At 56.9% G+C, this 67223-nt stretch overlaps 4 protein-coding genes across 11 annotated transcripts in view; 2 read left to right on the top strand and 2 right to left on the bottom strand.

The window, feature by feature from the left end:
- SPRY3 (sprouty RTK signaling antagonist 3) overlaps positions 1-13766 on the bottom strand; it is a 17743-nt gene extending 3977 nt beyond the window's left edge. The window contains exons 1-2 of one of the 5 annotated variants that reach the window (XM_064670299.1): positions 13676-13766; positions 1-2547 (exon numbers count right to left, since the gene is read on the bottom strand). The exon at positions 1-2547 is cut by the window's left edge and continues 3977 nt beyond it. In XM_064670299.1, coding sequence (XP_064526369.1) covers positions 1580-2500 — 921 coding nt within the window. In that variant the 5' untranslated portion in view covers positions 2501-2547; positions 13676-13766 and the 3' untranslated portion in view covers positions 1-1579. Of the gene's footprint in view, positions 2548-3846; positions 5906-6297; positions 6706-8184; positions 8376-11617; positions 11909-13675 lie in introns of those variants that run through there. The other 4 variants (XM_064670300.1, XM_064670297.1, XM_064670296.1 and 1 more) reach the window with 4 other exon arrangements.
- An 11863-nt stretch (positions 13767-25629) lies between these two features.
- On the top strand, positions 25630-41285 carry TMLHE (trimethyllysine hydroxylase, epsilon). Of its 4 annotated transcripts, none has more exons than XM_064670312.1 (10): positions 25630-25980; positions 26115-26335; positions 27903-27981; positions 29881-30023; positions 31246-31422; positions 32195-32474; positions 33546-33665; positions 36826-37062; positions 37734-37872; positions 38747-41285. In XM_064670312.1, the coding sequence occupies exons 1-10, from the start codon at positions 25667-25669 to the stop codon at positions 38876-38878; spliced, it is 1842 nt and encodes a 613-aa protein (XP_064526382.1). In that variant the 5' UTR covers positions 25630-25666; the 3' UTR covers positions 38879-41285. The 4 variants fall into 4 exon arrangements, with proteins under 4 accessions (XP_064526382.1, XP_064526381.1, XP_064526383.1 ...); XM_064670311.1 differs by having other exon boundaries at positions 27944-28076; XM_064670313.1 differs by lacking the exons at positions 27903-27981; positions 29881-30023.
- Positions 41286-41379: 94 nt separating this feature from the next.
- Positions 41380-50552, top strand: LOC135421678 (uncharacterized). The gene is made up of 11 exons (XM_064670316.1): positions 41380-43384; positions 43475-43529; positions 45400-45750; positions 47059-47328; positions 47800-47916; positions 48105-48206; positions 48642-48764; positions 48926-49018; positions 49303-49395; positions 49681-49738; positions 50385-50552. The coding sequence occupies exons 1-11, from the start codon at positions 43118-43120 to the stop codon at positions 50425-50427; spliced, it is 1572 nt and encodes a 523-aa protein (XP_064526386.1). The 5' UTR covers positions 41380-43117; the 3' UTR covers positions 50428-50552.
- A 5020-nt stretch (positions 50553-55572) lies between these two features.
- Positions 55573-59985, bottom strand: LOC135421680 (uncharacterized). The gene is made up of 6 exons (XM_064670318.1): positions 59829-59985; positions 58314-58643; positions 57956-58225; positions 57717-57776; positions 56502-56550; positions 55573-55733 (listed from the first exon to the last, which is right to left on the bottom strand). The coding sequence occupies exons 1-6, from the start codon at positions 59917-59919 to the stop codon at positions 55730-55732; spliced, it is 804 nt and encodes a 267-aa protein (XP_064526388.1). The 5' UTR covers positions 59920-59985; the 3' UTR covers positions 55573-55729.
- Positions 59986-67223: the final 7238 nt, after the last annotated feature.

Here is a 67223-nt window from a genome sequence, read left to right on the forward strand (position 1 = left end):
TCCACAGAACTCTACGGAAAGAGGTGGCTGGGAGGAGGCAACGGGTGAGCCCTGGGTGCAGGGTCTTGGGGAAGCCAGGGGATGTGTTGCATGTGTTTCTCCAGGGGAACCATTCGCTTGTCTCTGTGCTCACACACCTCAGAAGAGAGACAGGCAGGCAGAGCTGAGCTCCAGGCCACCATCCCAACTCCAAACTTCCCTGCACGGTGCCAGCGGGGTCACAAAGGGGAGCTGGCGCCGTGTGGAGATGGGGCTGAGCTCGGGACTAGGAGGAGCCCTCCAACAACAGCAACCAGTTGGGCTTATTATCATCCCAGCAAGGGAACACGAAGCCCTGACCCGGATTCGGTGTCCGTCTGCTCTGCAGATGGCCCAGCCCCGGGGCTTGGCCCAGACCCATTCCTGGTTGTCCGCGCAGAACCCTCAGCAGGGTGAGGACTCAAACAGAACATCTACAGGGAGGGAAGGTCGGAGTCCCCAATTTGGACACCCCCTCGAGCTCTCCGTGTCCTCCAGCCCGAAGCAGGGTGACAGAAGGCCCTGCTGGGGAGTCCCCGGAGCAGTGGCTGCTGACAGTTGACTTTGCCATGCGCTTTTTTAAAGTGAATTCAGTGCTGGTGGAAGGTACCAGGTTGGGATTCAAGCATGGAGCTGGTGCCTGCAGCATCTGCTCGGTGGTGGGATGGAGCCAGGTGGCAGCTCCCACCCCAGGCAGCCCTCCAAGGCCTGGAGAAATGAATGGCAATTTCCAACCAGCTCCTTGTTCTCAGCCAAATCCCAGAGGGGACCTTTCCCTCGCTGCAGTCGGGCAGGAGCGAGTGGGCTGGGCTGCCTCCGATAGCTCCTTCCCCTGCCAGAAGGTTTCTAAAGCTTCCCACACCTTCCCTTCCTCTTTGAGACAGAAAAACACAGTGCCACCTCATTTTGGAGCTCGCTCACTTCTCCCAGCAGCTCCCAAGCCTGGAGGGAAGGCGCTGCCACTGGTGAGACCCCACAGCACTCCAGCCCCTCAGGAAAGGGGACCTACGGCCACCTGAGAGGAGAAAGGCCACCCATGGAAAGGGCTGGAGAGGGAGAAAGAGTGAGAGGAGGTGGTCTGGCTCCCGGAGGGCTCTTGCACGGGGGGTACATTGACCTGCCTCTTTCCCCCACGGAGAAGGACCACACTGTGGGGCAGCTCCTAAACCTGCTGAGACCAGAGTCCTGAGGACCCCCTGGTCGCCCTTCCCATGGGGGCAGACTCCCAAAGACCCTCTGGGTCACCTTTCCCTGTGGGATACAGCCAGGGAGGGCACCCACAGCTCGCTCTGCCTCTCCTGTCCCTCTCCCACATGTGCAAAACCACTGTTTCCCCCAGCTCGGTGCCAGTTCCCCCGGCCACCCAGCCAGGATGTCACGAAGCCTGGGAGACCCTCAGCTCACCCGTCTCATTCCCAGAAGGTGATGGTGGGTAAGGGGGAGCACTGCAGTGTGGAGGGAGCCGAGGGAGGAAGGGGATGGAGGAGAGAGGAGGAGGAGGAGGAGGAGGAGGAGGAGTGAGAGGAAGAGGAGCAAAGCCTGCTTCTCCTCACCGGGAGGGTCATACCGGCTTGTCCAGTGTTTTGGGGAAGGGCGTGCCGCTGGACGAGGAGATCTTCCTGCAGACCGTGTTGGTGTGGCTCTGGCAGCGGCAGCCGGGTCGTTTGAGGCCGTCATAACCCCGCTGGCAAAGTTTGAGGCACCCCAGGGTGGGAAAGTAGCAGCAGAGGCAGGGCATGAGGAGGGAGAGGAAGCTCATGGCGGCCCAGCGGGCGCAGCAGGACCCCGGCCCGCAGGAGCAGGGGTCGTCGGCGCAGGTGTCCTCGTCGTCGGTGGAGCAGTGGTAGAAGAGCCCCTTGACGCAGCAGAGGCAGGTCCCGTAGTCGAGGAGGCTCTCGGGGGAGCAGAGGCAGCGCTGGTTGCAGAGCCAGCAGGAGGGCAGGCTGCGGGCGGCCGTGCACCGCGCGCACTTGCAGCGCCCGCACTCCTCGCAGATGAAGAGGTGGCCGCTGTGCAGGGTGGGCTTCTCCGAGCCCCCCTTCAGCGGTGACTCCTCCGCCTTCAGCTCGCCGGCGCGGGGCTGCGTCCGGATGAGGGAGTGCCCGGAGTGGGAGGGCGTCAGGCTGCTCAGGAGGCGCTGGTCGGAGGCGGTGGTGCTTTGGGAGACCGAGCTGGCCGTGCTGGAATGGCTCAGGTGTGGCTGCAAAGGCGGCATCTGGTGCTGTTGGCTGTGGCTGCGGTGCAGGTCCTGGAAGGTGGAAGACACCAGGCGGTCCTGGGACCACTCCTGCTTGTGCGGTGGCTGGGCCAGGGAGGGGTTGGAGCGGGCTTGCTGGAAGCAGGCCGCCGGTCTCTCCACATAGTTGTTGCTGGCACGGATGGAGCGGATTTGGTCAATGGACAGGACCTGCTGGAAGTCCTCAGCGGGTGGGTCCATCGTCTCGTCACAGCTGAGTTCAGCCACGCTGGAAGAGAGCTGCATTTCCAGGAGCCAGGAGACCCTGCGGCATCAGGGCACATCTAAAAATCCTAAAGGATGGGGTGGGAAGAGAGAAAGTATTCCTGTTACATTTTATAAGGGATCCATTCATCTAATCCTGGACCAGTCTGGGTTGGACCTTAAAGCTCATCCTGTTCCAAGCCCCTGCCATGGGCAGAGACGCCTTCCACTAGACTAAACCAATAGGCAAACGCCGGCTGGAGAGCTCAGAACAAAAGGATTTCCAACAATCAGATCCAGAGCACTGCTGCTCCTGGAAACACTTAGACTGGACACATCCAAAGGGCAAAGGGCCGTCGGATCTGCCCCTCAAACCCAGCAGGCGCAGTGTCTCCCCACGCTTTTGAGCCTCTCATGTCATTCCAGAGGATTTTCCACCCCTCCCCAGAACCTCCCTCTCCTTCCCCAGGGACACATGCTGGTCCTCTCTAGAGGAGGGGAAATGGGAAGCAGTGACTTATCCAGAGGCACAGCAGAACTGGCAATGTCATCTCGCTCAGAGAAGGTTTGGGGTTCCCAACACGCCCGAGCAGCCTCCTGCTGCCATTCCCTGCACACCCCGGGAGCACTGGGATGGGGAATGTGAACAGAATTAATTTTAGGCAGCAGCAGTGACAAATCAGAATAATGGAATCATGGAATCATTAGGGCTGGAAAAGCCCTCTAAGATCATCAAGTCCAACCATCAACCCAGCACCACCACGTTCACGAGTGAACCATGTCCTCAAGTGCCACATTCACGCATTTTTTGAACACTTCCAGGGATGAAACTGCAACTAATTGCAAAAAATGAGCCCTACACTTGTCCACAGACAGGACTATCCCACCGACTCCGAGTCCTGGTGGACTGCAGCATCCCGTTATCCCATCCACAGCCCGGGAGCCAATTTGCTCCCATTGGGAGCACCGAGAAGGGCAGGTTTCCCTTTAACCCCGGCAGAGACACGAGGGAATGCAGCTTTGGCAGCAGGCAAGCCCCATCCTGCCCCTCACACTGCTGCCATGCCCTTTGCTGTTGTTTTCAGGAAATGGCACTTCCTGAGTCGGCAGCACTGGCAGCAGAACCCGCTGTGTCCAGGAGTGTCAGCACCTTTGAGGGATGTGGGATGGGACAGAGAGGACCTCCATGTCCCACAACTCCCCTTCCTGGCAGGTTCGATCCCATGGCATCAGCTCCATCACCAAGCCCTCGTCTGTCAGACCTCACCACCAGCAACGGGGTGAACCTTCCACGGGGCTGGGAGAGGGGCAGGTGGGCACAGGGCTGCCACCCAGGCAGCTCCCGGCCCTTGGGAGGGAGGGAGGGAGAGAGGAAGGGAGACACAAACCTCCCACTCCTGCCGCCTGGAGTTACCCTGGAGCGCCCCGAGAACGGACACCACGTGTTTCAAGCCAGAGCCCAGCCACAAGCTCTCCCCAGCTCTTCCAGCCCAGATTTCCGTATTGAACACCCGCTTCCCGTGCACAGCCAGCTTCCCCAGGACATTCTCCTCTGGCAGATCAAAGGAGTGATCCCTCAGTGACACGGATATTGTCGCCGTGCCCGGCCCCGCAGGAAGACGCTGTTCCAGGAGGAAGCTCCCTCCGGCGCTACCCACGGTCAGCAGGACGGGGCGGCCGCGGCAGCCGCCGCTTTCAAGTAGGTGAAGGGGCCACAGGTAGAATCTGCTCATGCAGCAGAGAGAGGCAGAGGGAAGATTGATTTTCATTAGCTCGGCTGACCTTGAGGAGCAGGGAAAAGCAAAGGTAACTTACTTTGACTGTTCAAGCAAGATCTCGTCTCTCCCATCCCCCTCCCCGGAAAGAAAAAGTGATTGATCTGCTCAAATTTGGGGTTTTCCTGCACACGGAGCCCACCTGCCCCCGCTCCACGTGATCCCCCATCCAGGGAGACACAGAGAGTGAGGAGTCGCTCGCCCAGGACACCCCCAAGTGATTTGGACACCCGTTTCTCTCATAGCAATACCAAGGTGAATTAGGAGGGCACGGCCGACTCAGGGCAGGTTTGTGAGCACCCAGCCGGGATGGGAACAGACCAGAGGCAAAGCTCTTGTGAGCTGTCACCTGCTGCCACCGAGCTCCTCACCTGGGAAGGTCTTACTAAAGCACAGGCTGGTGACCTGAAGCCCCCCAGACTCCTGAATCTCAGCCTGCAGCTGGGACCACACAGAGGAGAGCAGGGAGAAGCCTCGGTGCATTCCCACGTCCCTCGTGCCCGGATCCCATCGGGGAGGGGGATCATTCCAGGGACGATGCTGGTTTTCAGACGGGCAGCAGCTGCTCACACTGGGTATCCATCCCTGCTCACCTGGGCTGTGGCAGTACCTGGGCATTCACACGTGGCCAGCGAGGCCCCTGTGAGGGTTCTGGGGGGCTTGAACCTCAGGGAGACACAAAGGGAGAGAGAGAGGCAGCGGAGGCAGCTGTGACAGAGCCAGCGGAACCGGGAGATAAAGAGCAGCCAAAGGGATGATCCAGTCCAGGTGTTCCCAGTCCTCCGCAACACCTGGAACTCTGGAGGCACGAGGAAACCCATGAGCCAAGCTCGGGTGGGAGGAAGGGACACCGTGAGGAGGAACGGAGCCCTGGGGACATGGGCAGAGAGAGGAGCTGCCCGTCGGCTCTGCAGTGCCAGACACTCAGGATCTGGGCTCAGGGCTTGGACACAGCATCCCGGGAAAGACAGATCCTGGAAGCACCCCCAGCGCTGGACCAGGGCCCCAACACCCCCAGACCTGTGATTCCCATGTGCAGGGTCAGATATGGACCCAGACTCACTGGCTAGAGGGAGTCAAATGTCCCTCCAGGAACCAAGAGGATCTGTGGGTCCTCCACGGGGACTTAATGACCGGAGATGGGACCCCACTTCTTCCTGCTTCCCCACCCCGTGATAGCCCAGTGCCCCCCACTCGCTCCCAGCTCTCCCTGCTCCAGCCCGACCCCAGGGCTGCAAACAGTCTATATCCCAGCCCCACTGTGCCGAGCATCCCCGGGGCTCTGCTGCGCCCCTCCCTGCCTACCTGCCAGGCTGGGGGGACCCGGGGCGGCGTCCCCCCAACCTCCTCCTGCTCCTCACACCCTGCCTGCCCGGCGGGCATGCCAGCCCCGGAAACGGGGCCAGCTTTATGGCCGCCACCAGCCCCAAACATATAAAGTTCGTGTGATAATGGGCCAGAGGAGGGATCGTAAAAGCAAATGATTTACAGGCTGGAGGTGGATGCGAGCCGGGGGCGAGCGGCTCAGGGCGCCAGGTGGGAGAAAAGGGACCCCCTTGCCCTGTCCGGGCGCTGCGGGAAGGAGCAGGATGATGGGGGAAGGTTGAGCCCCCAGCCCCACTCGGCACGCAGTCCACGCGGGGCTCGGACCCTGACCTGTCCCGTAGCCCCTCCACTCACACAGCCCGGACATCTCCAGGACCTGTGAGCACTGCTGTGTCCGCAGCCCGTTTGCGTGCAGGACACCCCACGTATGTCTCTGACCCACACCCAGACCCACCACGCACACCCCAAGCGTGTCCAGGACCCCAACCCCCTCACCGCAGGGAACCTCTGTTTCGTTGCACACTCACAGCCCCTGCGCATCCGAGGGACCGCGTGTCCCTTCAGCAAACAGCCCACGCGCGGTCCAGGACTCTCCATCCCCACCGCTCACTCGTGCTCGGGACCCCTCGTCCCCCTCGGCCCGCGCGTGTTCCCCCGCCGCGCAGCCCACCCGCGCCCCCCGCGCCGCGTTCCGCCGCCGTCCCGCAGCCCACGCGTGTCCGCGCCGGGCGGACTCACTGCGCTGCCGCCGCCGCTGCTGCCGCCGGTCCATCCGCCCGCGGAGCCCGAGCGCGGCGGGGGCAGCCCCGGGGCGGCGAGCGGGGCAGCCCCGGCCCCGCAGCCGAGCCCCGCGCCGCGGGCAGCGGGAGCGGCGGGGGGGCCCCCGCGCTCGGTGGGAACGGGAGGCTGGGAGGAGGAGGAGGAGGAGGAGGAGAAAGAGGAGGAGGAGAAGGAGGAGGAGGAGGAGGAGGGATGGAGGGAGGAGGGAGGGACCTGGCGCTGCCCGGGAGCATCGCGCTCCCCCTCGCTCTGCGCTGCCTTCCCGGAGCTCTTAACGCTTTACCCAGGTGGCGTCATCCCGCTGAAATGGACTCGGCCCATTAGCGGCCCCGCAGAGCCCCGCAGCGCTCCCCAGGCGCCGCTGCCGCCCAGCCCCGCCGCGGCACGAACACCCGCTATCTAAACGTTTCCGTCCGCCCCGGGCTCCGCATCCCCCTCCTGCCCCCAGTGGGATGGCCCTGCCACCTCCCGGCTCAGTGTCCCCCCCCGTGCCCACCGGGACAGCCCCCCAGCAGGGCATTCCCAGCATCACGGGTACGGTCGCGATGGGTTGGGCTCGGTGCGATACCGTGGGAAGGCTGTGGCGGGCTGGGCTGCAAAGGGCCGGGAGCGACTGTGCCGGGATCTGTCACCTTGGGCTTGATCCGTAAATCGCTGTGAAACGGGGGCAGTCACCTCACAGAATCATCAAAAAGGTTAGGAAAGACCTCTAAGGTCATCAAGTCCAACCTTCTCCCAGCTCACCTCTTCCCAGGAGGCACCAGAGAGTGCCCGGGTGCCGTTCGTTCCCGGTATTTCCCAAAAGTCCAAACCAACACCCAAATTAGCTCCCGTACTCAGGGCAGAGAGGCTGGAAAGGGGCTTTTCCGTACTGAAACCCACAGAACCAGCATGCAAACATCCCACTGTCCCAGAATCAAAAAGCTTGGACTCAAGGTCCAAGTAGGACCCGGGTCTTCCACCCCAGAGGTTTTCCTGGGTCCCTGCATGCTCCCTCCTTGCTGCTTTCCTGGCTCAGGAGCACCAGGGACCCTTGTGACACCCCTCAACCCTCTGTGTAAGTAAACTGGACCTGATTTGCCAGTCCCAAATACACAAGGTCACCTTGATGACACTGGACATCACCCATGGGCCCCACCAGAGCCCCCACCCTCCCTTCATTCCTCTCAATGCTTCCAGGTCACCCATCCTTCCTGGAGCGTTCACTGGATGGGCGAAGCAACATCCCAGCTCAGGGAGGGCTTAGGACCTGCTCCAAGGCACAGAGCTGAAGACATTGAGCTCCCAGGCAGGTCCCCAGCAGCACGGGACCCCTGGGGTGGACAGGTCCCCGGGATCTGGGGGTGTGAGAGCAGCATGGGGAATGAGGGAAAGGATGACAAATCCAGCTCTGCCACTTGTGGCTCTAACAGATGGGGACAAACCAGGGTGATCCCACGGACCTCAGGGGCTCCCTCCCAGCTGATGCCAGCAGAAGCACTGGAATCCTCCCCATCTGGGGCCAGTGACTCCACTGTCCCACACGATGCCCAGCTGAGCCAAGCGTTTCTCCATCTCCATGGGATCCCACTAGGGATGCTCCTCCAGGAGTTTCTCCAAGAGGAACGAGTCCCTGACAGCATCCCTCAGCCTCGGCTCCAGCTCAGAGCCTTCAGGCTGCATCCCTCTGCACTCCCACCGGCCCCTCCTCTTCTCCCCATCGCTCTCAGCTCCGTGTTTAAAGGCACAGAAAGGATCCGAGCTGCCCAATTCCCAGCGACTGCCAGCTGGCTGGGAGCACCTGACTCCCGGGGGGAGCACGTGTGATGTCTTCCCTTTCTCCTAGCCCAAATCTCTCACTCCCACCTTGAGGTGCCGGTGATTCAGGCTTCCCTCGCTGGCTCCCAGCATCCCAGCGCAGCCCGCGTCGTGCTCAGCCCGCGCCGCTTTATTCCTCACTCGCTGCCGAGGGAGGGCCGAAAAGGCATGAATGCGGAGCTCCCGGGAGGAGTGGGAGGGTGGGAAGCGGAGGGAGAATAGCAGCCTCCTGGTGAGTTATTGACCGCAGCAGCGCTCGAGAGGAGGGCTGGGAACCCGAGGGCGTTTGCAAAGCAGGAAACTTCGCTCCCAGAGGAAGGGTCTGGGACTGAGCACCTGGCAGGGTTCGGAGGGGGTTTGGCTGTTGGGAGAGGGATGTGGTTCTCCCCTGCTAAGCTGTGGCAGAGGAAGGTGTGAGACTCGTGCAGGTTTCTGGTGCTCTCTCCCTGTGCAGGGTGTGTGGGAGCGGGGGATTGGACAGCCCTCCCTCGGGCCATGCTGTGCCCCACACTCTGCTGCCTCTGCTCCTCCTCAGCCTCTACCTGCAGCTATCCCAACTCCTCTCAGGTCACCTTTTGGATTGGTTTCACTGCTCATCCCAATTGGAATCTGCCACCTTTAACCCCTCGAATTCCCCCTGGGGTCCTGCCCAAAGGGATGGGGAGAAGCAGGTCCTGGGTGTCCTGCTTATATGTGAGGCTGTCAGAGCATCTCCTGCCTGGGACACACCGGCATCGAGATGGCAGCAGCACATCCCGGAGTTCCCAACTCCAGCTGAGCCTGCTCAGCAGCTTCCCAGCTCCTGTTGCAGATCCCTGTATTTGGGGAACCCCCATCCCCAGCAATCCCCACAGGTCGCCAGCAATTCCTCCCCACTTTTCTCCTTCCACTCCCCCTGCACATCCCAAACACCCCAAAAAACACGGAGGGTCACTCGCTTTCCTTCCTCATCCCCAAAGTGTTTCTTTAGATCCACACCTTGCTTACAAATCCAAGCGAGCTCAGTCTGGAACCTGGAGAACTTAGTTGTGATTTTAAAACAACCAGGATTGCTCAACACCATTTTCCACACCACCTCCAGCCCTGCCTGTGCCCACAGCTGGACAATTCACTGCTGGGAATCGGCCTGGGAGTGGGCAGTGGAGAGGAGGATATCCCAGAGCAAGGCTCAGGATGTCTGATCTGTCCTGATGCTATTTGCCAAGCTTGGGCTCAGGGGGAGGGTAATTCACCTCCAGTTAAAGATGGTGCAGGGGAGGGAGAGAAAAAAGGGGAGAGGAGAAAGAGAACACGCAATTCCCCTGATTCAGTCAGCCAGAAACAAGGAGGTGCTGGTGCCCTCTAATTCGGAGATTCACAGATTTTAGGGCCAGAAGGGACCGTGATGCTCATCTAGCCTGACAGTCTGGATTATGTAAAAGCCACTTGAAGCCAGACAGCACCACGAGCTTTTTAGAAGCAGCAGCGAGCGCCGGGGAACTTATTAAAGGACTGTGATGTTCCCGAAGTGGGGGACATGTGGCTCCCAACACGCTGCGGGGAGGAGGAGGAGCCCAGGTACACCCACCCCACCGGGCTCCGGCTGAACAGACGGCAGCGCTGGGGGAGAGGAAACATCATTTCCCTTCCCTGTCGTGCAGCTCCTTTGCGCAGAAAGAGAGTTAAGTAAGGAAAAAAACACAACCCCTTCCTTGTGTTTTCCTTCTGAACATTCCCTAGTCCCTGGAAAGAAAACGCCCTGCCGGGATCCTGGCCCTGAGGCGTTTCTTGGCCGCTTTGGAGTCAAACCCCACGGTTTGCAGGGATGCAGCTCCACAGCCGCCGGAGCTGTGCCAGCCTCTCCGGGAGCCGGATCCAGAGCTCCGAGCTCAGCCCGCAGCACCCGGAGGTGTAGTCATTGACTGCAATGAGAGTTTCCCTCTGAAGATGGAGCCAGGCAGCATAAAACATCAATAAAGCGCTCAGGATGCGTCCCTTAATGAGCTGAGATCGTAACACGCTGCCAGAGCCTGCCAGAGCTGCCCATTCTGTCGGGAGAGAGGAGCAGATCCTGCTGGGGAAGTGTTAAGTGGGTCCTGCTGACTCATTGATGCAGATGGATCCGGCTCCGTGCCCAGGCAGGAGGAGCTGTCTCGGGGGGCAACATCCAGTGCCCGGGGTGAGCAGGTACCCAGCACCTCAACCCGTCCCGAGGGGCACGGAATGGCAGCTGGGATTTTTTTCCCTCTCCGTGTCCCTTTGTGTACAGTGAGAGCCAAGCCCTGGGGTGTCCCAGCCTGGGACACCTTCACCATGAGGGTGGGGAGGCCCTGGCACAGGTTGCCCAGAGAAGCTGTGGCTGCCCCATCCCTGGAAGTGTCCAAGGCCAGGTTGGAGGGGGCTTGGAGCAGCCTGGGCTAGTGGAAGGTGTCCCTGCAGGGGGTTGAAACTAGAGGATCTTTAATTGCCTTCCGACCCAAACCAGTCTGAGATTCCAGGACTGATGGGCTCCCTGCACATCCACAGAAAGCATGTTTGTCCCCACGAGGTCCCTGCCCAAAACCACATCCCCCTCCCAGCACAGAAACCAGAGCAAAGATGTGACTCCAAAGGTGAGACCCCAACCCTGAGCTACTGAGGAGCCTGAGCAGGGCGGGTGAAAAGATGAAGAACCAGTCACAGACACCAGGGGATGGTCAATACAGGCATATCCTCACTGGAAAATGGGAAAATTGTTAACTCCATCTTCCAGCTGCCTGGAAGGTACCTGTAGTAGAGCTCTGCAGCTGGATCCCTCGCAGACAAAGGGCATGGAGGTGAAGGCTTCTCGTTCCCATCAGGATTGGGCTGTCTTTGGCCTGGCTGGGGTGCCATGGGGGGCTGATGTGTATTTGCCCACCCAAACCCCACTGCTACACCCATTGGGGGATCAAGTGACAAAGGGTTTGCACCTTCCAGACCCTGAATGTCCCCAAAAAAGCTCTCAGAGCACTGGTCCTTTGGCCAAGTCTCACCCTGCATCTACAAGACATATGTTCCTCACCCAGCCTGTGCCTGTGTGGCACTTTCATCCCCCCTTTGATGAGGATGTGATGCTCCAACGAGTGTCTCTTCTGCCCCCAAGCCTTCAGGGACTTCTCTTTCCATGGATTCTCTGCCGTGTGATCCCTGTGATGCTCCTTGGGTGGTCCCTGATCTTTCCTGGGAGCAGTCACCACCCACTGATCCAGGTCTTCTTCAGGCTTCCCAGCAGTCTTGGACTGGGCTCCACCACATGCACCAGGTATCCCACGTGCTCCAGGTATCCCACATGTCCCAGGTATCCCATGTACACCTGGGATCCCCCCTACTGATGCCCCGGGGTGCTCAGCTCTCTGCAGACCACCTGCTCCACCAGCTCTCCCACCTCTTGCTCCCTTCCAAGCCCACCTACCTGCCCCGAGCATCCTCCCTCACCTGAGTACCACCTTTCCCAATCCCCACCAAGCCCCACGACACAAACCTCTCTGCCCAGGCATGGAAGGGGGGGGGGGGGGTGGGGGGAGGCAGCTCCCCCCAATTTCTTTGCCTCCAGCACTTTGAGTCCCCGTTTCAATGTCACTTTAACTCGAGCGCGCGTGTGCCGGGGAGAAGGGCTCCGTATTAAATTGCCAACCTGGTCACATGCTGCTGGGATTTGGCCGTAGCTAAGCAGCGCCACCCCCGCATTCACTTTTTTGGCTGGTGACTCCTCTGCTCGGCGTAAGGCAGAGCCGGGCGAAGAATAGGAGAAACCGGAGGGGGAAGGAGAAAAAAAAAAAAATTAAATAAATAAATAAGAAAAAACCAGGCGAGTCATTGTGAATGTCAGGAGCTCCTCGGCTGCGGGTGTGACTGCGATCCTCCCCCTCCAAACTCGCTCCGGGTGAGAGCCAAAGAGAGGATTTCATTAGGATCTGGTAGCAGGCTATTTTCAGAGCTGACATCCTACCCACCGCTAAAAATAGCCGGTCCCCTCCACGCAAACCAGGGTTTCTGTTCTCTTAAACTTTAATAAACCTCGGCAAGGCTCAGACCTTCCTTTGCTCCCTTCCTTGCTCCCGTCCCGTTATCCCTCACCTTCCCTCTTCACCATCCCTCATTTCCCAGGTGTCTTCTTTGCTCCGGTCCCGCTCCCGAGAGATGATGTCACCATGGCAGGGCTGGGGATTGGAGGGCTGGGGTCACCTCCTTCCCAAAAACAGCATCCTGCACCCGAGCCAGGGTGGAGGTCGGGCAAGCAGAGAGTGCTTGAGCCCCCCGAGATACTGCCAGGCACAGGCAGGGAGTCTGAAGCATCCCTCTGGATCCTCAAGCATCCCTCCAGAGCCCGGGATGCTCTGAGGAGCACCCTGAAGAGAGGGAGCACCCGCCACCCCAGGGTAGCACCTCCACCGAAGGAAGATGTTGCACTTTGTACCTGATGCTCATGTGAAAACGATCCCAGAATCATTCCAGGATTGTGAAAATGATCCCAGGATCATTCCAGGATTGTGAAAATGATCCCAGGGCCTGTGGCTGGGCTGGGCTCAGGGGGTGAACTGAGCACGCCAGCATAAAATTGTCCCACCCTGTAGAGACCAGTGCCAGCACTCAGGCACAGTCACCTCTAAGAGGGCTCTCCTTAAATCCCTGCCTAGCCTAAAAACCATGTCCCTAAAATCCCCATCCCTCCCTCCCCAGGGCCCACGGAGCCACAGCAGCTATTGGCCCCCCCTCCTCTTCTGGCCCCCCCCTCCTCGGAGGGGCTGCTCACAATTCCCTCCCTTCATTAGCTCTGCCACCTCCGAGGCAGGTACAGGTATTTATAGCCAGCACCTGCCCCATCCTCCCGGCTCTTTTCCAGACAACACAAGTTTAACTCTTTCCCGTGTTCCACTTGACTCCAGTCCAGCTTGGTGGTCCAAAAATCCCACAGCTTGGAAGAACCAACCCCTGCAGACACTTGCTGCACTCAGTGCATGCACCCTCCCTGTCCCAGCCCCAAATCTTTCCTGTCTCCCTGGTTCCAGCCCCAAATCTTTCACTGGTACCTGATCTCAGCTCCAAATTTCCCATTCTACCTGGTCCCAGCCCCAAATCATTCACTTCTGCTGGTGCCAGCTTCAGATTTCCCACCTCTCCCTGGTCCTAGCCCCAAATTTCCCACTTAGCCTCATCCCAGACCCAAATCTCTCCTCTCTCCCTGGTCTCAGCTCCAAATTTCCTGCTCTCCCTGGTCCCAGCCCCAAATCTTTCACTTGTCTCTGGTCCCAGCCCCAAATTTCCCACTTGCCCTGCTCCCAGCCCCCAATCTCTCATCTCTCCGTGGTCCCAGCCCCAAATTTCCTACCTCTCCCTTGTCCCATTCCCAAATCTTTCACTTGTCTCTGGTCCCAGCCCCAAATCTTTCACTTCTACCTGGTCCCGGCCTCAAATTTCCCACCCAGCCCCAAATCTCCCACTTCTCCCCGGTCCCAGCACAGCAGAGGCTGCAGCTATCTGGGCTCTGCTGCTCTTAGGATCGAGCAGAGGTTCATCAGGAGACAACGCCCCTGCTCACCCCAGCTTCCCGAAGCAGCAGGGACCACCATCCTCCCCAGGGAGCCTCACAGCCGTCCCCCAGCACACGGGCAGAGCCGCTGGGCACAGCCTGGCACACCATCCAGGGGGATGGGGGCCGGTCTCACCCGCTCATCCCGGTGCTCCGCTCGCCTTCTCCCTGCGCCGGGGCAAATCGGAGCCCTGGCTGCCGTCCAGGCAGCCATTTCCTGGTAATCTAATAGCTGCAGCAGATGAACTGAAAATGCATTTCCTGCCACCGTGCTGTAAAATTTTTATTAATGTAAGGAGAGAAGGCAGCGCTGGCTCCTAGCGCCCGGGGACGTGCTGGGGCAGCGGGGGCTCGGCACAGCCACAGGGGCTGGGGGCTGGCAGCAGCCCCCTGGTGATGCTGTGGGAATTTGGAGGTGCGGGGAAACTGAGGCACGGGCAAAGGAAGTGCCCTGAGTGGAAGAAGAATCGTTCAGCAGCTCCCTGCCACCTCCTCGGGGTGACGGCTCGCCGGGGTGGGTTCGCACCCTGAGCGCTCTCTCCAGACCCCACAGAGTTTTGTCCTTGAAGCCCCTGACTCGGGACCGCTGGTGCTGTTGGTCCTTGTCCCGTGTGGTTCTGCCCTGGGTGAGGATCCCGGCTGGCACGGGCAGTGCGGAGGGAGGGACGGAGGCCCTGGCAGATGGGCACCGCGGCGGGAGAGCTGCCACACTGTCATCCATACGGCACCTCATCCCCCTCCTGCCTGGCTCCGTGGCCTCGGCTGACCCTTCCCAGCTGGCAAAGGGACGTCCCAGTTAAAATGTTCCATTAAGGGTAAGGAACAGCTTCAAGCAGCCAGTAAAGAGTGACCACCATCCCGGAGCTCACCGGAGTTTGCCAGGGAGGGAACAGAAGTGTTTACCAGGGAGGAGAAACGTGTCCCCCCACTTGCTGTGTCTGCACAGGATCCACAGCCCTCAGGGGCTTTGTGAAGTACCCTCAGGGTCAGCAGCCAGCTCAGCATCCCCCCCACATCCCCTTGGCACCCCCTCTCCACCTACCTCCAGCCCCACGTCCCACCCGGACCGTGCCAGGCTCCGGTGGGTGACATCCCTGTGGTCAGGGGAGGGGGCAGCCCCGGGGCCGGGGGCTGGAGCCATGTTCACAGCCCTTTTCCCACCCCAGAGCCTACTCCCTGCGCCAAGGCAGGGCTAAATTGGAAAAACACACACAATGACCTCTTGTGGAATGTAGTATGAATATTTGATAGCTCTAATGTAATCATATCCAATCGATACCGGCAGGAATATCTTCCCCCCCCTCCCCACGCTCTCACTCTGCCCTGTCCCTTCCTCTCTCTCCCTCTCTCTCCCTTTCATTAATGCATTCTCCACTTTACATTATTTATTAACTTCCTTCCTTTTTTTTATTTAGAAAAAATAAATTAAATAATGCTGGTTATCTCAGCCCCTCCTGCCCAAGCGCTCTCAGGTCTGGCAAAAACTTTTCTGACCTTCTCTCACCTCCCTCTGCTGAGACAGAGCCTCTGCCCCACTGCCAGGACCGCCTGACACCCCATCCCTCACTGCCCCCCAGCCTATCCCACCTCCTCGTGGGCACCTGCTCTGGTGTGAGCTCCTAAATCCCCTTGGAATGTCCACCCATCACACACGACATGAAGATTCCCAAAGCCTGGAACAAGGTCCTGAGGTGCTGTCGAGGGAGGAAGGGGGGTCTGCTCCTCCCTCCAGGATGTCAGGGGCAGAGGATTCCCCGCTGCCCCCAGACGGATCCAGGGGAGCAGGAAGGGACAAACAGCAGATGCTCCAGGGTCTCACACACCCAGCTCAGCCTTCCCGGGAAAAACCTCTTCCAAGACTGGCATCAAAGCTCCACTGGAGGTGGGGGGAGTAATGCCAGTGTCCCCCAGCTGCCCACACCCTCCAAAAACCACGTATCAGCAGTGGCTGGAGCTTGTCCAGCTGCAGATCCCAGCTCCCAGTGGGGTGGGACACAGAAGCAGGAGGAGCAGCAGGTTAAAACACACAAGGAGGAGGGGTCTCCTCCCAGGAGGGGTCTTCTCCCACACCAGCACAGTGCAGGGTGAACCCCAGCCCTGTGCCCCCCCCTCCTTGACACCCCCAGAGCTGATGGCAGAGAGTGGCAGAGACTTAAAGCCCCTTAAGGCTGTGAAAAGTGAGGAGGAGGAGAAGGAGGAGGAGGAGGAGGATGAAGCTCCCTGGATGCAGCTGGGCTCTTCCCCAGCAACTTCCAGGGCTTCCCAGAGTGGACAGATATGTCCCCAAAGTCCCAGGATGCTCCCCAGGGATGCTCCTGTCCATGCTGCACTACCAAGGTGAGAGGAGCACAGGGGCTCACTGGGGTGGGGACAACCTCACCATCTGCCTTTGTGCCCACCCCTCAAGGCCACTTACGAGGACAAAGAGACCCCAGGCTGGAAACCCACATTCCCCCACCCCAAAATTTGCTTCGGGGTAGGAAGAGCATCCACCCCCCACACAGGAGGGGAAATTCTGGCTGTGTAAAGGCTCACCTTCCCCTTGTCTCCATGGGCAGGCTTGGGAAGGTGCAGCTACTGCCCCATCCCTGCACCAGCATCCCTGTCCCTCCTGGGACAGCCCATTTTCCCAGGGCAGGAAATGTGAGGCTGAAGATTTTGTTACAGAGGACACGTGAGGCTGAAGGTTTTATTATTTACCAAGTGTGGTTGGAGTGAGAGCCTAGAAGAGGACCTGCTGCTCCACAACAAATACCTGGGCAATGAAGGCCAAAGGAAGGACTTTGGCTTTGCCTGTCCTGGTCATCTCCTCCCTTTCTGAACGACATCACCAAGCACACATCCATGGAAATCAGGAAATTAGGTCAGTTCATGGTTCCTGACTCAGTTTACCACTTCTGACAGGAGCAATGGCTTATCCTCATTCCGTGGTAATTTGGGAGATGCTACAGGAGATGTGGAAGAACCCCAGGGCATGGCCAGAGGAGGAGGTTTGGCTGTTGCTTCCCAAGACACCGTGATCCAAAGCACCTTCACCAGGGATCATTCCAGGAGGCTGGAAGGAGGGCGAGGATCCAGCCTCGGTGCTGGATGTGGCTTCTCCCCCACTGCTGGTGTCCCCAAGCAGCTCGGGGGGACATGTGGGATTTCAGCTGGGAAAAGGCTTTGGAAAACTGCAGGCTCCCTGAGGAAAGCATGTCCAGATCCATCTGGGTCTGTTTGAAAGGGAGCAAATGATTCTCCATCCCCAAGGCAGGGCCGAGGGTTTCCTGCTTCCCAACTTCCAGGAGCTGCATTTCCCCACACCTGGATCTCACAAACCACGGCTGCTCGGGGCACAGGGGAGGAAGAGCCACCCGAGACTCCCAGAAAAGGGGCTACAGCGCTGGTAGGGAACTGGGAGACGGGGACAGCTCTCCGACAGCTCCCCCATCACCCTTGGACGTGCCGGCGCTGCCATCCCCCGTCACCACCGCCCGGCTCCCGGCACGGCCGCGTTTTGCTGAAGCAGGAAAATCGATAGCGGCTGTCTGCCGGTGGCCAGCCCGGGGGTCGGGGGTCGGGGGGGATGAGAAAGGGGTTGAGGCTAGGGGGGGAGCTGGAGAAGGCACAGGGGGATCCCAGGGATACGGGACAAGGCGGCAGAACCACATGGCGGGAGAAGGTTTGGATGGAGGAGACCGGCAAGGATTTGTCTCCCGTGCTGGGGGGTCTGGGGGATTCACCCTGCAGGTGCAGCCCCCTCCTCCCGCCCCTCCCCGGCAGAGCCGCGGCTGCTGCCGGAGACACACGGGAACCCACAGAGACTCTGCTCTAATGCGAATCACTTACTGACCCTGCGGAGCCGAGGGCGGTGGGAGATGGAGAGGAGGAAGTGTAGGCAAAGAGCTCCAATTAGCAGCACCAGGGCTATATTTTATCCTCTGGAACAGGGCCCGGGCCAGCCGGCAGAGAGCCAGCGCAGGGGCTGCTGCACCACGGGGGGCTGGGGGGCACCTGGCCCTGCACAGAGCTCAGGCACCCCCGGAGCATCCCCACTCGCTCCCAGGAAAGCCACCAATGCCCACCAGTGCCCACAGCCCTCCTCTACGGGGCTGCACAGCTCCAGGTGGCCCCTTTGCCAAGCACACGGGGTTGGGAGAAGGGAGCCAGAGCCAGGAGCCTCCCAGGTGGAAGGGGATGGTGACATTATGCCAAAGGATGGGCAAAGAGAGACCTTCCTCCTCGGGCACTTGCGCTCTCCTCACAGGACACAGACGCCCGTGCTGGTGCTCTGGATCACGGAACCAATTCCCTCTCACTTTCCCAAAGCACTGAGATGCTGGGAGAGATGAGGGAATGTACTAAGACGGCTGGAAAAACTCCTGCATGGCAGAGGAGCGGGAGGCAGAAGAGCTGCTGGGACGTGGGGCCCAAGAGAGGAGGTTTGGGAGTCTCCTGTGATGTCTTGGGTGGGAGAAGTTGGAGTCTCCTGCACAAGGACCATCACTGAGGGGATGTTGGGGGACACCCACATCCCCTCCTGTCCTTGCCTAAGGAGGGGACACCCAAAGGTTGTCTCCAGGATCCCTCACTGCTGCAAAGAAAAGATCACGGAGAGCAAAGGCTCCATTCCTGGTGGAGAGATGATCCTGTTGTCTTCCTGCTCCAGCATTTCCCACCACGCCTCTCCCTCAGGAACCTCCAGCATCCTCAACTGCCCTGCAAAGCTCCCAGGGACTCATCTCCTGAGCCCACCTAAATGTGTCTCCCACCCCAGGGGTCCTGGGGGGCAAGGCAAGGTCTCACCTCCCCCAGTCACCCCAATATTTATTTCCTTCATCAACTGGTAAATGAGCCTACCAGGGGTAAGGCCCCACTAGACCTACTGTTTACAAACAGAGAGGGGCTGGTGGATGATGTAGTGGTTGGAGGCCGCCTGGGGCATAGTGACCACGAAATAATAGAATTTTCAATCCTCAGGGATGTAAGGAGAGCCATCATTAAAACCTCTACTCTGGACTTCCGGAGGGCAGATTTTGGCCTATTCAAAAAACTAATTCAAGGCATACCCTGGGAAACAACCCTTAAAGGCAAGGGGGTCCAGGAGGGATGGGCATGCTTCAAGCAGGCAATTTTGAGCGCACAGGAACAGGCTATACCAGTGTGCCCAAAGGCCAGCCGGAGGGGAAGACGGCCGGCTTGGTTAAATAGGGAGGTTCTAAAAGAAATCAGGGATAAAAAGAAAGTTTACAGACTGTGGAAAAAAGGGCTGGTTACTTATGAAGAATTTACGAAGAGAGCTAGGTCATGCAGGAAAAAAATTAGGGAAAGAAAAGTGGAATTTGAAGTTAATTTGGCTAATTCAGTTAGGGATAACAAAAAGTCCTTTTATAAATACATTAATAGCAAAAGGAGAGGCAAGGAAAACCTCAGTTCTCTGTTGGACTTTGAGGGAAATATAGTTAACAAAGATGAGGAGAAGGCTGAGGTACTTAACACCTACTTTGCCTCAGTTTTTAGCAGTAAGACAGGTGGCCCTCAGGACAACTGGCCTCTAGACCAGATAGACAGAGACAGAGACCTGAATAGCCCTCCTGTATTCCAGGAGGATGTAGTTAGCAACTTACTGAGCCAGCTGGATCCCAACAAGTCTATGGGACCAGACGGGATCCATCCCAGGGTGATGAGGGAGCTGGCAGAAGAGCTTGCCAAACCGCTCTCCATCATCTTCCAACAGTCCTGGCTCTCTGGGAAGGTCCCAAATGATTGGAGGTTGGCGAATGTCACTCCAATCCACAAAAAAGGCTGCAAGCAGGACCCTGGCAACTACAGGCCTGTCAGCCTGACCTCGGTGCCTGGCAGGGTTATGGAACAGATCATCCTGAGTGCAATCACACAGCACCTTCAGGATGGACAAGGGATTAGACCCAGCCAGCATGGGTTTAGGAGGGGCAGGTCCTGTCTGACCAACCTGATCTCTTTTTACGATCAGGTGACCCACCTGGTGGATGAGGGGAAGGCTGTGGATGTGGTCTATCTAGACTTCAGCAAAGCCTTTGACACTGTCTCACATAATACACTTCTGGAAAAGCTGGTAGCCCATGGCTTGGACAAGTGTATCCTCTCCTGGATTAGGAGCTGGCTGGAGGGTCGGGCCCAGAGAGTGCTGGTGAATGGAGCTGCATCCAGCTGGCGGCCGGTCACCAGTGGTGTTCCCAGGGATCAGTGTTGGGCCCAGTCCTGTTTAACATCTTTATTGATGATTTAGATGAGGGGATTAAGTGTATCATCAGCAAATTTGCTGATGACACTAAATTGGGAGGGAGTGTCGACCTGCTGGAAGGCAGGAGGGCTCTGCAGAGGGATCTGGATAGACTTGAGAGATGGGCTGATTCCAATGGGATGAAGTTCAATAAAGCCAAGTGCCGGGTCCTGCACTTTGGCCACAACAACCCCCTGCAGCGCTACAGGCTGGGCAAAGAGTGGCTGAAGAGCAGCCAGGCAGAAAGGGACCTGGGGGTACTAATTGACAGGAAGCTCAACATGAGCCAACAGTGTGCCCAGGTGGCCAAGAAGGCCAATGGGATCTTGTCCTGTATCAAAAATAGCGTGGCCAGCAGGAGCAGGGAAGTGATCCTTCCCCTGTACTCTGCATTGGTGAGGCCACACCTTGAGTATTGTGTTCAGTTCTGGGCCCCTCAGTTCAGAAAGGATATTGAGGTGCTGGAGCGGGTCCAGAGAAGAGCAACAAGGCTGGTGAAGGGACTGGAGCATAAGTCCTATGGGGAGAGGCTGAGGGAGCTGGGGTTGTTTAGCCTGGAGAAGAGGAGGCTCAGAGGTGACCTCATCACCGTCTATAACTACCTGAAGGGAAGTTCTGGCCAGGTGGGGGTTGGTCTCTTCTCTCAGACACTCAGCAATAGGACAAGGGGGCACGGGCTTAAGCTCCACCAGGGGAAATTTAAGTTGGATATCAGGAGAAAATTCTTTACAGAGAGAGTGATCAGGCATTGGAATGGGCTCCCCAGAGAGGTGGTGGATTCACCATCCCTGGAGATTTTTAAACACAGATTGGAGGTGGCACTGAGTGCCATGATCTAGTAAATGGACTGGATTTGGACCAAGGGTTGGACTCGATGATCTCGGAGGTCTTTTCCAACCCAATCGATTCTATGATTCTATGATTCTAATATTTCAGGGAAGATATTCTTCCCAGGAGAGCTTCAGAAGCTTCCTGAACTGGTCCAGCCCACGTTGCACATTCCCCTTTCCTTGAACCACATCCCTGACCCCAGACAGGGAGCAAAGAACAAGGGGACCACAAAGCCCCCAGCTCCCCCACCTATGGCACATATTCCATGCCCCAAATATATTTCGCTCTTCAGGGACATGTTCTCACTTGGAGGAAGGAGAGACTTTCCAAGCTGATGGCTCGTGTCAGGAGCCATGGGATGAGCTCCTGCCATCCAGCGAGCACACACTTCTCCCCTACCTGGGGTCTGTGACAGCCTCAGACATCACTGGATGGGACCAAACCAGTGATGGGACCTGCCTGGATGAAGAGGGCGAAGGTCTGTGAGAAGAGCACAAGTCACACCTGAGCCCAGATCCATAGGGGTTCTCCCTCTCCATGGTCCCACTGGCAGGGGTGAACCACGGGTCCCAGCCACACCATGGGTCAGGGGTTTGGAGGTGACACCAGGGCAGGGAGGGAGGAACCTGGGCACAGGGAGATGCTTTCCTGGTGGATGTCCCACCAAGAGCTGGGGACAAAGGGAGCAGAGGGAGCAGAGGCAGTTGGCAGAGGCGGCCCCCAGGCCAAGCTAATCGGAGAGAAACCGTGACGTAAGGCGGGGGGGAAGCAGGGTCACAGCCTTTCCCAGGCTCCACCGTGCTCCACGCTCCACTTCCCTGCCAGTTTATCAGCCGCTGGAACGCGACCAAGGGAACATCGGCCAGGACAGAACAAACAAACATCCGAGTTTGGGCTTCCTTCCTTCCTTCGAATAACCAAAAAAAAAAAAAAAAAGAAAGAGAGAGAAATGGAGAATCAAATTAAATTAAAAATGACTGAAACAAGTCAGATAAGTAAGCATTTGTGTTTCCATGGGGACGTGATGCATTCCTCGGAGTGGGAGCCTGGCCTCAGGGAGAACTAACGCCGGAGCAGCAAATGATGCCGCAAGTGGCCCCACAAGCAGCCCATGGCTGTGCCCGAGGGACCAGCACTTGTCCCTTGGCTCTGATAGCCCTTGGATCTCTAGAAAATCTCCCTGGACTCCCACATCCCCAACACACAGCCACCAGGAACTTCCAGCCTGTTCGGAGGGCCTGGTTGGAGAGGTTGTTTCCCTCTTTCTGTTTCATTCCAACAGCCTTGCAGCAGTTGGACGGGGCCTGGAGCAACCCAGTCGAGTGGGAGGTGTCCCTGCCCCTGGTGGGGGGGTGGAACTGGGTGGGCTTTAAGGTCCCTCCCAACCCAATCCACCCTGGAATTCTCTGTGCCTGACCAGTTTAACCTAGGGCTAGGTGAGGACCAGACAGCTGGAGCTCTGGTCCATGGACCCTCCTCTCCTTGAGCTTTCTAGAAGATCTTTATGATTTTCCTTGGATCTTGCTGTGCTGTGTCATCCACGATGGGTTTTTCTGGGTTACATCATTCATGTTGGGTTGGGTTGTGCCACTCTCGTTGGGTTGGGTCATTCCTGTTGGGTTGGGTCGAGGTGGGTCATTCATGCTACCTGGGGTCGTTCATATAGGGTTGAGGTGGGTCATTAATGTTGGGTTCCATTGGATCATTTGTGTTGGGTTGTGTTGAGGTGGGTCTTTTGTGTCAGGTTGGGTCAGTTGGGTTGTGCCATTCGTGTCAGGTTATGTTGAGGTGGGTCAGTTGTGTTGGGTTGAGGTGGGTTGGGTCATTTGTGTTGGGTTGGGCTGAGATGGGTCATTCGTGTTGGGTTCTATTGGATCATTTGGATTGGGTTCCTTTGGATCATTCATGTTGGGTTGGGTTGACACGGGTCATTTATGAAACAGTGCCAACACCCACAGCGACACTTTCCAGAACTTTTGTCCTACAAACCACTTCCAGGAACATCCTCTTGGTTCAGCCGCCCTTGGTTTCTGCTGCTTTCATGGAAATAGGTGCAAGATTTCCTGGAAAATGTGAATTCCCTGTCCTGCCCCTGTCCAGGAAGATTCCCCACGTGCAGAGAGAAACCTGTGTGTGCTCTGCACGTCACCCAAAGCACTGCATGACATCAGCACCGACACCACCAGCTCCCAGAAATGCTGAGGGCAGGGAAGAGGGGCAGATTTCTTGCATGGTCCAATGGAGGATGACCATGCAGGATCCAGAGTCCCTTTCCTCCACGTGGGGCAATGGGAGCCTCATGGAGTGGAAGCCACTGGCAGGGACTGGCAGGGCCTTTCCCAGGAAGAGGGCTAATTCCAAATCCCTTGGACCGGATGCAGGATCTCGTCACCAGCACCCGCTGGAGAAGGGAAGAGCATTGTGTGGGCTGTTGCTTTTTTTAAAGCTGTCTGTGACCCCGGGAGTAGTGTGCAAGTGAGGAAGGAGGGGAGAAGGGGGAGGGCAGAAAATTCCCAGATCCCAACTCTCCCTGGGAAATCCCCAGAAAGCTCCCAAGCACTTTCTTTCCCAGCACGTGAGTTCCTACGTGCTGAGGCCAAGCAGCAGGTGCATCTCCAGGTCGACAGGCAGCTGGGGGGGATGTCAGCCCCTCCGAGGGGGCGTGGTGGTGCCTGTCGCCATCCCACAGGATCCTACGGGGCACAGGAGGGATCACAAATCCCGGTGAGCTCTGGAGAGAGCGCTCCACACCCCGAGGAGAAACAACCCCGTGAGCATGAACCACGGGACATCCCAATGCGGCTGCACTGCCCACACCAAACGCAGCCAGTGGGACACCAAGGGAGGGGGATATCCCCTCCCCAGAGCCCCCCAGTCCCCCCCAGACCCCCGAGAGCAGCCCTGCAGCTGAGTCACTATTTAATCGCCTTTACTGGCAGCCGTTGCTCCCGTCGGGAACACGCCTGGATCCCGCAGGCACCCGGTGGGCTGAGGGGCTGTGCCAGGGCACGGTGGGACAGGGGATAGGGCTCCCTGCCAGGAAGGGCCAAGGGACAGGCGACAGCCCGAGCACGAGGACCACGGGGCCCGTCACCGCATCCGCTGCCTCCTCCGGGGATCCGGCACCGGGGCGCGATCGCACCCCGGGAAGGGCCCGCGATAAATTCTCATGGAGGCCGGGATGCCTCTGCCGTGAGCTCACCCAGTGACTAACTTGTTTATCTCCCGCGGGAGCTGCACCGAGGTTTTTGGGAAGCGGCAGATCCCCGACAACTCCTCTGCCTGTTCCAGGCGCCGCCTCCCACCCCTTTCCTGAAAAACGCTGTCGGAAATGAGGAATCCGCGGTGGCACCACTGCGTCCCCTCGCTGCGAGGGCAACGCAGGGAGCGGCTCCTCTGCCTCCCGCCAGAGCCACACACCCGGGAGTGCCACGGCAGGGAAACTGGAAAGGCTCAAAACATCTGGATTTTGGGAAACCGGGCGTGGAAATTCCGGCACAGCACTGGGGAGAAGCTCCGCGTGCTTCTCTGGGCTGGTTTGACTGCGCAGGTACCGGGGAGGCACCGCTAAGACCTTATCCTGCCCCATTCCCAACCCCGGGAGACACCACTGAGATCTCATCCTGCCCCATTCCCAACTCCGGGAGACATCGCTGAGACCTCATCCTGCCCCATTCCCAACCTGGCGAGGCACCATCACGTTTAAGCACAGAGGAAGATGTCCCTGGAAGTGTCCAAGGCCAGGTTGGACGGGGCTTGGAGCAACCCGGTCGAGTGGAGGGTGTCCCTGTCCGTGGCGGGGGGGTGGAACTGGGTGGGCTTTAAGGTCCCTCCCAACCCAATCCATCCGGGAATTCTCTGTGTCTGACCAGTTTAACCTAATCCTCAGGTAACCACACGCCAGGGCTCCAGTGCCACCACGTGTCATCCATTCTCGGGGAGTCCCCAGTGCCTCCTGCCGCTCCCACTTTCGGGTCTGGGGCTCCTTCTGATCCACCAGCTCGGTCCCACGACCCTGCCCCTGCGGATGCTTCGTGCTGGAGAACAACCTGGAGCACCGGGGATTGGGACCCGGCGGGGTCCTGCCCGGGATGCGGGGCTGGGATCGTGTCCCGGGGGGAGCGGTGGGAGGGGGATCCGAGGGGCTGCAGCCCCACCGCCGGGCCGAGGCGGCCCTCCAGCGGGGCCCCGCTGCCTTCCCCGCATAAGAGCCGCTGCTGCGGTGCGTTTTGATGGAAATCAGCGTTTTATAACCCAAAACGTGGCGTCTGTATCTCGCCCCCGCCCCTTCCTCCTCCCCCTACCCGCCACCTGCAGCGAGGCAGGGCAGGAACAGGGAAAGGTTAAAGGGACAGGGACGGGGACGGGGCAGGGACAGGTGAAGGGACAGGGACGGGGGAAGAGAGAGGGACAGGGAAAGAGACAGGGACGGGGAAAGGGGCAAGGCAGGGGGACGGGAAGGGATGGGGACAGGACAGGGGCAGGGATGGAACAGGGACAGGGATAAGATAGGGACCAGGGCAGGACAGGGACAGGAACGGGGACAGGCACAGGGACGGGGACAGGCACAGGGGCAGGGATGGGACAAGACAGGACAGGGGCATGGAAACGGACAGGGATTGGACAGGCCATGCCAGGCCAGGAATGGGACAGGACAGGACAGGGGCACGGACAGGGATGGGATAGGACAGGACAGGGACAGGGACAGGGACAGGGACAGGGACAGGACCGGGACCAGGACGGGGCAGCGCCGCTCCCCGTCTCACTCCGCACCGACCCGCCCGGCCGCCAGGGGGCAGTGCCTCTCTGCGCCCTACTCCATGCCCCCAGCCTGTCACCGCTCTCGCCGACCCCACGCTGTCGGGACGCGCACGTCTCTATGGTGCCGGTGCGCGGCTCTCTATCCGCCCCCCTCCCCGCTCTCTATGGCGCGGGCGGCGCTCTGGCCCGGGGCTCCCGGTACCGTGGCGGCCCCGCTCAGCCCCGCTCAGCCCCGCTCAGCCCCGCTCAGCCCCGCTCAGCGCCGCTGCCGTCCTGCTGCCGTCCCCGGCCCGCCCCCGCTGTATGGTTTGCGGGCGCTCTGCCCCGCGCATCTCTATGGCGGCGGCGGCGGCCCCGCCCCGGGGCGGCCTGGGGCGGCCCCGGCCCTGCTCCCGGCCCGGCCCCGCCGCCGCCCGCGGGCTCTGGGGCCCGGCAGCGCCGCTCCGAGCACCGGGGCCGGGCCCGGGGAGCCGCCCAGGTGGGTCGGGGGGCGGCGGGCCCGCCCCGGGGCCCGTCCTGCCCTCTGGGGCTCGGGGGGCTGCGCTCGGGTCCCCTCAGCGGAGAGACCCGTTCGTAACGTGGCTTTTCCCTTGTTTTTGTTCCCCTCCAAAGGGTTCCCGAAACGCCGGTTCCCTCGATGTGTGAGAGCTTCCGAGCGGCGCGTTCGGCCTGCTGGGCGCAGGGAGCAGCAGCAGCAGCAGCAGGAGGAGGAGGAGGAAGGAGCAGGGAAGAGCCGGGAGCAGCAGCGGAGACCCTCGGGAATTCCATCCCTTCTGCATCCCAAGCCTCGCTCCATCACCCCCCAGCTCAGCCCCGCGCCCGCAGAGCCCCAGGTGACACAGCCCCGGGGTTCGCACAGCGATCGAGACAGATCCCGTGTCTTTTCCCTCTATTTTTTTCCCTCTTTCCCTGGAAAAAATACCCCTCCCTGCCCGGGAGAGCTGCCTGGCCCCTCTGTGCCCGGGCAGGACCCAGGGCACATGCATGAAGTGATTTAGAAATAGGAATTTATTCCAGTAACTCTCCCCTTGGGGGTTCTACCATGAGGGCTGGTTGCTTTGCTGGAAAAAAAAAAAAAAGGGAATTAGAACTTGTTTCTGTTAATCTGTGCTGCCTGGAAGGACTTTGCTCGGGATAGATGCAAACAGGAGGGCTGGAATAAGGTTCTTGGAATGGGACCTGGAGTCAGGTGGTCGGTGTGAAATGGGGTGAGCAGATCATTCCCTTTACTTCCAGGAAAATGAAGTAGCTGTGACGCTGGCAGTGCCTGGGATGTCTTTATTAGCTCCTTAATTTCATTGAAATCCCACGTGGGGAAGGGCTGGAAGGGGAATCTGGTTCCTGACAGCTGAGATCTGATGGAGTTGTCTGGGGGGAAGGCAAGAGCTCAGCAGGGAACAGCCAGTCTGCCTTTTGTCTCTGTGGTAATTAATTGTAATTAACTGGGTTAGCTGGGGCTGTTAAACTCTGCCTGTGTCCTGTCCAAGAGGTGCTGCCATCCTGGGGGGTCTGGTTTGTCCCCTGGGCTTGTGCTCTCTGCCCCTCTGGCCCTGGCACAGCCCTCAAGGCAGCTCAGCCTTTGCAGAATTCCTCTTTTCCTCAGTGTTCCCTCCACTGCAGGGAGAACTGGCAGGTTGAAGGAGCCCTTTGGAGCCAGGAGACAGCAGGACATGAGATTTGCAGACAAATGTTTCTCAGGCTGCTCAAAAACCAATTTCTTTTCTCTTTCCCTCTCTCTTTGAGGCTGTTGTGCTACTGACATTTCCCAGTTTATTATGGATCAGAAACCTTGGCTCTAGCCAGGTGCTTCCAGAAGTGAGAAAGGCTGTGTGAGTGTAAGCAGATGGATGTTTGAAATGTTTTTCATGCAAAACTCGTAATTTTTTTTCAGAGGAGCTGGACAAACAGGCTGGATGTGCTGGAGCAGGTCTGGGCACAGCAGAACAGGGAGGGCAGTGGGTCACCTTGTGCCCAGGGAGGTTTGGCTAAAAGCTGGTGAAAGCCCCAATATTTGTGGGGGTTCCCCTTCCTTAGACGTTCCCATTGCTGACACTACTTAGTTACTTGTTTTTTCAGCATTTTCTTTGCTCAGAATGGGGATTGTGGCTTTTCCTCAAAGAGCTTAAAACCAGTTTTAGTTCCTTCAAATGTTTCTTGTGAGACAAACTGCAGGGCCAGGCGGGAAATGCCCTGGCAGATGAGCCCCCTGTGAGGCCCATCCTTCCTTCCTACTCCTTCCACAGCATCTCCTGTCCTTTTTCTCTCTCCAAAGACTGATTGGAATTCCTCAAACCATGACAGCTTTGAGTTTTCTGCTTTTCCCTCCAGCTCTGTTGCTCCTCTTCACCCTGTCAGGCCCAGCGTGGGTTCTGTGCCTGCCCTTGTTTTTTGATTTTCAAGGGGAATTTTGTCTGGAATTCTCTCATTTCACTGCTGCCCAGGTGAGCTGTGCAAGGTCTGGACAACAGAAAGCATACAGGTGAGGGAGCAGGAGGAGCAGGAAGAGAGTTTGCTGTTCATGTTGCTCATTCCAGCCAGGAGGGAGCTGTCAGCTCTGATTAAACAACAAAAAATGTAAATCCTCTCTTATTCATATTTTTGGGGGGTTTAGCTCCTCTTAGTTTTAGTCTTTCTTGGAAAGATTGAACTTAAGGCTCTCTGTTGGCCTGCCTTTGGTGTTTTCTTCCAGTAAGAGCAGCAGGAGGTCTCACTGATGAGATTTAAATATCTGGGTCACCTCACATTACCTGTGTTTGTTCCCTGCTCAGTTTTGATATTGGGAGAGGATGAAATAAAAGGGATGAGCGTGGAAAGATCAAAGTAAGGCTGGAGCTGCCCCAGGTACAGGTCATGTGCCAAATGGGGTTTGTGGATGAGCTTTTCCTGGCAATTTTAGGTTCTGGGTGAGGAGGTATCAGGATTGTGCAAACAAGATTCCTTCTGTTTTCCACCCCCCATCGGGTAGTGGATCCAAAAGCCAAACTAGACAGAGTTTCCCTCTTTCTCAAAGATTCATCTTAAGCTTTGTGTGTCACTGGGTCAGGGATTTAAATCATTTCTTTAAGCTTTTAAAGCCAGCAAACATCAGGGGCAGCTCCCGGTTTTCTGTAGCTGTAGAATTGGTTATCGAGTTTGCACGTCAAACTGGGCTCATTCCTTTTACTCTACTAGATTTTCAAAGCTGGAGAGGGGGAATGGGGGATGGATATCTTGAAAAAGGTGGTTGGAGCCAGCTGGGGTCTGCAGAGCCGAAGCTGGGCCCAGGAACCTCTGGCTGAAGTGTGTCTTCATCTCAAACCACCTTCTTTTGTAAAAGCATTCCACTTTTTCCCCCTAGAGATGTCTGGTTTGTAGTTTTGTTTTTTTTTTCCTGCTTAACAAGTTGTTGTCTGGGAATGTGGCACCTCTGTGGATTTAGTTGTTATCACCAACTTTTGAGATCTCTGCAGTGGAGAAGCAGGTTGGGCAGCCAGAGCCCCGGTGCCTGTGCTCTCCAGATAAGAAAGCGAAGGAAAATCAGAAGTCTGGGATAAGAAATGCTTTCTGAGCCTGTGTCTTATCCAGAGATACCACATTTCTCTGCACTTCAAAGTGCTGTTAAAATCCCACTGGGTTTAGACCTGGCCCCCAGAAATGCATAAACACAACGGGACGTTTGGACTGAGGCTTCGCCTCTTAAAACTTGGCAGTTTTTTGCCCTTGCTCCTTGCATTGAAGAGTTGTTACAAATTTCCCTCTGAGAAATTGCTTTCTAATCTCTATCCTAAAATTAACCACAGTGGTTTCTCCTCCATGCCAGCTGTGTCCTTCACCAGCAGCAGAGATCTTCCTCCTCCTCATTGTTTTGCCTGCTTTTTCTAGAGCTGACCTAATTACTGGGTTCTTCTGCTATTGCTTCCCTAACCAAGGTCGTTTTGCTTCCCTGATCGCTGCAGTTCCATCCAGGAGTGGTAAATTCAAACTGGGAATGCTGCAGTGGGGAAAAGACCTGCAGAGATGATGCTTTGCCCCTGTTTTGCACGAGAGTCTTGTTTTGCACGAGAGTCTTGTTTTGCACAGCTGTCTTTCTGGAATGGCTTTGCCTGACAAATCATAGAATTGTGGGATGGTTTGGGTTGGGAGGGAGCTTAAAATCACCAGGTTTCATCTCCCTGTCACCGGCAGGGACACCTTCCACTGGCCCAAGTTGCTCCAAGCCCCATCCAACCTGGCCTTGGACACTTCCAGAGATGAGGCAGCCACAGCTTCTCTGGGCAACCTGTGCCAGGGCCTCCCCACCCTCACAGGGATCTCCTTTATGTCTCCTCAGGGTTGTGTCCTGCTGGGCTTTATGACCAAATCACTTGTTCCCTGTCCCCTCTCTCTCTCCTGACTTCAGGATGTGGTGCCAGAGGCTGGCGTGGCTGCTCCGGGGGAGCTCCGGGCGTCGGTGGCCGAGGAGCGTGGCGGCGTCGGCGCGCGGGCACCACACGGCCCCGCGCTCCCTGCGCTGTGCCTGGCAGCTGCACGGCGACCACCTCGGTAGGTGTGCCTGCTCCTGCTGCTGAGCCCGCCCGGGCAGAGCAGGGAGAGCTTCCAGACCTCGTTCCCTGCGAGTGATGTATTTTTTTTTTAATCTTCTGAAATCACCAGCACGCTGGTTCCCTCTGAGAATTCCCAGAGGCGGGACGGAGCAGGCTCGTCTGCTGGCGGCAAGTCTTTTAAGCGAGGCAGTGCTAAATCAGAAGTCAAATCCAGGGATTCCAGCTCAAAAAGTGCGTGCATCTGAGCCCTGCCCTGTCAGGCAGCGTGTTCTGTGCTGTGCTCAGGCTCTCCTGGCAGGGAGGATCTGGTGTGTTCCCGCTTCTTCTGCCCCCACTGGTGCACGTTCTCCTGGGTGATGGCTCCTGAGGCCAGTTAGATCTTGGTGCTCCGAGTCACTTGGAAGGAAAGGAAGTTGCTCAGCACTTTACAGTGGCCCCCAGAAAGGATATTGTAGTTTTCTCACTGCAAAGTGACCTCAGATATCTGAATTTCAAAGCTGGGACTAGAGCAGGAAGGGCTCTCCTGTTGCCTGTGCTGGCCCTTCTAAAGGGCTTTGAGTATTCCCGAACTGTCCCAAGATGGAACAGTGAGAGGTTTAATGATTTTTTTGGTTGACTCCTCTCTGCACTCCTGTGCTGGGGCTCTACAACTCTGTGATGTGCAGCTCTAAATTTACCACTTGTTGAAGAGATGATGGAGGGAGGTCTGGGCACGGGGCGAGTGTCAGCCGTGCTCCTTCCCGCTGCAGGAGGGGATGTTGCAGTTTAATGGCTTCCCACTAACAGAGGGCAGGGTTAGATGGGATATTGGGAAGACATTCTTCCCTGGGAGGGTGGGGAGGCCCTGGCACAGGTTACCCAGAGCAGCTGTGGCTGCCCCATCCCTTGAAGTGTCCAAGGTCGGGTTGGAGCGACCTGGGCTAGTGGAAGGTGTCCCTTCCACTGGATAAACCACAAGGTCCCTTCCAACCCAGACCATTCTGGGATGGTTCTTTGAGATGTCCTGTAGACTTGATAAGAAGGGAAGCTGGTGAGATCCCTGACAGCCAGGCCTTTGCTAAGATGTCCTGCCTGGTCTTCCTCATGTGACAATTTACATCAAGAGGCACCTCTGCGTCCCCTGTAAGCGGCACCACAACGCGTGGGCTCTGGGCTTGCATTCTGGGCTCTGGTTTTTCTCCCTGTTGCCCCAAAGCATCCTTTGCTCCCACCCTTTGCAGAGCTCAGGTATGGGAACACCCTGATGCGCTTGGATTTCGTGTGGCTGCGGGATCACTGCCGCTCCGCCTCCTGCTACAACGCCAAGACCAACCAGCGCAGCCTGGACACGGCCAGCGTGGACCTGGCCATCAGACCCCAGGCCGTGCGGGTGGACGAGAGCACGCTCTTCCTCACCTGTGAGTGCCACAGCACCCGTGCCCTTCCTGGTTTGGTTGATGGGTCCCACTCGGCTTTGCCGGGACGGGGCGGCGTTATCCCAAAATCGGGGGCTGGCTGGGAAGGTATTGAGCTGTGAGCAGGCTTTGAATGCTGCTCTTACTGTAAACACACTTCAGCCTTAAATTGTGTCTGGTTTTCCTCCCCCAGCCCTTTTTTTATGTAGAAGTATGTGTGTGCAGTGTGGGGGTGTTTGCTTGGTTTGGTTGAACACCCCAGAAGTGCAGGTGGTGAGCAGATGGGTCAAGACACGGTTGTGTTCAAGATGGTGTCATCCCTGATCACAATGCCCATTTTCTGCCCTTCTTCCTCAGTTTCCCACCTGTTTTCTTCCTTTTGGTGGAGCTTGCCTTTATTCAAGGTCTTGACTTCAGAGATTTGCTTCTCCTTGGAATCCTGTCAACCAAAACCATGGAGGCTGCACCACTTAGCCCTGAATTTGGAATTGCTGCAGCCCTGAATTTGGAAGTGGTTACAGCAGCCCTGAAGTTTTGGAGGGAGTTGCAGCCACTCTGAATTTGCAGTTGTTGCTGCAGCCCTGAATTGGGAGGGAGTTGTTGCAGCAACAATTTTTTCAGGACTCGTGGCCTAATTAATAATGTTTTGGGTGGCAGCAGGGTGCAGAGAGCCCATGTCCAGGCAGGTGAGCGGGGTGAGGCCTGTCCTGACTGATGCCATGACCACAATCCCGGGCTGCTCAGTGGTGACTGTGCCCTTTGTCCCGTGTCCCAGGGCCGGATGGACACGTGACACGGTATGGGCTGGAGTGGCTGGTGAAGAACAGCTACGAGGGGCAGAAGAAGCAGGTGATGCACCCCCGGATCCTCTGGAATGCAGAGATCTACCGGCAAGCCCAGGTCCCCTCCGTTGACTGCCGGAGCTTCCTGGAGACAGACGAGGGCCTGAAGGAATTCCTGCAGAACTTCTTGCTGTACGGGATCGCTTTTGTGGAGAACGTCGCTCCCACCAAAGAGGACACGGAAATCTTGGCAGAAAGGATCAGCATCATCAGGTAACTGGGGCTGTCCCGGGGAGGGTAAACTTGTCTTCTCCGTGTTTGGAAAGGTGCTGTGTCCTTATCCTGTGTATTGTGTGGCACGGCCTGGTTTGCAGGCAAAAGCTCTGGGTCTTCTACAGCTTCCAGCTGCCCCACTTGACCTGGGATGGAGGATCCCACGGTGGGATCTGCCCCCTTTTGTGACAGGGCTGGGAGTCCCTGGGCTATGGAGCTGCCCCGGGAGCACACGATGACTTTTGTGACAGTGGGACTGGGTAGAGAGTGGGGACTGAAGGAAGTGGCTGTCTGGGAAGAGCAGAGCTTTGCAAGGAGAGACATTTCCTGTTATGACTTGAGGGGTCAGGAGGGCAGCCTGGCCCTGGGAGCCAGGGACATCAAAAACCAGCCCTGGGAGTCAGGAACTTCAAAAACCGGTTATAGCTCTCACTAAAGAAAAACAGAGTGAGAAATGTGTCTGCTGCGTTTGTGTAAAGCACCACCAGCATGGCAGGCTGGGCAGGGAGTTTGGAGTTTTATCCAAGCTGCAGAAACAGTTTGACTTGCCTTGGAAAAGGAGGAATTTTTTGTAATGAATGGTCACTCCAAATAGGAATGAGGGGCTCCAGGGAATATCCAACCAGCTTCTGTCTCCAGACGTCCTCCCTCTGTAGCCCCTGAGTGCTGTTTGTCCCTACTGCTGTCCCTTCCCTCCTGTGCATGTTTGTGGGGATGAGATGGGTGAAAACACAGGATCCTGGGAAGAAGAAATGGGATTATTGGGTACAAGGAAGGGCTAACTGCACTTGGGCAACTCCTTGTGTCACTGAAGTGATTTGACTGGGGATGATGCTCAGTGTGAAAACATCTGTATTTGTGGAGAGGAAGCAAGACTTGTCACCACCAACCTTTTGGGAGGAAAGAGAGGAATTTGAATGCTTGAAGAGGGATTAGAAGCACTATCTCTTGACTGTAAATTTTGTCAAGTTGTTTTACTGTGATTATTCTGTACTTAGGATGCAGGGGAGTAACTTTGCATGCAAGAGGGGATCAGCCCTATCCCCACATTGCTCCATAACTCTTTTCCAGGGAGACCATTTATGGCAGGATGTGGTACTTCACCTCTGACTTCTCCCGGGGAGACACAGCCTACACCAAGCTGGCCCTGGACCGGCACACGGACACCACCTACTTCCAGGAGCCCTGTGGGTACGTTGTGCTGCTGCTGCTTCCCAGACACAGGCAGAAGGCAGGAGTGAGGCCACAACAATGCCTTTCCCACCAGCACAGGCTTTCTTGTCTCCAGTGCTGCTGCTGGGATGTCCTGCTGGTCACACAGCAATTCTGAGGCCTGTCTGATGATAGGATCCCAGAATGCTTTGGGTTTGGGGGGTCCTTAATCCAGTCCCACCCCGTGCCGTGGGCAGGAACACCTTTCACCAGCTCAGGTTGCTCCAGGCCCCTTCCAACCTGGCCTTGGACACTTACAGGGATGGGGCAGCCACAGCTTCTCTGCCAAACCTGTGCCAGGGCCTCCCCATCCTCACAGGGAAGGCTTTGTTCCAAATATCCAATCTAACCCTTCCCTCCTTCAGCCTAAGGCCGCTGCTCCTGTCCTATCACTGCACACCCTGGTGTGATCCCTGTGGAGTGGGGTGGTCAGTGGATCACTCTTCCTGTGCTTGGAACTTGTAGATCTTCCCAAATGCAGGCAGGGAAGGACTTGGCTGTTGGAGAGCTGGGTGTTACTGCAGTGCAGGTAGCTTTGTAGCCACACAGAGGGCTCAGGGCTGTAGTAATTTCTGTGCTACCCTGAAGCTCCTTTAACAGTCCCTTCTGAACTCCACCTTCTCAGTCTCCAAGTGTCACACTGTTTCCAGCCTCACAGAAATCATCCATGGGTTTTATTTGGGCAGTCTGGGAAAGCCCAGCTGCTCCTGCACCCCATGCCCTGTGGCAGCTGCTGGACAGAGCTGCTGCAGGAGTTTGCTTTGACCTAATCCTGCTTCTCTGCTGGCTGAGCTCTGTTATCTGTGTCCTCCAGGAAAGGAGGGAGAGCAGCTCCCTTGGCACAGCCTGTGGTGTCTGTGCTCCTGCAATCCCTGTGCCTCAGTCCAGCCAGGCTGGGCTTTGTGTTTTGGCAGTGCTGCAGCCCTGCAGGCACTCAGGAACCAGGCTTTCCCAGTCCTTCCCAGTTCACACCTGTGTGGGCTTTGGAAAGTAGTTGGTAGCTGCATCATTCTTTCCCATATGTGCCCTCCCAAACTGCTCTTCTCATCCAGCCTCTGGGCTGGGAGTTTTATCCACAACTGGAGAAGGGAAGGCAGCAGCCCTCGTTGTGGTTCACAGGGAAGTGCAGGAGACTGCCCAGAGAAGCTGTGGCTGCCCCATCCCTGGAAGTGTCCAAGGCCAGGTTGGACAGGGCTTGGAGCACCCTGGGATAGTGGAAGGTGTCCCTGCCCATGGCAGGGGGGTGGAATAACATGATTTTTAAGATCCTTTCCAACACAAACCATTTTGTGATTCCAGGATTCTATGACTTAGACTGACTTTCTAGCTTTTTTCTTTTTGTCTGCTTTCCCAAGAGGGGAATCATCTGGAAATGGCCTGTGGGAGAACAGGTGGAAGCACTGTGATCCCAAAGGGATCTAGGGACACAAAGAGAAGCCATCCAGCCACAGGGCAGGATTAGCTCTTCCCAAGTGAGGCTGTGAATTTGGTAAACATCCTAATGGGAAAAGAGCTGTAAGAACAGAGGAAGATGGAAGGTGTGAGATCTTTGGCTGCACCTGAGTTTTGAAGCAGCCCTTCAGAGCAGGAAAGGTGGATTGACCTGGATGTACCTGGCTGTGCCCAGCCAGGCAGGAAGCCTCTGGGGTTCTCTTTGGAAAGCCTGGAGCAGAGGAGTCCCAGTGAGTAGCTGACCTACAGGACATCCCCTCCCTAGTGGGAAGCCATCCAGCTCAGCTTTTGTCCTATTACTCCTCTGAAGCTTCTCTTCTCCTTCATCCAAGCAAGGCAGGCATTGCACTGCCAGGAAAAAACACACAGGAGTTGCCTCCAGCCACCTACTCCCAATTTTCCCTTGCTGGAAAATTAATGGGGACCTTCTGGAAAAGCTTTTATCTTCCAATCTCCCTTGGGGGCCTGTTATCCCAGTCCCACAGCAGGTGATGTGGCAGGACCTGCCACCCCACCCTCACCTTTTCACCTGAGTGCTCTCACCACCTTCCACCCACAACAGCTTCAGGATGATTTTAGAGTGAGTCCAGGAGCACTGGAGCAAAGGACACCCCGTGCCTGGGGGCAACCAGCTCCTGGGGCAGCTCAGGGCACTGGGAAAGCCTCCAGGGCAGGCTCAGGTCCCTGAGCAGTGAGAAATGCTGCAGCCTCCCACAGCCTGGGGAGTTTCCCTTTAGAAGAGGTTAGAAAAGCCAGAAATTCCTGGTTTTCCTACACAACTATGATTTTGCAGAATCCCAAGCATTAATGGTCAGCCCTGCTCATTCAGTGATTGATGTACTCCAGTTGGCTGCAGGTGAGAAGACCCTATGTGAGGGGAACTCTTCCAAGTGGAAAAGAAAGGTGTAAAAATAGCTCTGGATTCTGGTACTAAGCACTTCAGTCAAAGCTCTTCTGAAAGCTGAAGTTCTGATCACTAATTACTTCTTTTATTTGGCTTTGGGGAAGATTTTGAGAAGGGCTAATCCTGCCCTGTGGCTGGATGGCTTCTCTTTGTATCCCTAGATCCCTTTGGGATCACAGTGCTTCCACCTGTTCTCCCACAGGCCATTTCCAGGGTTCTTCTGAGGGACTTCTGACTGCTTGTGGGAGACCATGACACATGTGCCTTTGCATGAAGGTTACCTGGGCTCCCCTTGCAGTTCCTGGACACCTCACCAGCACATCCCGTTCTGAGCTGTTCCAGGAAGCTGGTTTTATGCTTTTGAACCTCTGTGTCCTGCTGCATGGATGGACTTAGAACACAATCATGGAATCCCAGTGTGGTTTGGGTTGGAAGGGAACTTAAAACTCACCTCATTCCACCCTGCTCCAGGTGCAGGGACACCTTCCACTAGCCCAGGTTGCTCCAAGCCCTGTCCAACCTGGCCTTGGACACTTCCAGGGATGGAGCAGCCAACAGCCTCCTTTGAGTGAGGTTTGGGACTTTGGGTGCCACAAACTTGATCCTAAAGTCTCCCAGACTCACATCAGTGGCTTTGGGAAGCAGCAAAACGTGTGGGATGGGAGGCCCGGCGAAGCGGCCCGGGGGCAGGTGGAGCAGCCCTCTGTGCCCGCGGGGCAGCGCCTCGTGCCCTCAGGACGGGCAGCCGAGGTCATTGCTCTGGGGTGGTGTCTCCCATAACAGCATCCAGGTGTTCCACTGCCTGAAGCACGAGGGCACGGGCGGGCGGACGCTGCTGGTGGACGGTTTCCACGCGGCGGAGCAGGTGCTGCGCCGGGCCCCGGAGCACTTCGAGCTGCTCAGCAGAGTGCCCCTGAAACACGAGTACGTGGAGAACGTGGGGGGCTGCCACAACCACATGATCGGGGTGGGGCCCGTGCTCAACGTGTACCCCTGGAACAACGAGCTCTACCTGATCAGGTAACGTCCAGCGTGAGGCCTCTTGCTCGTGGGGAGGACACGGGGTGGTTTTCCAGAAGAGGCTGTGAACTAAAAAACCAGCGTAGTTTTGAGGGGCATGTTTTTGAGTGTCCCTCTCACTTCAGAGGAAGCGTCAGAACCGCCCATACAAACGTGGGGGTCGGTGCTGAGCTTTCGTTTTTCACTCCTGGCATCCTCCCTGCAGCTCCATGTCCTGGCATCCTCCCTGCAGCTCCATGCCCTCCCTTTGAGTGGCAGAAGAATTCAACCCTTGTCTGGAGAAGCCCCTAGGAGCTCTCCTGGCATGCAGGGAACAGGGAGAGCGCAGACTGATCCCTTCTAGAGGAAATTTGGGCTGATTTTTTTTTTGGAACTCCAGTTTGGCTCAGTGCTGGAGGTTGTCCAGCACTGCTTTGCACTTTTAGTCTGAACAACCCTCAGACTCACCACATCCTTCCATGTAAAACCAGGAATAAGAGGTTTACCTTGACAGGAAACTCCTCTTACTCCTGGTGTTGCGTATTCCCGATAGTCCTGCTCTTGCAGCGTGACCTTCCTGGTCATGTCTGCATCCTCCCTTAAGTACTGACTAACCCTGCAGGCTCCTGAGTTTCCCTTGGAAGCAGCTGGAGTGATGCTGGGCCGTCCCTTGTCTCTTTTTCCCCCCGTAGGTACAACAACTACGACCGTGCCGTCATCAACACGGTGCCGCACGACGTGGTGCGCCGCTGGTACCACGCCCACCGCGCGCTCACCACCGAGCTCAGGCGGCCGGAGAACGAGCTGTGGGTCAAGCTGAAGCCAGGCAAGGTGGGACTTGGAGCTGGATAATGTGGGTTTGGTCCAGGGAAGGAAGCAGGATGCTCCACGGGTGTCCTGCCGCTGAGCTAAAAGCTCCACGTGTGGCAGCTTTCCTCCCTGCAGCTGCTCTGAGGTGCCTTGTGTTATAGTAGTGGCCTCTGTGTGTGTCTGTGGGTTCCTGCTGTCCTAAAGGAATGTGAGCTTCCAGGTAAGGCAGAAATGTTTAGGTCAAGCTCTGCCTCAGGAAAGTTAGTCTCAGCTGGGAGAGAGAAGTGAGATCTTTCCAGTCACTGAAATGAAGACCCTCGGGAGCAAAGGGGATGAAACACATAGAGTTCAGCCTTTAACTTCTTCCAGAAGATAAGTTTATTTTGATGGAACTAAATTACAGTTCTGAGGTTATATTTGACCCCTTACATGAGTGAGATCACAGAGGCAGGAGATTATGGCTGCCCTATCCCTGGAAGTGTCCAAGGCCAGGTTGGAAGGGGCCTGGAGCAACCTGGGCTGGTGGAAGGTGTCCCTGCCCATGGCAGAAGAATGGAATGGGATGAGCTTTAAGGTACCTTCCAACCCAGTCCATTCTTGGATTCTGAGATGGCCACTGGCTGTTGCTGGTGAACTATTGCCCAACCTCTGCAGTGGAGAAGCAGAGAAACAGCCCAGAATTCTTCTGTTTCAGTACCTGTCATCTTCTAGGCACAGCTCCTGGCTCCAGGTGAAAGAGCTGTGCTGGATCCCATGGCTGCAGCCTCACAGTGTCGAACAGGAGGGTCATGCCTACCATGGCACTCCCTTACCTGCTCTTCCAGTCTCCAGGGATCTCCAGGACCTCTCCTGCCGTGGTTGCTCTCCTGCTGATGACCTTTTCCCTGTCCTGCAGGCCCTGTTTGTGGATAACTGGCGTGTCCTGCACGGCCGGGAGGCGTTCACGGGGTACCGGCAGCTCTGCGGCTGTTACCTGACCAGGGACGACGTGCTCAACACGGCCCGGCTGCTGGGGCTGCAGGCTTAGCCCAGCCCCCAGAGGGGCAGGCAGCCCCCAGTCCCACCTCTGGGGGGGGCAGGCAGCCCCTAAATCCCTCCTCCAGGAGGGGCAGGCATCCCCCCAATCCCACTTGTGCAAAGGGCTCCCCAGTCCCACCTCCAGGAGGAACAGGCAGCCCCCCAATCCTACTCATGGGAGGGGCAGGCAGCCCCCCAGTCCCACTTGTGAGAAGGGCTCCCCAGTCCCATCTCCAGGAGGGGCAGGCAACCCCCTAATCCCTCCTCTGGGAGGGGCAGGCAGCCCCCCAGTCCTACTCAAGAGAAGGGCAGGCAGCCCCAATCCCACCCCCGTGGTGGGACAGGAATGCTGGTGCCCCTCCCTGTGCTCCAAGCCCACCGTGCTGGTGCCTCCCCATGACACAGACACTGCACATACCTCAGACATCTCCACCCTCTCCAGGCAGCTCCTAGTGCCTGCTCAGGAGAGGGAGCAGGTGGAAGCCAAAGGTTTTGGGATCTTTATGGGACTGCCTTTGAGCACAGTCAGCTCTTGCTGCCCGTGCTCCCAGCCTGGCCTTTCCAGTGTGCCTCAGCTCTGGTTAAACCCCACCTTAGGAAATGCTCCTCCAAGCAAGTGCCTTCAGGATTTAGAAGCTTTGCATTATTCCCTGTTCAGCCTTTTTTTTTCAGCTGCCAATTTTAGGAATTTTTTTAGCAGAGCAGAGTGGAAATCTTCGGGATCTTCTCCTTGTCACTCATCCAAGCCGTGCTGCCTGGAGAGATCCTGGGCATTTCTGAGGAGATTTAGGTTAGAGCAGGAAAAGGGAAGCAGCAAGATCTGCATGTTGGGAAGCAGAGATGACCATGTTAGATGAGGGGTGGAATTCCCACTTTTCCTTGACTTCCAATACTGTCGTGCTGGTGTTCCCTCTGCCTTTTGTTTGCGTCGAGGGTGACACTTAGCAGCCACAGTATTTGCTGACAAACTTCCCACTGTGCCTTCTCTCTCATCCTTTCCTAAGGAATTTGTGTGAGGTTGTCATCACGCTGCCTGCTGCACAAACCTGACCTTTTGGGAATGTTTTTCTTTTTTCCCCCAAATTTTCCTGTTCTGACAGTATCAGAAGTGCCTTTCAGCTCCCAGGAGATGGGAGGGTAAATTGGGATCTGGCACACTGAAAGGCCACGGGGTAAGGAACAAAAGCAAATCCTTTTGTTACAAGAACATTGGGATTTCAGAACCAAGAGGGCATTTTAGGATTTGATTATTTTTCATCCTTTTTGGGGTGTTCCCTCTGCCCTGACCAGACCTCAGAGGAGGGCTGAGCCCTTCCTGGCTGTGCTGTGAGCTGCTCTGTGCCCACAGTGCAGGCACTGAACTTGCTGCCCTCATTTAATCCAGACACTGAATGGACAGATCTCACTATTTCTTCTCTATAGGTTCTCCTTAGGTGCCAGTTCCACCTGCACAACTGAGAGGGGAAGTTTCACAACTCTCCATTAATCCTGTTGAAGCAGCAAACCCCAGCAGGAGCATGTGCTGTCCCTCACCCATCCCAGTTCCATGTTCCTGAGCTGCTTCCACCCTGTGCTTCTGCTGTTGGAAGAGCTGGTGCCCAAAACAGTCTGTTACTTGTAAAAAGGAAGGGACAAAGGGTTCTTGATCTGTATTTGGAACCCTCTTTAAATTCTTTAAGGGTTCCTGAGCTTTTTTTCCTCCCTGTGCCCCTGGGATCTGAGGGAAACACTTGGGTACCGTGGGACCTTCCCTTGGAGAGATCAGCTTCTCCTTCCCCTGCTCAGAACTCCATGTTTATCAGCTGCAGGCTGGAAATCTGTTTTTACTCCATGGCACAAGGGAGACCCCACCAAAGGGTGCTGACCACACTGCTGTGACAGAGGTGCCTTTGTGACAAGGAATGTGGTGACTTGGGCTGGGCTCTGCAGACACCAACCCCTTATGAACCAGCCCCAAGCCAACCCCCTTCTCACCAGGACTCTGGAACCTATTTGGGGGGAAAATTGTCCCCAGTGAATGCAGAAGAAACACATTTCCTCATATTTCAAATCCTTTACCCACCCCCACGATAAACAGGGAGTGGGGGGAGCTGTGTTTCCATCTTGTTTCACCATTCCCCGCTTCCCAAGAGGGCTAAATTCTTCCTGGGCAGCTTGTGAGCATCCAAAAGCCCTGTGAAGGAGCAGGACCTGGTGGCAGGTGCCACCTGTCCCATCCAGGTGTTTGCTGGGCCGTGTCCTGGAGCGGGGCTGCCGTGACAGCGGGTCAGGGCTTGTGATCCAGCTTTTCCAGTTCCTTCAGCCAATCGCTGAACTGCTTTCTCCTCCTTCCCAGCACTCTGGGGATCCAATGGATGTGTTTAAGACTTTTCCCAAACTAAGAAATCGACTCTTCAAATAAATCATTTATAAAGTCACCAGCCTAACAAAAGATGTATTTAAGCACTGATGAGCTTGAAGATAAGCCTGGTTTACGCAGCCGAGGGGGGAATGCACATGAGGAGCCATAACCCAGTGCGTCCCAGTTGGCTTCTCCTCGTTCCTGCTTCCCCTGGCCACACGATGGCACAAGCTGCCAGAAATTGGTGTTTAAAAAAATCCACGAGTCCCATCCCGGTGCGGTCTCGGAGTTCCCGGTGGTGCCGGCGCTGTGTGTTCTGCTCTGCTCTCTCCATTCCTTTGGAGAAGCCCCGGAATTGCTGTTCAAAGCCTCTGTGGCTGGGAACGTTTTTAAGGAGCCGTGGGATGCCGTGTCCATCGTGGCAAAGGGTGGAGCAGGGAGCGGGAATGATGTGAGGGAATTGGAGAGCTCGGTTTGGGGGATCTGAGGGTGCCTGGAGGAAAGTGGAGCTGGTTTGAAGGCAGCTGAGCCCGGCCCAGCCTGGTGGGCCCCTGTGTTGGTGTGTATCCCGGGATCCTCTGTTCCCATCAGCACATCCCAGGGCCCCCACTTTGGTCCCTTTTGCCACTGGGGCTGTCCCTCCCTCACCTCGTGCACCCTGAGCAATCCCCCCACCCCACACACCCCTTCACTTGCCTCCACTCACCCTCTCTCCTCTCCAGGCTGCTCTGTTTGCCCTCCAGTGCCCCCCACATCCCTGTTTGCTCCCTTGTCCCACCAGGACCCCAATTCCTCCCTTGAGACCCCTTGGCTGTGCAATGCAGCCCCTCCTTCAGCTTTTGGGGCTTCCCAGAGTCCTCAGCCCTACAGTGAAACCAAACCACCCCATTTTCCCTCCAGTGTGTCCCAGAGCTTTCTGCCTTCCCACAGTGCACTCCCACACCCCCTTCTCACTCCCAGCTCTCAAAATTCCTCTGGTGCAGCTTTTGGTGCAACCCCTTGCCCTTCCTCTGGTGCCACCAGGAGCCTTTGGCTCCTCACAGGACTCGGGTGAAACAGAAGTTGCTTCTGCCCCAGCTGAAAATTGTTTCCTTTTTTAGCTTCACTCCTCATTTGGGGCTTGGAGCAGCCTGGTAGTGGAAGGTGTCTCTGCCCATGGCAGGAGGTGGAACGGGATGGGCTTTAAGGTCCCTCCCAACCCAAACCATTCTGAGATTCCATGGATTTAACAAATTGAGGAACAGTGGGGGAAAGGTAAGGAGGCAGGTGGTGAAAGAAAAGGTCAGGAAGAGGGAAAAGGAATGGGAAAGTGAGTGTTGGGCACATGGTGGGAGGTGCTTTGGGAGGTGGGATTTGGGGGCTGGGTTCCCTCCCTGCCTGGTGGCCGGGGCTGATGGAGCCAACGGGTGCCACCATGTTGGTGCTCTCCAACCATCCACATCCACCCCCTTTCTCCTAATGCTTCCCCCAGGGCTCTCCTATCCCGGCGTCTGGCTTTGGAGCTCCATGGGAGTCGCAGGGTCTGGCTGTGCTCAGCAGGGCAGGAAAGCTTTCCCAGCACTCGGGGGCAGAGCCCAAACCTTCCCCAGCCCCTCATCCCTCTGCACCCTCAGTCTGGAGATGACACTTGGTCCCCAGGCCCTGATCCCAGGAGTGTCTCTTCCTTAAACTGAAATTCCCTTTGCAGGAAGCCGGTGGGACATGGATGATCCCAGCCCACCTCCAAAAGGTGGAGGGAAAAGCTGCTCCCAGTGGGACGAGTGTTTTGGAGCCAGGCCGAGCCCCTGCCCCCCAAACCGGGGTGGGAGGGAGTTCAAACTGCACTGCGGGAGCTGAGCTCCAGGGATGGGGGGGAGAGGAGCTGTGGGAAAGGAATAGGGATGGATCTTCTGCCCTCGGGGCATAGAAATGGTGTGGGATGTCTCCTGTAATTCCCATTCCTGTGGGACCCCCCTGCCCTGCCCCAGCTGGTCCCCGCGCGGTGCCGGAGCCGTCGCAGCTCTGCCTTCCCTTCCCATCCCCGGGAGCGCGGGGACAAGAGCGGGAGCTGTCACTGCTGCCAGGAAGGCTCCCGGGAAGAGGAGGTGGCACGGAGGGAGAGGAGCCATCGGCAGCAAAACAGGCTGGGAATACCCACGGCGTCGGGGATCCATCCTCACGGTGGCGAACCTGACGGTACAGCCTCACCTGGGCTCTCATCCCAGCGGGGGAATTTCAAGGGGATATTTGAAATCAGGGAAACTCGGGGCTGTTTTTCCTTGGCAGATGCTGCGGTGCCGTCCCGCGGAGCTGCTGGGGATCACCTGGGTGCTCCTCGCAGGTAAGGTGGCCCCGGGCTGGGCTGCGCTGGGAGCCGGTGCCGTCCCGTGGGCTCCGCGCCAGGTCCTCGCCTGCTCCAAACCCCCGGAGAGGCTTCGGCGGAGCTTTGGAACTTTTTAGGAGGGGTAAAAGGCTTAATCTGGAATGGAAAGGTGTGTGTGTGTGTGTGTGTCCAGGGAGGGAGAAGGTGGGAGAGCCAGGCACAGCTCCGGGAATAAAAGTCGGCTGCAGACAGATTTATACTGGGGCTGAGAGATGTAATAATGCAAAAATAAACACATATATATTAACATATATACATATGTGTTAAAAATATATATGTAAAATCATGATATATGTAAACCCCCAGATTTTATTGCAGTTATGTGAGCAATGACACTGTGCTCTTTAGATACTCACTGGCTGCCTGGAAACACAAATCATAGAGTTATGGAATGGTTTGGGTTGGAAGGGTCCTTAAAACCCATCCCATTCCACACCCTGCCATGGGCAGGGACACCTTCCACTATCCCAGGTGGCTCCAAGCTCCGTCCAACCTGGCCTTGAACACTCCCAAGGATGGGGCAGCCACAGCTTCTCTGGGCAACTTGTGCCAGGTCCAAATGTACAAAGATTTTTAGGATGATCATCTGAGACAGAAAGGAAACCCATTACCCTATACTTCGATTTTGGAATGGTGTCAGCGAGCTCTGAGAGTCTGTAGGATGAGCTTTGGCCATTGCAGCTGTAAAAGATTCCTGGGATGAAGTGTTTTCTCTTTCCTTCAGCTTGTGGTTCTGCATGTTTCGTATAAACAGTGTTTTCCCAGAGAAAAAAGGTTTTTAGTCATTAAATTGTTTTTTGTCCCTCAACAGCTACAGTTTGGGGGGCAGGAAGGCACAAAAATAGCTGGTTTCCAAGATCATAAGAATGAGAAATTAAAATCACCAGGTGAACTAGATTTACCTGGATTGTCCCATCTATTTTCTTTCCCACCTGTGCTGCAAAATCCCCCATGTCAGTCCCCAGTGGGAGCAGCAGGACTGTTTCCAGGGCTGTTTGCTGTCTCTGGAGGTGCAGTGAGAATGCAGGTGAACAGCTGCTTATCGAGGCAGGAGGTGAGACACCACGAAGAGCAAACACAGGCTGTGTTGTCTGTGAGAATCCCCCCTGTGAGAACTGCCCCTCACTGCCAGGTTCTGAGGCTCAGGAAGATGTTTTCATCCCATCTCATTTGTTGGGAAATGTGGCTGAGGGTGTTTGGGGTCGGGTGTCTGGAGAGGGACTGGGATCTCTTTCCTTCTTTTCCTCTTCCCCTTCTCTTTCCCTCCTTTAACCTCACCTTCTGATTTTTTTAAAGAATCCCCTTTACAAGATCAGGTTGCAGTAGTGATTTCTGCTCAGCTTTCCTAGAATCCTCATTTTTTGGAGGGGGAATGGGAGCTGTGACCTTCCCACAGCAGCTCCTCTTGAAGTCCTTGAGCACCTGTGAGAGCCCAAGTTGTGACAAGCACAGGAATTTTGGGAAAGTGGCTGCATCCCCCAGTGCTGGGAGTGTGTGAACATGTTCAATCCCAAACAAGACTGGGAATTCTGTGGCTGCCCCATCCACGGAAGTGTTCAAGGCCAGGCTGGAGGGGACTTGGAGCAGCCTGGTCTAGGGGAAAGTGTCCCTGCCTATGGCAGGAGGCGAAATGAGATGAGCTTTTAGGTCCCTTCTGACCCAAACCATTCCAGGATTCTATGAACTGGGAATAAGCCATGGAAATTAGGTCAGGATGACAAAACCTCAAGTAGGAGAATCCAGTTCCACCCCCCTGCCATGGACAGGGACACCTTCCCCTAGACCAAGTTGCTCCCAGCCCCATCCCAGCCCCTCTCCCTCTCCCCAGTGCCACCACTGGTGCCGCTGCCTCAGGCTGTGGGAGCAGCAGGACCCCCCCAGGGAAGAGCTGCTGCTGCTGTGGGATCTTCTGTGCTGCTCCCTGGGCTGGATAACATCACTCACAGCCATTCCACACGGTGGGAGTACTCTAATGGCACCAGCTCCCACACCGTCCTGCAGCACGACGGGGGCTCTCACACCCCAGCCATCCACGCGCCCTACGTGGGACGGGTTGTTTTCCATCCATCCAACGGATCCCTCACGCTGGAGGATGTCCAGGAAAGCGACAGTGGCATCTACAGGGTGACTGTCAGCGGGGAAGACAGAGAGAGCCTGGAAATCCTGCTGGAAGTCCTCAGTGAGTGGTGGGTGTGGGAGGGAGGAGCGGGGCAGTGGGTACAGGTAGACCCATGGTGGAATTTGACTGTACCTGGACCATCGGCCAGACCAGGGCGGGTGGAGAAGGGATTTTGAGCAAAGGCTGATGGGCCAGGCCTGAGCTTGTTTGAACCTGTCACGTATGGAGATTGCACCAAGGAGACCTTGGAAAGAGGCTCCCACCCTGTCCTAGGGGAGAAGATCTGGTGGTGCTGCCCAAGGAGACCTTCTAGGGGGCCCGGCTGAGACAGAGGGCTGGGCTCCATCCTGGGAAGGAATTCCCTCCTTTGTTTTCCACTCTTCAGTCCAGGGATAGAGGGACCAGTAGGAGGATGGAGGGACTGGTGGGATGATGGAGGGACATCAGAGGGAGTGGTGGGATGACAGAGGAACTGGTGGGATAACAGAGGGTAAGATAACAGTGGGAGGATGGAGGGAAGATGGAGTGACTGGTGGGATGACGGAGGGGCTGGTGGGATGACAGAGGGACCAGTGAGGTGCTGCACATCCACTGCCACCTGCAGAGAGTCCCTGCAGCACTCTGCCGAGGTTCAGCCAGCAGGGCCGATGGAGCTGAGCCCAGCAGGGTGGGCTTTGTGGAGGAGTCCCAACCCCCCCTCAGCCCCCCCGGCCCCACACTTGCTGTGTGCTGGCGCCAGCCGCTGCCACAGAGATAGGAGGCACTTGAAATAGCTCAGAAGTTCCTCCTCGATATTGCTCCCGGCAATTCCCTTAATTTGCTCTGGCATTATCCGTCCTTGTGCTAATAATGCCGTGGCCATAATGCTCCCACAGCCCTGCCCCACCCACCTCTCCTTCCAACCACACGTAATCTGAATGGGATCTGCAGCCTTCTCCACTTTTTTCTCATTTCCTGACACATTTCCAAATGCTCCATATTTACCCAAGTCCATTAAAAGCAATGATTCAGCTAGAAAAAACCAAACCCCAGTCCTGGAAAGCACAGCAGCAGGATGGACTTCCCAAGGGAAAGGCACCTGTGACTGGGCTGTGGCAGATGCTGTGGTGACAATTGCAGCCCAGGTGTCCATCAGGGATGCTCCAGGTCATGTTCACTGGCACAGGTTGCCCAGAGAAGCTGTGGCTGCCCCTTCCCTGGAAGTGTCCAAGGCCAGGTTGGATGGGGCTTGGAGCAACCTGGGGTAGTACAAGGCGTCCCTGGCCATGGAAGGGGTGGAAGGAGATGGTCTTTGAGGTCCCTTCCCACCCAAACCATTCCATGATTCCATGTCTGAGAGAAGTGCTGGTGTCCCTGTTCCCTTTCCAGAGCCCGTGTCCCGCCCTCGGCTCTGGAGCAGCGCTCTCGTGGCTCGGGCCGCTGGTGAGGTGGTCTGTGAGGTGGCAGAGGGCAGAGTGGACGCCATCACCTGGAAGAAGGATGGGCAGCCCCTTCCCCCAGACAGAGGTTTCCACCTCTCCAACAGCCGCAGCGTTTTGTACCTGAGGCCGGCGAAGAAGTCGGACTGTGGCTCCTACTCCTGCAACGCCAGCAACGGGATAAGCTGGCAAGAAACCTCCCTGAACGTCACCATTGCAGGTGATGGGGTTTCACCTCCCATAGCTCCTCCTGCTCTCCACCCTTCCCTGGGCATCCCTGAGTGGTTCCATCCCATTCTTCTGCCTCCATCCCCCACAGTCTGGCCGCCCTCTCCGAGAGGTGGTGCCCATGTGTTGTTGACAGGAGCTCCCCACTGTAGGATGATCAGCAGCAATTCCTGATCTCTGATCCTACCAAGCCAAAGTCCTTGGCAGGAGATTGGTCATTCCCTGTTGGAGCAGGTCCCAAGTGATGGCCCTTGGCCAAGGTGATGGTGAGCAGGTCATGGGCAGGGGGTGGTGTCCGGGAAGCCTGTGGGCAGTACCCATCCCAGGTTGGACATTTCATGGTGCTGATTTGGCCACCAGCAGGCAAACAAATGGAATCTGTCCTGGTAATGGAGGAGCCCTGTAGCCACCAGAGCCATCCAGCCAGTGTCCTGACTCCTGTCCCATCCTGGCTGTTTTCCAGGTCTGTCCCGCCCCTTGAAGGACACTCTGAGGATTGCAGTGGTTGCCGTGGTCTTCGCCGTCGTCTCGGCCTGTGGATTAATCATCCCCGTGTGCCAGTCTGAAAAGCTCCGAATAAGTGAGTTGGGGGAGCCAGACCCCCATTTCCCTTGGCTGGTGGGAGAGAGGGAGGAACATTGCTGTGGGACCCCCCAGGTCCTGGGACAACCCCCCGTACCTGGGTGGGGACAGCTCATCCCACCCGGGGGGCTGGCACGGGGGACTCCTGGGGGTCACAGCCATCACCCCCCCTCTCTGGGTGTTTAGGTGGGGACCTGTGGAGGTGGCTCAGTGCCTACACCGCTGGGCTGGTGTGCGTCGCCTGCATCCTGGACGGCACCGCCGGGATCCTCTGGATGCGGGAGGAAGGTAGGAGGGGGCTGTGGGGCTGTTTGGAGTGGGGGGCAAGGACCCCATGGGAGATACAGAGACTCGTGGGGGTCAGAGAAGAAGGCAGTGGTGGAGGGGGGGGGGTCACACGGGGAAACACGAAGGGTAGATCCATCTGGAGCGATTTGTGTGTTCCCCATGTGGGATGTCCAGGTCGGAGGGGTGGGGCTGGACCACCATGTGGATCATACACCCACCTGTACAACTAATGCAGCCATTCCCCTTTCCCCAGGGCCCTTTCCCAGGGTGAGTCACAGAAGAGCAGTAAAATCATCTAGGGATGGAGAGGCTGCTTGCAAGGAAAGGCTTGGAGTCAGGAGAGGGTGGGGAAGGGATATGAAGGAGAGGTACCAAGGGATGAGGGCGGTGGACAGTGTAAGAGCAGGTTCTCTGCCTCATCCTGTTGCCTTTCAGGCCCTTCTGTTGCCATCATATTGCCCGAGATCACCCTGACCTACCTCATCGTGGTCACCTTCCTGGTCTCCACTAACGTGATCTTCCAGCCCATGATTTTCACCCAACTGAAAAGCAAAACAGGTGAGTGGTTCCACCTTGGTGGAACCTCACCCTCAGCTTTTCAAAATGAAAACTCCTGTGCTAACTCAGGGCTGGTGCATCCTGCACCAGACCCTGGGTGAGGCCAGATCCCCACCCACACCTCTGGACACACACATCCCTTTCTCCTGTGTCCCTCGCAGCTCAGTACACGATGGGCTATGCTGCCCCGGGGGCGGTGCTCGTGGTGGTTCTGATGGCCTCCTTCCTCATCAAGAGCATCTACGAGCGCCACGGTGAGCGGGGATGCCCCACCCCAAGGCTACGACTCATGTAATCCCCCTACCCCTTCAACTCAGCCGTTGGAGACAAACCTGCTCCAAGGAAAAAAAAAAAATCCAACAAACCGGGAGCTTCAGGGAAGTGAAATCTTTGCAGAAGCAAAGTTCTGTTTCAACACCCCCCGTCTATTTTTACTTTGTGTTTTTGTGTGTGTGAGTGTGGGTTTTCACGGTGGCAACTTGCCTTCCTCCTGCCTGTCCCTCTGCTCCGTGCTGACCCCGGGTTTCTCTGGTGGCAGGAGAAGGATGTGCCGCCTTCGTGGACATGACCCCCCTGGTGCTCAGCACGGCGGCCGTGTCGGGCCTCCCGCTCCTCACCATCTTCCTCTGCTGTGAGTCTTCTTCAGCTCTTCATCCCACTCTGCTTCATCACCTCCCAGCCCCTCCCAGTGCCTCCTGCCAGGCGAGCTGGGCTCCCTCTGTCCTCACCCATCAGGCAGCCCGTGAATTATTTAAAAGTGGTTTATTTGGCTCTTGTGAGGACACCAAGAGCTCTCCATTGCCTGTGTCCCTTCCCTGGTGAGCCCCAGCCACCACACCCCAAATACAATATCCCATCCCTTGCCCCTGGTGCCTCTCCCATGTTTTCCTGGAGGCTGGGATTTGTCCTTTTGCAGATCACATGACGCAGGGGAGGCGCCAGGACCGCGACATCTCTTCCACGGACAAGGCGAGGTAGATCCTCTGTTCCCATTTTCCACATGAATTCACACTGTCTTTAAGTGAAAAGAGTGGCATATGGAAATTATCCTGTGCTTTGGTTTAAGTCCTGGGCCCCAAGAAAGATGCAGACCTGGTTTCATAGCATCCAAGTACGGTTTGGGTTGGAAGGGACCTTAAAAATCACTCGGTCCCACCCCTTTCCATGGGCAGGGACACCTCCCACTAGCCCAGGTTGCTCCAAACCCCGTCCAACCTGGCCTGGGACACTTCCAGGCAGCCACAGCTTCTCTGGGCAACCTGTGCTGGGGCCTCCCCACCCTCACAGCCAGGAATTCCTTCCCAATATCCCATCCCATCCTGCCCTCGGGCAGTTCTCACCCCAGCACGAGGGATCTCAGCCACACCTTGGGGCTGTTGGGCTTTAACCACCCCCTGTGCCCTGCAGGAAAGCCCCCCAGGCCATCACACCCTCCTGACCAGCTTCTCTTTGCCCCAGCCAAAACCACTGGAGGTACAGAGGGGTGAGAGTCACCCCCACAGCCAAGTGTAGGGTCTTGTGCAAGGGTGGGCAGGGAGAGGGACACACCAGAGCCCCTGTGGATCCGCCAGAGCCCGGCTCCAGCAGTGCTCAGCGTGTCCCCTCTGCTCTTCCTTCCAGGTCCTTTGAAATGTCTGGCACCATGGACATCATTCCCAGCTGATGGAGATCTTCTGGGGTGTTTCTCACTTGGCTGAGTCAACCCCAGCCTTCCCCAAGGTTTAGTGGGTTCAGGGCTCTCAGTGTCAGATCCCCTACAACATTCATAATAAATGTCAATGAAATTAACCCATTTTTGCCTTTGTTTTTGAATAAAACAGGTCCAGGGGAGCCCAAATGCACATTTTCCCCTTTCTCCATAAAACCAAGGCCTGAAGTAGAGAAGCACTTTTAGCAACAGCTGCAGGAGTCTCTCTTTATTTAACATTTGTGGGTAACCCCAAGCATCCACCTCACCCCACCCTTCCCATCCATCCACGTGTCACTTTTCACCCCCTGGGCAGGTGACTTCAGGGCATGTTTTGGGGTGTTCTCCCCCTAAATCCACAGGCCCCTCTGCTGCCTGTCCCCTTTAGTCTGGGACAGCATCTCCAGGGGACCAGCCCCCCACTGGGAGGTTTGGGGGGCCAGGATCTGGGTGCTGCCTACACGGCAGGGCAGGGCAGGGCTCACTCCTTATGGCCAGCAGGAACCTGGATCCCTATCCACTCTATTTTTTTTGCTCTTCCTCCTTGGATTTTCCCGCTTGAACAGGCAGCATCACATTCACATCTCAGCCCCCTGCTTCCCTCCTTCCCACGTAGGAAAAAAATCACAGTTCCTGGGCCTCTTGGATCAAGAAAATGGGGGGAAATCCTGTTTTCTTCACTTTTCCTGGACCCCTCTCCAAACAACCTGCCTTAGGAGGAGAATGCAATGAGTATCAGGAGCTGAGTAAGATGGAGACTTAAGAAAAACAGACATTAAAATGGAGAGCAGGGGTTGGACTCAGAGCACTCCCTGGTTTCAGCCCCGGATAAGCGATGGCTTGTGGCAGGTTTGGCCACTGGGACACAAGAAAACCACAACCAGTAGCTTCATCCCTGAGTGGTCAGAGCCTGGCAGGTTTAAGGGCCATCAAACCACGAGAGGCCTCAGAGGTCAGCATGGCCTTGGCACCAGCTAATTGCCAACTGCTAATTGCACAGAGCAAATGGGGCAGCAGAGAGAGTGAGGGATGAATTAACCCCTGGACGTACCAAGGATCTCCAAAACACCCAGGATGTCTATGTCATGTTCAGCTTCTTGCTGGCACCTGTGATCGTGCCTGTATTAGAGAGAGGAGGGGAGAATTTACCATTTCTCTGGCTTTTTTAAGTTTGTTTTTTTTTTGTTTCCCCCATCCCCTATATTCCTGCAACTGGGCCCTCAGGGGAACCTCACAGCCAGTCCAAGGGGAATGAACAGGAATTGATGGGTCCTGCTCTTTGCAAAGAGGATTTTCTCCCTCCTATAAGAATCTCTGATTATTGCTGGGTGGAAAGGAGCTTCCCTGGAGGCCATGGGCCATGTTTGTACATCCCTGAGCCTTCTGCTCTGTCTTCCTGGGAACAGTAAATTTGATTTATTTATTGACTTTGTGTTTGCTGAGCCCTTGTCAGCAGTCTCTGGCCTTCCTCTAATATCATTAAGGTTAAAAAAAAACAGTGGCTGATTTAATCTCTCAGGCTATACCAGACCTGCTGAGGGCATGAGGCTGCTCAGGACCGTGGCCAGGAGGCTTTTGGATGCTGACAAGTATGGAGAGGCCACAAGCTCCCTGGACAATCCACGTTATCTCCTGGTCATCCTCACAGTAAGGCAGTTTTCTTGTATTTGGGGTGAATTTCCTTATTAATGTGCCCATTGCCTCTTGGCCAGTCAGTGGCACCAGTAAAAATTCTGTCTCACTCTCCTTTGCAAGCCCCTTTAGATATTTATCCCCCTTGACGAGACCCCTGAGCCTCCCCCAGCTCTCCCAGCCTCTCCTTGGACGGGGGATCCTTCAGCACCTGGATCATCCCTGTGGCCCTTTGCTGGACTCTCTCCAACCAGACCATATTCCCAAGGTGCTGAGGAGCCCAAAACCAGACCCAGTCCCCAGCTGGGGACACACCAGTGCTGAGCAGAGGCAAAGGGTCCCCTCCCATGGTGTCACAGAATCACAAAAGCTCAGAAAGACCCCCAAGATCATCGGGTCCGACTGTGATGCTCCTCCTTATGCAGCCCAGGACACTGTTGGCCACCTTTGCCTCGCTGGATCGTGGTGTCCATGCTTGGTATGATGCTCGTGGTCCATGTGGTGTCCATGCTCAACATGATGCCCCAACTCAGCCTGGTGTCCATGGCCCTACAATGCCCCATCCCAGGCAAAATGCGCTCCGAGGACTTGGTGCCAGTGTGTGAGCAGCTGATGGAACAGCCAGAAAGGCTGTAACAGGAACAATCCTGGCAGAAGATACCTGCTGAGATGCCTGGATGCTGAGATATCTGGCAGCCAGGGCACTGCCAGCCCGGGAGCCAGCGCATCCCTGAGGATGCAGCCGGGAAGTGCCACCGGGTGCTCAAGATCGGCCCCAGACACCCTGAGGAGCACGAAACCAAGAAACAGCAACAACAAACATCATCTGGAAAAGGGAAACTGAGTTTAAAGAGGTAGACAACAGTCTGGGAAAGCAGGAAGAGGCAAAGGGTCTTGGCTGTTCCAGCTGGAGGATGAGAGAAAGGGCCCAGGGAAGCAAAAACAGGTCTGAGAAAAACAGGAAATCGGATTATCGGAGGCAGTTTCCAGGTGCAACAGAAAGATCTGCTCCAAGGAGTGGTATCCTGCACCCCCTCATGTCACTACACCATCAAAAATCACTCACTTCCTACCCAAAACCAGCCTCCCCCTGCAGGACTTTCTCTACCTGAGCTGCGACCCTGCTCGGGAATGATGGCCTGACTCCAGATTCCAACATGGAATTCCAACATTCCTGCAGGAGACTTTGTCCAGCAGCAATTGGCCTGGCTCCTGGAGCGGTTGGATGAGCACTCCACTAGTGAGACTGCCACTAACACCTGTATATAATATATAGGTATTTGTGTAAGGGATTAACCATAGATACACACGGTGGGAGCATGAAATACACACATGAACTGTGAGTAATCCTGTAGTAACTTGAAATGCCCACTCGCTTTACCAGTAGTAAAGGTGGAGGAAGGACACAAAGGCACAAACCAAGGATGGGAGGAGATGGATGCTGCCAAGATCTCTTCCCCAAGTACATCCCAGCACATCTGACACACTCCAGGATACAAACACAGGGATTTATTTACTCGGGGCACATTTAAACTCGTCACTTTATACACTCTATACTCAGCCTTTCCCAGAGGCTGCTTCCAATGCACTGTTTCCTACAGCCCAGACGTGCTTTTCTGACCACAAACAGCTGCTGAGCACAAACCCAAAGGCCACCAGATGAACCCCAGAGGTGAAACCTCCCCAAAAATCCCCCCCTTCCCGGGCTAGCCCTGGGGCAGCCCCAGCCGTGCTTCCTGGGAAGCGGCTCCTCCCTGGGTCGTGCCAGGTCTCCATGACTCAGGGAACTGAGACAGGTTAAAAATACCCTCACCCAGATCTGGAGCAGAGTTGTTGGGTTGTTTTTAACCCCAGCTGAGTGTCTCAGGCTGTCACTGCCACAGGGGTTGGGTGAGGGAGGGGATGGGGATACAGGAACCCCCCAGCAGCAGCAAATGCCCTTCCCAGCACAGCAGAGCTGGGCAACAGGATAAATCCAGCATTCCCACGTCTGCCACCAGCTACAACCCACCCCCAAGGGCTGACACTCACATGGGGGAGCACGGGGAGCACATTCCACTGCTACCACAGGCTCCAGATACCCCAAGGGGGCATTTTCCACCCCTAAACCTCACGGGGATGACGTGTGATAACAGGGATATCCACTGGGATAACGTATATGCTTTTATTAGCAGCAAAAGACACTATAAAAAACACAAAGTCTCCAAAACAATTTGCAGACAACTCCCTGAAACACTTAGAAAAATGTTATTTGTAAAACTGTGTGGCTGCTTTTCACACCTGCAAGTGCAACAAGGAACATGACAACCTGCCCTGAAGCTTCCAACGAGGCTGGAACCTCAAACCACCCAAACTCTTTTGCTTCCTTGAATCGCTCCAAGAAACCCCAGGCTGAGAGCCTGACTATCCCAGTGATCTCTCCCACCATTTCCCAATTTGCTCCCAGAAAGAGATGTAGGAGAGCTCAGGGATGGGATTTGAGCCTCTCCCAGGAGAATTTCTGTTCTCTGAGAAAGGATAACCCTGGGAAGAGGGAACCCCCCACTGCCCTGGCCAGGAAAGCTCTTGCAGCTCTTCAGGCAAGACCCCAGCACAGAAACACCCCCCAGACTGGTGGCTCGAAGCACAGAGAGGTCCCCAAGTGACCAGGACATCCAACACCCATTCCAGAGGTGCTGGGGACCGGCTCAGGGACCTGGGGTTGTCCCCATCGGACTGAAAGGGGGGTACAAACACCTCGGGGTCCAGCACCCCAGGAGAGCATCCAGTTCTCTCCAGGGGGGAGATGCTTTCTATAGGAATAACATTCCCTTCACAGCAAAGCCCAGGAGAGCCCTGTGGACACAGCACAGGGATGGAGGGGACAGGAGGACAGGAGGGGACAGGCAAGGCTGACCTGGCCATATCCAACCAGGCCAAGGCTGCTGCCACTTGTTGGAGCAGCAAACAGGAAGCACAAGCTGGCACTGACACATGGTCAACCCAGCTGGCTCATGCTGGGAAGAGGATGGGATGTCTTCAGGGATGTCCCCTGATCCTGCCAGAGCCCAAGGAGAACAGAGGAGATGGGCTTGGGAGCATCCCGCCATCGTCCAGCAGCAGGGATTTCTTTGGGATTTGCTTTTGAAAACTGAACTCCTTTGCTGTTCCCCCATTCCCTGCCAGCTTCCACTGCCTCCCTCCCCTCCTGGATGCATAAACAGCAAAATCCTGCCCTTTTTCCTCCCTCTGAGGGTCAAAGGGAGTGGAAAGCCCACAGAGCGCCCCTGGCAAGCCCCTGGCACAGCAGGACTGGCACCAAACAGCATTTCCCAGCATCCCCAGGACTGTGGATTTGCCCAGTGTGGATGGTGGCTCTTCCCAGAGCCATGAGCCCACCCAGGCTCTGGAGGAAGCCAGGAGAGGGATGGAGAGATGAAGCAGGCACAGCTGTGCCCATCTCCTTCAGAGACGCGCGAGGGGCCCTGGGAAAGAGCAGGACAACACAAATAGTCCAAGCCAGTGTTTTCCAAAAAAATTTGTGGGTTTCAGCAGCTTGAACACCTCAGAGGTGAGCCTGGGAGAGGCTGGGACTGGATGGGACACCCAGCATTCCCAGCAACATCCATCATCAGGGAAGGGCAGCGAGGGAACAGCTGAGGCAGCTCTACCTGCAAGGAGAGGAGAGGTTCTCATCTGAGCCATGTCCCGGGCATGGATTCTCCATCTGCTGCTCACTTGGATCCCTCCAAGGCCTCAGGCAGCTCAGGGTGTCCCATGCTGGCAGTGGCAGTCCCAGAAGGTCTGGATTTCTGCTCTGCTCCAAACTCCACAAGATACCTTGGCCAATTTATCCCCGGGAGGAGTTACCTGGGACCTACCTGGATGCACAAGGCACCTGAGAGCTCTCTTGTTTTCAACCAGCAGCAACGTGGGATGGGTTTTCCATCCTTAAGGACCCACTACTCTCTGAGTAGTGCTAACTAGAGCTAGGAAGCTATAGTTAACAGCCCAAGTGTGTGCATGGTCACACAGAGTGAGTGACTCCTGAGAACATTTAGAGACTCATTGGCTTCCCAGAAATTTCTGGAGTATTCAAAAATTCACTCATTAAAGAGCATGTTCCAGAGCTAAGATAACCAGGAGCATCAGGCTCGGGGGGGGGGGGGGGGGGGGAAATCAAGAATATTTCCAGAGTAAATCCCAGCATAAATCGGAGTGGGGATTAAAAAGGGGAGGGCAGCAAATCCTCTGAGCCTTCAGAGTGGGGAGAGCAGCCCCTCCACTGCCTCTTACCAGGAGAGGCTGGGATAGCACTCCAAGCTCCCTCATTTCTCCAGCTTGCTCAGATCCAGCCAAGGACAAACTTGGGCTTGTAGATAGTAAGTTTTGGCTGGAGAAGCAGGGCCACCCCCAGGAGGGGGCTGGAGGCATCTTACCTACAGAGCCGAAACGGCTGCTCCGTTTTCCTGCACCAGACGAAGATACCTGGGGATAAAAGCAACCATCAGCATCATCCCAGAATGGTTTGGATCGAAGGAACCTTAAAGTCCATCCAGTTCCAACCCCCTGCTATGGGCAGGGACCTTCCCCTAGACCAAGTTGCTCCAAGCCCCATCATCCCCATCTCCATTAAACGCCCTGGAGATGGTGCTCCAGCTGGGAAACCTCAACCCAGGAGTGTCCACCAGCCCTTCCCGACACAGGGCTGGGGTTTGGGGTATGGGGGAGACCCCCCCTGCCCAACCCCACAGTGCCCCACAGGTCCCAGTCCCATCAACAGCCAGGGAGGGGACCAGCCACCAGCTCTGGCCACGTGTGAGCAGGGAGAAGGGGAGTGTGATGGGATGAGCAGAGTGGGAGCACAGCCAGGAGCTTTTCCAGCACCTCCCCAGTGCCCCGAGGCTTTTCACAGGAAAAACCTGAAATCTTTGTGCAACAACGAAACACACTTACAACCCCCAGGGAGAACCTCCCACCCCATTCAAACCAGATCCAGGTCCAGGTTTGGGTGGTTCTTGGTTTTTTTTGTCCCTCAGTTGGCAATCTGAGAATTAAAATCCCCACTTCGCCAGCGATTAGGGATGGGATGGGATGGGATGGGATGGGATGGGATGGGATGGGATGGGATGGGATGGGATGGGCCAGAAGACACACTCTCCAGCTCCAAAAAAGGAGGGAAAGCAAGACTGGAAGCACATTTCCCTTCTGAGGGCAGAAAACCACAGCAGAGCACGGGGGGGGGCTCAGGGCTGTCACCCTAGAAGGGATGCGTGACCTGCCCTGGCAACCATGGGGTTTTGTTGGAGGCTGGCCCAGATCAGGACAGTCAAATATAACCTCCTGCCTGTTCTGGATGTGCAGGAGGGGTTTTCATGACAACCTTCCCTCTTGTGCCCGGGGGGGGAGGGAGGCAAAGGGAGGCAAAAGAGGACAACGGAGGACAGCAGGACCTCCTCGGATTGGGGACACCCTGTTTGAAACAACAGCTGGGACAAAGCCCAGCTCCTGCCTGTAGGATGTAGGGTGGCAAGGCCAGGTCCTGCCACACAGTACCCTTCTGGTGCACAGCACCTGCCACAGCACCCACCAGCCAGGCAGCAGGCAGGGTAAAGAGTCAGCCCAGCACCCACCAGCTGCTCCCCAGCACCCACCTGCGAGGCAGCCGACCACCACACACGCCAGGACCACGGGCAGCACCACGTTCGCCGAGTCTGCAAAGGGGAGAACCCTCATCCTCTGCACCAGAGGAAATCCACCCCCCCCACTCTCCAAGCAAGAACCTGCCCATGCAGCACAGGGAGACGGGGGCAGCAGGAGAGAGAGGATCCCTCTTTGGGGACTGTTTTCCCCCGTTTCTTTCCCTGGGCACGGGGAAGGAGCCCCCACTCACGGTGGACGTGGAGCAGGAAGGAGGTCTCGTTCTGGCTCACGGCGTTGCGCACCACGCACGCGTAGTACCCGCTGTCCCTCATCGACACCCTGACGATGCACAGCGTGCTGTTGTCCTCAAACTGGATGCGGTCACTTCCCAGAAGCAGCTTCCCATTTTTCTTCCACCAGTACAAGTCTGCCTTCCCTCTCAGGACATTGCAGACCAGTTTGGTGTCGTCTCCTGCCTTCACCGACGAGTTGCCCACGATTTCTGGCTCGGACAGCGGTTCTGGGAGAGACAGGCGGACTGTCACGGGCAAACCCGCGGCTCCGCGGATGCCCGGCCACGGAGGAGGGTTGGCCGTGGCATCACTCACCAACAACATACAGCTGGAACCAGTCTGTGGCCTCCTCCTCGGAGCTGAGGCGGTACAGCCGCCCGTCGCCGCGCCGCAGCACCATCTGCAGCGAGAAGTTGGTCTCGTTGAACCTCGTGCGGTTCTCGTAGGGGCGGGACGTGCTGGGGGGCCGGTCGAAGGCATAGCGGAGGATGACGCCCTGCTCCACGCCCGCTCTGTACTCCCAGGACACCGCTCTGCCCACCCGCAGCCGGGGCACCGTGAGCAGCACGGTGCAGCCCACGGCCGAGACCAGGCGCCCCGAGGCCGGGCTGAGGTCGGCCGAGTAGCACGGAGCGAGTGTGCGGGCTGGAAAAGAAACCAGGAGTGACTCCACGGCTACAGAGATCCCACTTCATCCACCGGGGATGAAGGAGGTGCTGCAGGAACCCTTCCTGGCTCAGCTGCTCACAAACAGCGGGGCCAAGAAGGGAATTATTTATAGAATCATGAATCATGGAATGGTTTGGAAGGGACTTTAAAGATCAGCCAGTCCCATGGGCAGGGACACCTTCCACTAGCCCAGGTTGCTCCAAGCCTTGTCCAGCTCGGCCTTGGACTCTCCCAGGGATGGGGAGTGTTGGGGGGCAATGTGTGCCAGGGCTTCACCAGCCTCACATGGAAGAACTTCTTCCCAATATCCCATCTGACCCTACCTTCACCAAGAAGCCATTCCCCCTTGTCCTGTCACTCCAGGCCTTTGTCCCAAGTCCCTCTCCAGCTCTCCTGGAGCCCCTTTAGGCCCTGCAAGGGGCTCTCAGGTCTTCCTGGAGCCTTCTCTTCTCCAGGTGAACCCCCCCAGCTCTCCCAGCCTGGCTCCAGAGCAGAGGGGCTCCAGCCCTTGGGGGGGCCTCCTCTGGACTTGCTCCAACAGCTCCACATCCTTCTGATGTTGTTCCCCAGGGCTGGAGGCAGCTCTGCAGGTGGGGTCTCACCTAGGGGGGCAGAGGGGCAGAATCCCCCCCTGCCCTGCTGCCCACGCTGTGGGCATTCAGCCGTGTTGGCCGGGTCGCCTTGAGCTTCTCACCCACCCAGACCCCCAAGTCATTAAGCAGCGACACGGAAAGGCTCCTCCCACGTTACAGGGGACAGACTCCGGGGGACGGAGCTGCGGGACCCCCCGGGCACAGCCCACCGCCCGCGGGGCCCTGCCGGGAAAACGCGCCGAGAGCCGAGAAAAGCCGCAAGTCCCTTCCCGACCTTCCTCTAAAAGCTTTTCCCCGGGATTAAGGCATGCCCGAGCCTGGACTCGCCTCGGCTTCTTAAAACAGGCGCCAGGAGCAGCTCCCGGCGCCCCCAGACCCGGGGGGCTCGATGCTGCGGGAGGGGCCCCCGCCCGCCTTTCCCCCCGCGCTCGCCCCCGACTGGTCCCAGCTCGGCAAAACCTGCCCGGAACGCGCCGGGTGAGACCCGCGGGCACCCCCGGAGCGTGGCCGACCCCCAGGCGGGGGGATCGCGGGTGTTTCCCCCGCTCCTCCCGGGGCAGAGACTCGCCTGTGATCCCCGGGCCGGCTGCCGCGCTGCCGGGGGCGAGGACGAGGAGGAGGAGGAGGAGGAGGAAGGGGAGGAGGGGGACGGGGAACATCTGCGGGGCCGGTACAGCGGCGGCTCCGCCACGAGACTCGGGCAGATCCGTTGGGGCGGTTCCGGGCGGTTCCTCTCCCCCTCCTCCCCCTCCTCCTCCTCCTCCTCCTCCTCTCCTCTCCTCTCCTCTCCTCTCCTCTCCTCTCCTCCTCCCCCCCCCCCTTGCTTGCTCTCCTCCTCTTCTTCCTCCTCCTCCTTTTCTCCCTCCTTCCCTCCCTTCCCCTCCCACCTTCTTCCCCTCCTCATCCTCCTCTTCCTCCTCTCCTCCTCTCTTCTCTTCCTCGTCTCTTCCTCCTTTCTTCCTCCTCTCTTTCTCCTCCTCTCTTCTTCTCTCTCCCCTCTTCTCCTGCTCCTGTCTTCCTCTTTTCCTCCTCTCCTCTCCTCCTCCTCTCCTCTTCCTCTCTTTCTCCTTGCCTTCCCTCCTCTCCCCTCCCCAGGACATCCAAACCCAACCCACAGAACCCCCCCAAGGCCCTGGGCGCTGCCTCCTCCTGCCCCTCCCGTACCTGCTCTACCTGTCACGGGGCAAACGCCCCAAATCCCAGCAGAGAGGCACTGAGGGAATGGCCTCACCCCATCCCCTGCCCCCGGGAGTCCTTCACGGGGCAAAGGATCCCACCACAGCAACAAAAACTGGGGATTAATCATTTCCTGGAGCAGTCCTCCAGCTCCAGGGAGGGCTGTGGGAAGGACGGGACCGCGGCTGGGACATAAAGATCCCTCTGCTCCCCCAGGAGGTTCATCACGGAACGTTCCGTGGGGAACAGATGGGGAGGGAGAGGATGTTCTCCTCCTTCCCTCGGTGGTTTCCATCACTTGGGCAGCTTGGGAGGGTGAGGAGGGCACAAACAGATGTTTTGTGGCAGGAAAAGCCTACGTGGTGCTTTGGGGGGCTGGAGGCTGGGAAACCAACCCACGAGATATACAGATGAATAAATATAGATTAGATAGAGATATAGATATAAAAATAGATATAGGCATAAATAGATAGATATAGGTAGATATAGATAGATATAGATATAGATATAGATATAGATATAGATATAGATATAGATAAAGATTATAGATATAGATATAGATATAGATATAGATATAGATATAGATAGATATATTAGATCCAGACATAAAAACCTCAGCCAAGCCAAACTGGTTTGAGCACCCTGTGCAGGAGATCTTCCTGCTGAAGGCAGGCTCAGACACCCTTCTTGACACCTATTCCTGGCCCCCAGCAACCTCAGAAAAAAACAACAAACTCAACACCCAGCACCTCTGGGTCCCCTTGGTCCCTATCCAGAGGGACATTTTTCCCTGGAGGAGCGTGGCTTGGCAGCCTGCACCCCCTCAGAGGGGAGATGCTGTGCCAGGATCACCAACGTGGGTGAAAGCAGTGGTGTCAGGTGCTCCCAGGGCAGGTGAGAGAGGTCACACACCTGATGTGGCTGCAGCTGGGAACAGGATGAATTCACAACTCCTGGCACTGTGTGTGCACAAAACATCAGGGAGAGCAGGGCTGGGGGTAGGATGGAGCCACCACACCCGAAAAAACCTCGCACGAAGCTTTTGGGGTGTCTCGTGGGGGATGCTCTGCTCCCTCCGTGGGTACCAGACCCCTCCAGGACCAACAAGGGGAGCGTGGCTGCAGGGACAGGGGCTGGAGCAGGGACCAGACCCAGCATGGCCAGAGGAGGATCTCCAGAAGGACATCAAGAGGAGGAACATGGACTCAGGCAGGAGCCACGCAGCCATCCCACTAGAGGGAGTGAGGAGATCAGCTGTCCGAGGAGTGAGCTGAAGTGCTGGGATGAGGGAGCCCAACCCAGGGAAGGAGCTGCAGCAGAAAATCATCCCCTGCTGGAGCCTGGGGATGCTCCTGGCCAGGGCATGTGTGTCTTGGAGCTCCTGTCCCGCCTGGGGATGTTCCAGAGGATGTTGCTGGGTCAGCAGCTTTAGGGTTCTACATCCCTTGCTAGTTTGAGGCTTCATGGGGCTCCTCCACCCAAACTCCCACGAGCGGCCTGGATCACTATGGAATATCCCTGATCCTCCTTTCCCTCTCTCCCTACCCCTTGGCTCCCCAGCTCCAGGTCCCCCCACCAGCCTGAGCTCAGCAAGGGCTGTGAGCACCAGCTTGTGCCCATCCAAGCCAACCCATCCTCTCCCACTTGGGGCCTGGCACGTGTGGGGCTGGAGCAGCTCTGGAGATGTCCTGGTGCCACCAAGCAGGGAAGGTCTCCATCCTCCCTGTGACAACAGGGACAAGCAAACCCTGGCCCCAGCTCCAGGTGGGAGAGACCCAGGGAATGGCTGGGGGTGCTCCCAGGGTTTGGGGGAAAGAGGCTGGATCCTCATGGCTGATTCCTCCCTGGAGCAGCCCAAAGGCTGGGAGGGGCCAAAACTTGCTGCCCCTCCACCCTGCGCAGCCAAAGCCAGGTGTGCATCAACCCAAAATGTGCAAGGTTCACCCCAAAACAATGTTTCTGTTGAGGAACACACAGGGAACACACACACACTCCCCCCTACCCCTGTGAGCTCCCCCAGCAAGGGCAAGGGGCCTCTCCCAGCTCCACAGGCAATGAATGGAGTTCAGCATCTTCACAAGGAGCTGGACAGAGAATTCTGGGGAAGGGGAGGGAGGAGTGGATGGAAAAGTGCTGAGCCAGCAGGAAACCTGCAGTGGGAGGCTCTGAGTCAGCCCCAAGCATAGTTTCACTGAAACCACCCTCCCCAGCCTCCACATAGCTCCAGATTCCTGGGAGACAAGGCAGAGGGTCTCTGCCCTCACACACAAGAGCTGGAGAGGGACTTTGGACAAGGGTCTGGAGTGATGGGACAAGGGGGAATGGCTTCCCACTGCCAGAGGGCAGGGTTAGATGGGATGTTGGGAATAAATTCCCTCTGAGGGTGGCGAGGCCCTGGTACAGATCGCCCAGAGAGATTGCGGCTGGACACTTCCATCCCTGGAAGTGTTCAAGGCCAGGTTGGACAGGGCTTGGAGAAACCTGGGACAGTGGAAGGTGTCCCTGCCCATGGCAGGGGTGGATCGAGGTGAACTTTAAGGTCCCTTCCAACCCAAACCATTCTGGGATTCTGATTCTATGGAACTGAGAGCCCAGGCTGGAGAGGGGGAAGCTGAGGCACAGAAGGGAAGGGAGCCAAGGCACAGTGAATCCTCTGGCTCTGCTGGGCCTTGGAATAAGGCTGGATATGGGAGCAAGGCTGGTCCCTGGCACCAGGAGAGGGCAGGGTAGGGCTGAGCCCAGCGCAGGGTTCCCAGAGGGTGCTTCACTGGTCAAGAAGGTGAGTTCATCCTGTGCATCAGCTGGATCCACTGACCTTCCTGTTGGATGTAGGGTGTGATGGGGAAGAGGTTTTTCCCTGAAAAACACCTCGGCACAGGAACTGATCGATTCAAACCGAAAGACAAACATCTGAGGGCACATTCCAGGGAGGCTGCAGCAGCTCCTGAGCTGCACGCGATGACTCCACGTCCCAGGGGCTGCTGTTTCCTGACAGAGGATCAGGATCGTGTGGCCAACACATGTTTGGAATCCTCAGCTGCTGGAGCCAGTGCCAGGCTGGGCTTTGCTTAAAGGAGCAGCCACGAGGAGCTGAGACCTGGCTCTGGGGCTTCCCCCGGGAGGGATGTCTGACAGAGACCCAGCTTAGGGGGGTCCAGCCTTGGCCAACCCACAGACATTCCATAAAACATGGCAAATAACATAAATGGCACATTCCACCATCCTGCCTGAAGCAAACTGAAGTGAATCCAAGGGACAGGCTGGGAAATCCCAGAGATACAATTCCCATCTCCATGCAGGTATCCCCTGCTGGGTTTCCCCCCTCCCAGCCCCTCACCGATGGCACTGGGAGACTCCAACAAACCCCTCTCCCACTCCCCTGCACTTGCTCTGCACAGCGGAGCACTGAGGAAACAGATTTCCAGGCTCCACTGACCCGGCTCTCCCAGTGCACAGACCAGGAAACATTAGAAGTGAAAAACAATTCCTCAGCCAGGACCAAGGCGGTTTTTTCCCTGGCTCCCACCCAGTTTTCTCTGCACAGTTCCAGTTCTGGTCCTGCCCTGACTCACAGACAAATCTCCCTCCTCCAAGGCCCAGAGAGCAGCCCCAAGCTCCAGGTTCTGGTCGCTCCTGGCTTCCCTCTTCTCCTTGGCAGAGCCCAGCTGCGTCCCTGCCCCATCTGATGGAGCAACACGGGGATCAGCAGTCCCAAGGTGCTTCAGAATGTACATCCATGTCCCACTTGCAAACCACGGAATCATGGAATGGTTTGGGCTGGAAGGAATCTTAAAGCTCATCTGGTTCCAGCTCCCTGCCATGGGCAGGGACACCTTCTGCTAGACCAGGTTGGAAAGTAGTTTGTTTCCCAGATGGGCCTTTTCCAGCTCTTCCCTCTCCACCTGGTTCTGCAGACCCTGAGCCTTTTTCGTGAGAACAACCAGGAGGGTTGATTTGTCATCGGATTTTTTCAGATATAATTAGTCATCTGCCCCGAAACTCAGTGTGCTCCCCAAACTCCATGGAAGGCATCTCACCTGGGGAAACAGCTCCTTGCCAGGGCAGAGCAGCTCCGGGCTCTGGGCACCAGGTACACGCTGAGCTGGCAGACAAGGGGGAAAAAACACTCATGGGCTTGGCAGAGGCTTTGGGGTGGAAGATCCCCTGGTCTGAGGAGCATCCAGAGTGATGCAACATGGAGGTGGAATGGGCAGGGGTTCCCCAGGGAGTTCAGCAGCCCATTCCTGCTGTAAAAGTAGAGGTGGTAGCGATGAGAGGCCAGCAAGCAGCCTGAGCTGAGAGGCTTTGGTTGGTAACAAATCAGTCCTCAGCCCTCCAGCATCCCCCCCCCTCATGTCTTCTGGGGTCCCCCCTCCTTCTCCCTGCTCCTGCAGCTTTGATCTGAGCAGGTTCCAGTGCAGCTCAACAGGGGACAGGGAAGAGGGGGGAGTGCAGCCCCCCAACTACAGCAGTGTGGCCATTTTTGTTTAAAGAGCAAGAGACAAAACCTTTCTGCTACCCAGAAAATGCCAGAAAAACACCAGCCTGCTTCCCATCCTCTGCCTTTGCCCATCACAGCCCACTGGAGACATTCGGAGACACTGGAAAGTGCAGTAACTGATTAGATCCGTGATGCAAAGGCATTAGTACAGCCCGGCCAAAGGCTTTTACAACAGCAACACAAGCTGATAAAGTGACTAATTGCACCCTTTCCCACATCTGGGAGGTCATGAGGGCAGGTCAAAGGGCTCTGCATGGAGTCAGGGACGCCCAGGGGCCATCAAGAGCAGCTGCTGCCACAAACAGAGCCCAGAGTGCCCAGGAAAGGACGTAGAAAGGGGTCCAGAGTCACTTGTGGTGACCCCACGGGCTCCAACTCAGGCAGGAGGAAGGGCAGGAGCTGCCAGAGCCTTTGCCATGCTCTGCCCCATGTATGACCAGCTCAGACATTGGGGCCACCCACTCCCCTCCCCATACTGCAAGTGGTGGCTGCATTTGGGGACAGGCAGGGGACCAGCCCTGAGCACCCCCTGACAAGGGGCATCTCCTCATGTCCTGGGGGGAGACCCCCAAACAGCCTCATGTTGCCTCATCATCACCCCCTGACCCACAGGAGGGTGGGCACTCCCCTCTCCTAACGTGGCAAAGAGCCTGGCAGTGCCACACAGACACCAACACCATCCCTAAGGGAAAAGAAAGCAGAAAAGTAGGACTGGAAGGATGCTGGGGAGGTTTTCCTTCAAACTCCTGCCCTGGCAGTTGTGGGAAGGGACAATTCCTGTCCCCCCACCCAAGCCCAAGGTGCTTAGAAACCTGAGAGGCAGATGCTGCTTCCCCTCAGCCCCACAAAGCTATCAGGAGAAGAGAAACTGGACCTGCTGTTTCTCTTTGAATTATCCCAGAAAATCCAGGCTTAAGGGCCAAATCCTGAACCGATGTTACTCCTGAGGTATCACAGATGGGTTAGAGCCCATCATGGATCACAGCCTGGCAGAGCTTTGGGTCTCAGCTCTCACCAAGGAGAGCAGCACCGAGGGGACTCCTGTGGGGGGTCAGCCCTGGGGGGCTCAGAGGAGCTCTGGCTTCATAGCCACATCTCAGTGACATGTCCCTGTGAGCTGCAGTGCTGGCCTGGAGACACTGAAGGGTCAGATGTCCTGGGGATGGGATGGCCCATGGGGCAGATACATCCAGGGTGGCACTGGAGGAGTCTCACCCACTCCCACCTTTCTGTTTGCTTTCCAAACTACTCCGTGTTTCCATTGCATGGAATGTGACCCACCTGCAGGACAGAGCTCTCAGGGTGCACAGAGGGAAGCCCTGTGCCCAGTCCAGGTGGGCAGGGTGGGCACATTCCCCCAGCATGGCCTCCAGGACATGCTCAGCAGCACTTCCCCCCTTCCTGCAAACCTGGACCTCGATGAGCCTTTTGTGGTGTCCAGAGCTGACATATGGCCCATCACCTAAACCCAGCTTAGGTCATGTCCCCCCCCAGCCCTGAAACCTTGCCCTGTTCTGAGCCCAGGCAGCACAGGAGGGTTTCTTGTTGTCTGGAGCTCTGTGGGATCACCCCAGCAGCACCCACACTTCCCTGTGACAGAGGTGTGAGGCTTCAACAAGAACTGTGGAATGGTTTGGGTTGGGAGGACCTTAAAGCCCATCATCCAGTTCTACCTCCCACTATCCCAGGTAGTTCAAAGCCCCGTCCAACAGGGCCCTGAACACTTCCAGGGCTAGGGCAGCCACAGCTTCTCTGGGCAACCTGTGCCAGGGCCTCGCCACCCTCACAGGGGTTAATATCCCATTAACGCCGCCCTCTGGCAGTGGGTAGCCATTCCCCCTTCTCCTGTCGCCATCTGCCCGTGAAGTGTCACTGCAGCTCCCTGGGCATCCCCGCTGTTCCACGGCCTCGCCCTGTTCCCTGGGCCCCGCCGCCCCCTGAGCCGCAGCCCCGGGGCCACCGTCGGTCCCGGTGTCACCGCCAGTCCCGGTGTCACCGTCGGTCCCGGTGTCACCGCTCGGTCCCGGTGTCACCGCCAGTCCCGGTGTCACCGTCGGTCCCGGTGTCACCGCTCAGTCCCGGTGTCACCGCCAGTCCCGGTGTCACCGTCGGTCCCGGTGTCACCGCTCAGTCCCGGTGTCACCGTCGGTCCCGGTGTCACCGCTCGGTTTCGGTGTCACCGTCAGTCCCGGTGTCACCGCTCGGTTTCGGTGTCACCGTCAGTCCCGGTGTCACCGCTCGGTCCCCGCGGAGGCCCCGCCCCTCCGGCCGCAGGCCCCGCCCCCA

This window comes from Pseudopipra pipra, chromosome 13 (genome assembly GCF_036250125.1).
Source record: "Pseudopipra pipra isolate bDixPip1 chromosome 13, bDixPip1.hap1, whole genome shotgun sequence".
Lineage (NCBI taxonomy): Eukaryota > Metazoa > Chordata > Aves > Passeriformes > Pipridae > Pseudopipra > Pseudopipra pipra.

What these genes read in the sequence shown, in the direction of transcription:
- TMLHE (XM_064670311.1), top strand. Translation starts at nt 25,667, where the DNA reads ATGGCGCGGGCGGCGCTCTGGCCCGGGGCTCCCGGTACCGTGGCGGCC. An exon ending in GGGCCCGGGGAGCCGCCCAG is followed by an intron (nt 25,981 to 26,114) that starts GTGGGTCGGGGG and finishes TCCCCTCCAAAG; the next exon opens with GGTTCCCGAAACGCCGGTTC. An exon ending in TACTTCCAGGAGCCCTGTGG is followed by an intron (nt 33,666 to 36,825) that starts GTACGTTGTGCT and finishes CTCCCATAACAG; the next exon opens with CATCCAGGTGTTCCACTGCC.
- LOC135421678 (XM_064670316.1), top strand. Translation starts at nt 43,118, where the DNA reads ATGGTGTGGGATGTCTCCTGTAATTCCCATTCCTGTGGGACCCCCCTG. An exon ending in CCTCACCATCTTCCTCTGCT is followed by an intron (nt 49,396 to 49,680) that starts GTGAGTCTTCTT and finishes GTCCTTTTGCAG; the next exon opens with ATCACATGACGCAGGGGAGG. An exon ending in TCTTCCACGGACAAGGCGAG is followed by an intron (nt 49,739 to 50,384) that starts GTAGATCCTCTG and finishes TCTTCCTTCCAG; the next exon opens with GTCCTTTGAAATGTCTGGCA.
- LOC135421680 (XM_064670318.1), bottom strand. Translation starts at nt 59,919, where the DNA reads ATGTTCCCCGTCCCCCTCCTCCCCTTCCTCCTCCTCCTCCTCCTCCTC. An exon ending in CTTCCTGCTCCACGTCCACC is followed by an intron (nt 57,777 to 57,955) that starts GTGAGTGGGGGC and finishes TCCCCTTTGCAG; the next exon opens with ACTCGGCGAACGTGGTGCTG. An exon ending in GGTGGTCGGCTGCCTCGCAG is followed by an intron (nt 56,551 to 57,716) that starts GTGGGTGCTGGG and finishes TTTTATCCCCAG; the next exon opens with GTATCTTCGTCTGGTGCAGG.